This window comes from Cavia porcellus, unplaced genomic scaffold (genome assembly GCF_034190915.1).
Source record: "Cavia porcellus strain 051 isolate PalLab524CR breed Dunkin Hartley unplaced genomic scaffold, mCavPor4.1 scaffold_13, whole genome shotgun sequence".
Classification (NCBI taxonomy): Eukaryota; Metazoa; Chordata; class Mammalia; order Rodentia; family Caviidae; genus Cavia; species Cavia porcellus.
The window spans coordinates 62,996,278-63,068,366 of NW_026947496.1; the positions used below are offsets into that span (position 1 = coordinate 62,996,278).

At 43.6% G+C, this 72,089-nt stretch overlaps 1 protein-coding gene across 2 annotated transcripts; it reads left to right on the plus strand.

Moving 5' to 3' along the window:
- Positions 1-21,355: 21,355 nt before the first annotated feature.
- Positions 21,356-27,124, plus strand: Bhlhe40 (basic helix-loop-helix family member e40). Of its 2 annotated transcripts, none has more exons than XM_063260289.1 (5): positions 21,356-21,760; positions 21,921-21,990; positions 22,230-22,367; positions 23,280-23,403; positions 24,856-27,124. In XM_063260289.1, exons 1-5 carry the CDS (start codon positions 21,681-21,683, stop codon positions 25,707-25,709), a joined length of 1,266 nt encoding a protein of 421 aa, XP_063116359.1. In that variant the 5' UTR covers positions 21,356-21,680; the 3' UTR covers positions 25,710-27,124. The 2 variants fall into 2 exon arrangements, with proteins under 2 accessions (XP_063116359.1, XP_063116360.1); XM_063260290.1 differs by having other exon boundaries at positions 21,362-21,760; positions 22,260-22,367.
- The last annotated feature ends 44,965 nt before the right edge of the window (positions 27,125-72,089 follow it).

Consider the following 72,089-nt stretch of genomic DNA (forward strand, 5'->3'; position numbering starts at 1 on the left):
AAACAATACTCAGTGTCACAGGAACTTGCAAAAAATCAAGAGCAGCTAATCTATTTGCAGACAAAGTGAATTTCAAGCCAAGAATGATCAAGAGAGACAGCAGATCACTTTGTAATCACTAAGGGGACAATCCAAAAGGAATAGATAATACATACATACATATATATTATGTAATAGCATACCACTATATAAAAATATTAACAGGCATAAAATGCCAGATAAGCACAAATACAATTGTAATGATACAATATCCCACCTTTTCAAATAGAAAGACCATCTAGAGGGGAAAAAAAAGAGAAATATCAGAACAGAACCAAAACTTTGAAGAAATAGACTTGGTAGATACCGGCAAAATATTCCATTCCACAATATCAGAATATACATTCTTCTCAGCTGCACATGAGACTTTATCCAAAATAGACCAGATGGTCATAGAACATGCTTAAGTAAATGCAGAAGAATTGAAATTATCCCATGCATATTATCAGGTGATAGTGCAATGGAGTTGTAAATCAGTGGCAAAAAAAAACTCCCATGAAAACTGCATAAACATGTAGAAATTAAATAACACCCTCCTGAACAACCAGTGGGTCACAGAAAAAATTTAAGAACAAATTAGATGATTTCTATAGTTAAACAATAATGCCAAAGCAATATACAAGAACTAACAGGATGCAATGAAAGCAGTCCTACCAGGGAAATTTATATAGCTGAATTCCCACATCAGAAAAATAGAGCAAACTCAAAACAACCAAATATTGAACCTCAAGCTAGTAGAAAAAAGAAATAAGTTATGTCCAAAGCATGTACAAGGGAAGAAATTTTAAACATCAGAGCACAAATTAATGCAATGGAACTAAGAAAACAATATAAAGAATCAATCTAAACATCACATAAAATGAACAAATCATTAGCCAACCTGATTACTAAAACAAAGAAAAGAATCAAATGTATGCAATTATGAGTGAAAAGGGAGAAATCACAACAGATCCTGCAGAAATCCAGAAGACCATCAATACCTACTTTGAGAACCTATACTCTTTTTTCCAAGTTTTTTTTTTTTTTTTTTTTTTTTTTGGTCTTTTTCGGTACCAGGGATCGAACTCACGACTGTCTGCTTGCAAGGCAGGCGCTTATGCCGCTGAGCTAAATCCCCAGCCCGAACCTATACTCTTAACAAGATGAAAAACAGAAGAAATAGATTCCTAGAAATATATGAATTACCAAGAAGATACAAGAAATTCAAGTAACCTAACATCAGTCTACAAAATTGAAGAGCTATTTAATAACCTATCAACAAAGAAAGCTTGGGTTTTGACAAATTCACTGGTGAATTCTGCAAAAAACAAGATCTAATGTCAAACTCCTCAAACTCTTTAATGAAATTGAAATTGGAACAATATTCCTAGACTCAATCCTGGAAGCAAGCATTACTCTAATACAAAACCAGAGAAGGATCCAACCAAAAAAGAGAACTACAGGTCAATCTTCCTAATGAAAACAGACACAAAAATCCTCAAGATACTGAAAAACAATGCAGCAAATAATTAAGAAGATTATATACCATGATTAAATAAGATTCCTCTCCCGGATGCAGGGAAGGTTCAACATGTGCAAATCAACAAATAATACATCACATTAACAGAGCCAAGGATGAAAATCACACGATCATTTCAATAGATGCAGAAAAAGCATTTAACAATGTCCAACAACCATTGATGATGAAAAAGTCCTATCGAAAGTTGGACCAGATGGTCTCAATCTGTTAAGGGACATCTGACAAACCAACAACCAACACATTAAATGTTCAAAAACTGAAAACTTTTCCTTTAAAATCAGGAACAAGACAAGGAAGTCCACTATCACCATTCCTACATCAATATAGTTCTGGAAACATCAGTCACAGCAATTAGACAAGAGAAAGAAATAAAAGGAAGAAGGATAGGAATGGAAGAAGTTAAATTATCATTACTTGCAAATGACATAATACTCTACAAAGATCACAAACATACCACCAAAAGATTCCTAAATTTAATAAACAAACTCAGTAGTGTAGCAGGATACAAAGTCAATATTCAAAAATCAATAGCATCCTGCACACAAATAACAAACTCACTGAGAGAAATTAGAGAAACCACACCTTACACAATTGCATCAGAAAAAGAAAATATTTAGGAATCAATCAAACAAAGAAAGCAAAAGACCTTTATGTTGAAAACTACAGTACTCTGAAAAGGGAGATCAAAGAGGGTATCAAAAAAATGAAAAGATATCCCTTATTCTTAGGTAGAGAGAACCAATATAGTGAAAATGGTCATATCTCCTAAATTATTATACAAATTTAATGCAATCCTGATCAAAGTACCAATAGCATACTTCTGAGAATTACAAAAAACTATCCTAAAACCCATTGGAATCAGAAGAGACCTAGAATAGCAAAAGTAATTCTAGGCAACAAACAAAAAGCAAGGGGCTTCACAATCCCTGGCTTGAAATTATACTTCAAATCTACTGTGATAAAAACAGCATGGTACTGGCAAAAAAAAATCCATGAATCAATGGGATAGATTAAAAGATACAAAATACTCAGCCACCTTTGACAAAGGTGCCAAACACATCGCCTGGAAGAAAGGTAGCCTCTTTATTAAATGGTTCTGGGAAAACTGGCTTTCCACATTCCAAAGATTAAATGTAGAATCCTATCTCTCACAAGCACTAAACTAAAATTGAAATGAATCAATAATCTAAATATCAAAACAGAAACACTAAATTTAATGAAAAATTGGATAGAACTTGAAGACGTAGGTCAAGGCTAAGATTTTATGAACAAAACCCTGATCACATAGGAAACAGTGCAAAGAATTAACATGTGGAATCTCATCATAGTGAAAAAGTTTTTGCATAGCAAAAGAAACCACCAAAAGAGTGAAGAGACAATCTGAATAGTGGGAAAAAAATTTGCCAGTTATTTGTTGGAAACAAGACTAATGTATAGAATATATAAAGAAGTGAAAAAAATCAGACACCCCAAATTTAAAGACAATACTAAATGGGCATCTCAAATGAACAGGTATTTCTCAGATGAAGAAGTACAACCAGAGCCGGGCGTGGTGGCTGACGCCTGTAATCCCAGCACCTGGGTTCACCCCTCAGTACAAAAACACACAAGCATGTACACACACACACACACACACACACACACACACAGGTGCCCTGAAAGAACAGCATGCAATAATCCATTAGGCTACTTCAAGTTATGTATTTGCTTCAAAGTAATCAAACTGTCAGGTCCATGAGAATAAAACCAAGAAAATTCTGTTCACACAGTATGTGTTTGTTAGATAAGTAATGCTCAGTAAATGTTTTGATTACATAAATGAGAGCAATTTCCTAAGTGTCACCAGAGCTTTAGACTATCTTGCTCTACATGTCTTTGGTCAAGATTTCCATATTTTCTTCCTAACAAGGTAGGCTGTCTCCTACTTATTCCCATCTGAGATGAATAGTCAAAGACAACAAAGGAAAATTTATTCCCTCTTCCATGGATTCATTAATAGCCTATAAATAATGTGGGACCAATAGTTCATATCAGAGCTATACAGTGTCAAATGATAAATCTTTTCTGGTGAGATAAATTTTTAAAAATGTGCCTACTAGAAGGATAAGGCACAACATGGCACAAGACTTACCACAATTGATGAAAGATATGAATTCAAGAAACTCAATGAATTGCAAGCAGAATATACACAGAGAAAAACAGCACCTCAAAAAATTATAACCACTTTGCACAAAAGCAGTGATAAATTGTGAATCTATAAGGATTCAGAACAGGTGTGATGACACATACACATAATCCCTATACTCAGGATGCTGTGGCAGGAAGCTTGCTATGAGTTTGAGGCCATCCTGGACAGCACAGTGAGACAGTATCTCAAAAACCAAAATAAATAAATAAATAAATGTATTCAGAAGGAGTAAAGACATAAACACAAGGGAATAATGATACAATTAACATATGACCTATCACTTGAATCAGTGAAAGCCAAGAGACAATGGAACATCTTCAATGTGCTAGAAGAAAAACTGTCAGAGTTTTAGTGGCACACGCTTGTAAACCTAGCACTTGGAAGGCTGGGGCAGGAGAATTACCACCAGTTTGAGGCTAGCCTGGACTACACTGTGAGACTCTGTCTTAAACTCCACCTCCTTCTAAAAACAAAGAAAACAGCATCAATTTGAATTCTATACCCAATTTAAAATTTCTTTAAAATGAAGGTGAGGACTAGGGACGGACCTCAGTGATAGAGCACTTACCTAACAAATGTTAAGGCCCTGAGTTCAACCCCTAGTATTACCAAAAAAAAATTGTAAAAATGAAGGAGGAGTAAAGACATTTTCAGGCAGACAAATGTTAGAATTCATCCCCAGAAGATTCAGAATACAGGAAAATCTAACACGATTTTTTCAGAATGAACAAAAAACATGCCAGAATGAAACCCAGATCTAAAGGAGAAAGTCAAGAATCACAGAAGGGTGCCAGAGATTTAGCTCAGTGGCTAAAGTGCTTGCCTGGTAAGCATGAGGTTGTGAGTTAGAGTATAATTTCTACAACAGTATTTGACAAAATGAGGTTTTAAGACATATATCACCAACATCATCTGAGATTAGTAAAAATGCAAAAATTTTAACTATATCACAGATTACTAAATAAAAAGCAATAGAAATATGGCCCATAAATCTATATATTAATAGGAGCATGCATATAATTAGAACTACTGAACAGTTACTTTAAAAATGTATCACAAAAATATGTATCTAAAAATAGAAAAAATTTAAAAAGGAGTGATTTTTCAAATGTAATGTAAGCAAAATAAGGAAATAAGTAGAAACAGAAACAAAAACTAAATGAAATAATTTAAAAAGTATCACTATGGGGGAATCAAACCCATATTAATAAAGGCAAGCAAAACAAAGCAAGATGCAATAATATACTGCTTACAAATATAAAATTCAATTATAAAATCAGAGATTAAAAGTACAAAATAGGAGGACTGAATACATATACTATAAAAACACAAAGTATAAAAAAGTACACATGGTTATATTAAAATCAAAGTAAACATGAGAATATATTGCTGGAGATAAAAAGTATTAAATATAAAAGAAAAGTTACCAAAAATACCTATAATTCCTAAATGTTATATGCAACTAAGAATATAGTCCAAAAAGTGACAGAAATCTACAAATCTATTATCAAGTAGATTATGCTGTGACAAGTGAACTTCAAAAGTTTATGTTATATATTTCTATTTGTATGATACACTCCAAATGATAAATTATATAGATGGACAGATTAGTGGTTTCCAGGGATGAGTATAACTATAAAGGGACAGGATATGGAAATTTTATTGAGAAAGGACACTTTTGATCTTGATTATGGCAGTGGGTGCACTAATCTATCCATTGTAGATAAAACCATACAGAACTATACACGTGCAAATAAACTCATATAAAGTGAGTGAAGTATAAATAATACCTGAATTGTAACAGTGCGCCTTCCTTTGTGTTGATATTATGCTTGATATTGTATTACAATGTTACCACTGGGGGAACCAGGTGAGTGGTACATAGATACTCTCTGTAGTATTTTTATACTTCTTTTCCTTATTGTTAGTGGTGGGCTTTTGTTGTTTTGGTTTGGTTTGGTTTGGTTTTGAGATAAGTTCTAGTTATGTAGTTCAGAGCTGCCTTGAATTTACTATATAACCCAGACTGGCCTTGAGCCTGTGGCAATTCTCCTCGCTCAGTCTTCTAAGTGCCTGGCTTATTTTTGTCACTTCTTGCAACTTTGTTACAACTTCAAGAAAAAGAGAGAGACAGAGAGAGGGAGAGACAGACAGAGAGAGAGAGAGAGAGAGAGAGAGAGAGAGAGAGAGAGAGAGAGAGAGAGACAGAGACAGAGAGAGAGAGACAGAGAGGAAAATCTACCTGTAAAATTCAAGAATATTTGGAAATTAAACAACACTTTTTATATAACCTATAAATCAAAGAAAAAAATCAATTTGACCTGAATAGCATGGGGAGGAGTATGAAATATTGTGGAATGCTGTAAAAGAAGTGTTTAAACAAAAAAATTTTGGCTTCACATATTACATCACCAAAAGAAAGTTTTAAAAATAAAGATATTACCCTTTAATGATAAGAAACTTAGTAGAGCAAATTAAATCCCAACTAATTAAAAGTGAGTAAGAAAAAGCAATAGAGAAAATCAATAAAATAGAAAAAAAAAGGAAGAAATCAGCAAAACTATCATTTGGATATCAGTAAACATTAATAAAACTGATAAGCTATTTAGCAAGATGATCAAGAACAAAAGAAAACACAAATTAGCAAAAAAAAATCTTCAAGGGGTAAAAATGAGTTCATAATCACAAACTATGTAGATGTTTAGAAAGATAAAACTTTATACCTATATATTTACATATTTAACTAAAATAGACAAATTTTGCCAGAAAATGACAGTGCATGCCTATAATTCCAGCAGTCTAGAAAGCTGAGACAGGAAGGATAGCAAATTTGAGTGTAGACTGGGTAACTCAGAAAGACCAGGCCTAAAACTTTTAAGAGGCTGTGCCACCAGGATCCCGGTGAAAATCGGTGTGGGAAGGCGCAGAGCCCAGCCCCACCCATCACTGCTACCAGGACTCAGGTGCAGAGCACCGTGGTGAGGCCCAGAGACCGCCTGGAATGTCAGCCACACAGCCTGGCCCCAAGCAGTGGGCACAGGAAGGACAGGGGAACCAGCAGTGTGAAATTATCAGAAGCAACGCAACTTCGGAGCCCACAGGTGGCAAGTCAGGTGAACCCACACTGCTCGGAACGAGGACATACAGGAGAGAAGGGGGCAGGTGGGATTTCCCCTTTTCTCTCTTTTCTTGTTCTCTTTTTAAAAATCTTCTTTTCCCTTCCTTCCTTCCTTCCTTCCTTCCTTCCTTCCTTCCTTCCTTCCCTCCTTGTACCAAGGGTTGAACTCACAACTTCACACTTGCCAGGCAAGTGCTTGAGCCACTGAACTAAATCCCTTGCCCCTTTTTTTCTCTTTTCTAAACACTGAGGGAAAACTCCAGCCACAGAAAACTAACGCCATCCCCCAAACCCAGAGACCACATTCAGATAATCCCTTCCTCCCTCATTCTCTCTCTTCAGCTGTCTTCTCTAGTTTCTTTCCCGAAGTTTGCATGGTTACACTTTGTCCTCCAGCCTCTCCTACTTTCTTTTCTGTTTTATCCAACAGCTTTCTTACCACAGGGTAAATCCACTCTACCAAGGGGAAAAACATTACACACAAACTCCCAATTTATGATCAGTGCGGTAATATAATTGTAGATTTTGCTCTTGTGGTTAAAGGAGCAAAATTAATAGTTACTGCAGTTTGTCACTTTCTAAACTGTGCTTGATGCTACTGTTATTACTAAATTACTACTCATTTATTATTGGTACTAGTGATCAAACTTATAACCTCACACTTGTCAGGCAGGCACTTATGACACTGCGCTAAATCCCCAGTCACTCCGCTAGCGAGGATGTCATATCTGTTTTAATCAGTTTTTTTCACTTTTGTAACAATAATGGGAAGTTCTGAAGTAATAACCTCACCACATCCCAGCACCAAAGGACTGAGCACTAAGCCAAACAGATACCAAAATCTCACTCTTAATTAATTGGAAAGGTAGGATCTTGGAACAGACACAAACCAAGAACCTCCTACACACAGAAGACACCCCCAAAGAACAAAGCTTACCTTCAGAGGCCTTGATAGGGATAAAGCTACCTTGACAGCGATAAAGCTACTACTGCAAAAACTCTCAAGGATCAACAAAGAAAGCAAAATAAAAATTTTTGAAACAAAATGACAAGACTCAGAAGCAAAATGCAGCCTCAGACCTCAGGCTCACTAAGGACAAGTCCAGCAGACATCAAGATAAGAGCAAAATGGAAGACACAACCTGACATTTCTGAAATGACAGCAACCAAAGTAGAAACAAGTCCATGAGGCCCTAGAGGAAATCACATCAGAAATAATGTCTCAGGTAAAAAAAAGAAATGTCAACATTTATAAAGGAGTTACTCAGAAAATCTAGAGTAGAAATAGATAAAAAGAATTTTAAAGATGATTGATAGGGAGGCAATGGAAATCATGAATGATTAATATAGGAAAGAAATAGACTGCATGAAATGGATTCAAATGGATATCCAGAAATTAAAAATTCCATTAAAAGCTGCCAAAACTGCCTGAACAAAACTAAAAACAGACTTTCAGAGTTTGTTTTTTATATTTTTTTATTTTAAAGAGTAAAACAAAAACAATAAAACAGACCCAAACAAAACAGTGAGAACAATATAGGATTTCAAAAAAAAGACAAAAGAAAATCCCCCATAGGAGCTATACTGCATACTGTTATACTCTAAATAGATGCTCAGAATACTAGCTTTCGGCCTGCACAGTCGACTAAATAATACAAGCATAAGTTGTTTTTATTTCAGGTGCTATCATCTCAGCCTGTGTTCCTCTGCATCAGCTGGTTGATTACGGGGGCAGTGCTTTTCTTGTCTCCCAGCCTGTGCATCAGCTGGCTCATGGCAGGGAGCTGGCTTCTTGGGTCTCCTCCTAGTCCATGAGAGCCGCTATCTCACAGGAAGGGGTTGAGACTTTCAAATTTTGAAGAGAAGATGTTGACTAGCCATTATGAAAGAAAGATCTCTTAAAACAACAAAAGATCAGGAAATAACAATATAACAACTGCAAGACACAAAGAAAAATGATATAAGAATAACTGGTGTCAACAGAAACGCAAGAGTCAACATAAATGACATTTAAAAACTACTTACAGAATAGCAGAAATTTTTCACAAGCATATGAAAAGAATCTGACATACAGATAAGTGAGGCATGTAGATACCTGAGGCATACAGAACTCCAGTTATCCATAACCAAACTAAAACTACATAGAGACATATAATAATCAAGTTCCCATAAATGCAATACAGGAACAGCATATTAAAAAAATCTTTGAAAAAAGAAACAGATCACCTATAAAAGAAAGCCCACCAAAATCACAGCAGACTTCTTAAGACAAACACTCAAGTCAAGAAGAGCTTGGAGGGGCTGGGGATTTAGCACAGCGGCATAAGCGCCTGCCTTGCAAGCAGGCAGTCGTGAGTTCGATCCCCGGTACTGATAAAAAGGAAAAAGACAAAAAAAAAAAAAAAAAAAGAAGAGCTTGGAGTGAAGTATTTCAAGTCCTGAAAGAAAACAATTTCCAACCCAGATTGTCATATCCTGAAAAGCTATCTTTCAAAATTAATGGAGAGGTCTGGTGATGTAGCTCAGTGGCAAGCACCTACCTGGCAAGTGTGAGGTCATCAGTTCAATCCCTGGTACCAATCAATCAATCAATCAATAAAATTAATGGAGGAATAAGATACTTCATGACAAGGAATAACTGAATTTATGATCACCAAACCAACACTACAGAGTACTTAAAGATATTCTAGACAGAGATAAAAATCACCACAATTTCAAAAACAACAGAATCCATCAAGCAGAGCAAGCAATTAAACAGAGGGGAAAGGCAGGGAACCAACAACAAGAAAATAACATGACAAAGACAAGCCAATACATATCAGTTATAACCATCAAAGTGCATGGCCTCAGTTCACCAATCAAAAGAAACAGACTAGCAGAATGGGTCAAGATACAAGTTCCAACCAGGGTTTTAGCTCAGGAGCATAAGTGCCTGACTGGCAGGCACACAGTCATGAGTTGATCCCTGATTCCCCCCTCCAGCCCTGGCAAAAAGAAAGAAAGAAAGAAAGAAGATCCAACAATACACTGTATACAAGAAACACATTTAACTAAAAAAAAAAAAATCACCCTGAAAGTCAAAGGATGAAAAACAACACTCTATGCAACAGGAACCCAGAAAAAAGTAAGAGTGGCTATTCTGTTTGCAGACAATGTGAACTTCAAACCAATAATGATCAAAAGAGATAAAGAAAGTCACTACATTCTTGTTAGGGGAAAACTTCAAGAGGAGGAGATAATAATCATAAATATGTATGCACCAAATATGAGAGCACCCAACTACATAAGACAAATACTAATGGACATGAAATATCAAATGAACAGTAACACAATTGTAACAGTAGACCTTAATACCCCATTGTCACAAAGAGATCGATGAATCAGACAAAAAAAATCAACAAAGAAATATCAGAATTGAACAAAACCTGTGAACAAATGGACTTGGTGGCTGTTTACAGGGTGCTCCACCCAACAACATCAGAAGACACATTCTTCTCAGCTTGCACACAGCCCATTCTCTAAAACAGACAATAGGGGATGGGGATTGTTTATTTTTTGTTTTTGTTTTTTGGTACCAGGGATTGAACTCACAACTTTACACTTGCTAAGCAGGCACTTGTGCCGCTGAGCTAAACTCCCAGACATGGAGCTCGGGATTTAGCTCATCAGTGTGTCTGCCTGGCAAGTATGAGGTGGAGAGTTCAATCCCTGGTCCAGATAGACAGACAGGTAGATAAATAAATATGTAAATAAACCAGATACTAGCCCACAGAACATGCTTAAGTAAATGCAAAGGAGTTGAAATTATCCTATGTATAATTATCTGATTATGGTGCACTGAAATTGGAAATTAACGGCAAAAGAAGCTTTAAAAGCTACATAAACACATGAAAATTAAATAACAACTTCCCAAATAACCAATGAGTCAAAGATGATATCAAAGAACAAATTAAGCAATATCTACAATTAAACGAAAATGCAGATGCAACACATCGTAACCTATGGGATGCAATGAAAGCAGTCCTAAGAGGGAAATTTATAGCAGTGAATTCTCACATTAGGAAAACAGAATGAGCACAAATAACCTAATGTTGTACTTCAACCTTCTAGGAAAAGAAGAGTAAGTCAAGCAAAAAGCCCATACAAGGGAGGAAATCATAAAGACAAGAGTAGAAATGAACTCAATTGAGACTAGTAGGTAGAGAGTTTATGAACAAAACCCAGACTGCATGAGAAATATTTCAAAGAATCAACAACTGAGATCTTTTTTTTTTTTTAATAGGAAATGAACTCATGACCCTGCACTTGCCAATCAGGCACTGTATCAGCGAGCCATATCTGCAGCTGTGGGACCTCATCTTATTAAAAAGCTTTTGCACAGCAAAAGAAATCACCAACAACGTGAAAAGACAACCAGCAGAGTGGGAAAAAAGTTTAGCCAATTGTCCTTCAGACAAAGGACTTCTATATAGAACATATGGAGAACTGAAAAAAATGAGACCCCTCAAATTCAAAGACCCAATCAAAAATGGGCATCTGAGAAGAATACACACTTCTCAGAGAAAGAAATACAAATGGCAAATAAATACATCAAAAATGTTCAACATCATCAGTCATTCAAGAAATGCAAATTAAAACAACATTGAGATTCCATCTCAACCCAGAAAGAATGGCTGCCATCAAGAAATCAACCAAGAAGAACAAGTAAGCATCTCCTGAGAATCAGCCATGCTGGAACTTGGGGGACCGACCAAGGAAGCAAAAAGCCATCCTTCCTGGTGAGTGGTGCTCACCAGGGAGAGAATAAGTGAGCCTACTAGTGCATGGGCTAAGAATCAAACATCCCCTGCCCCTCCTCCCTTAACAACTGGATGGTTTCAAGGTCAGCCACAGTTGATAGCAACTAAGGCACATAAAGCAACTAAATGCTTGTATTGTTGGGCTGACTATGCTGACCTGGGATCAGAGGTCTGAGCGTTTCTTGGGAGGATGACAGTATGCAATGTAGCAAATATGGGGGTTTCCTTCTATCTTGTCTTTGAAGGCCAATATTATTCTTAATGTTTTGCTTTGTTTGGATTAATTGTTTTGCTGTATTCAGTATTCTGTTTTGATTGGTTTTTTAGTGTTCTGTTTTTGTTTTGATTTTGCTATACCTGCTCGAATGGACAACTATTGTAAAGATAACAAGATATAAAACAGTACCTATTATTGTTATCTTGGTATCCTGCTCTGAAGTTCTGCACCAATTTCACTGCATTGTCTTGATTGGCTTTGTTCTGTATTGTTTTATTGTATTTTACTATCTTTAAAAAAAAATTTTTTTTTTTTTTTTGGTACTAGGGATTGAACTCACAACTACTCGCTTGCAAGGCAGGTGCTTATGCCACTGAGCTAAATCTCGAGCACTCCCAAAGCAAATTTTTTTAAAAAAATAAATCAACCAATAACAAATGATGATGGAGCTGTGGGGAAAAAGGAATCTTTCACCATTGTTGGCGGGAATGTAGACTGGTGCGACCACTTTGGAAATCAGTGTGGAGATTCTTCAAAAAAACTAGGACTAAGGCCAGGGATTTAGCTCAGTTGCATAAGTGCCTGCCTGGCAAGCATGAGGTTAGCCTGACAAGCATGAGATTACGAGTTTGATCCCTGGTACAAAAAAAAACCAAAAACCTCCCCCCAAAAGAACTAGGATTAGAGGTCCCATTCTATCCATCTATTCTCCTTCTGGGTATCTACCCAGAAGAATTAAAAACATCACACCACAGTAATATATGTGCATCCTGATTTACAGCAGCACAATTTGCAATAGCTAAATCTATTACAAATAACCCAAATGCCCATCAACTTAGGAATGGATTTTTAAAAAGTGATTTTTATACAGTGGAGTACTACTCAGCCATAAAGAAGAATAAACCTGAGACATTTCTAGGGAAATAGATACAGCTTGGGATCTCACTCATAAGTGAGACAAGTCAGACTCACGTGTGTAAACGTCATATTGTCTCCCTTGTATGAGAAAGTTAAACAGTTAATAAGGTCTGTAATTGATGTACAATATTGACTGTACAACAGATATTGTGAAATGGGAAGAAACTGTTCAAAAGGAAAAAGAAACTAGCACTAATGGAAAAGGAAAGAACGGTAGGGAAAAAGAAAAAATGCACATCAGTTATACTATTACTGTCTCTTAGTTCATTAACAAGGAAGGTTTGTGCTAATATCAATTGGAGAAATTTTTATGCCATATCTTATACTCTGAGCAAATACTTTAAAATTAACAACTTGCAATGTATTAACTATTGTTGTTTTCCTATTATTTTGATATGAAATTATTTTACCTTTTTTCCATAAAACCAAAATAAAATAAAATAAAATGCCTGTTGATGTGGCTCAGTGTGAAGGCCCTACAAGCAAGAACTAATACCTCAAAAAAGAGAGATACATTTCCAGAAAACATAAATTAATTAAACTGACAAGAGAAAAAAATAGAATATATAAGTAGCCAATATCTAGTAAAGAGAATACGTTCGTAAGAAAAATTTTAAACCCTTCCCCTAAAGAAAACTTCAGGCCCAGTGACTTTTCCACTTAAAGAAATAGTGCCAGTCATAAAATTAGCATACAAATTTCTTTGGAAAGGGAAGCAATATTTCCCCATGTGTTTAATGATGTTATCATTGCCTGATACTCAGACCTGACAGCAATTTATAAGAAAAAATTAACTGGGGCTGGGGATTTAGCTCAGCGGCATAAGCGCCTGCCTTGCAAGCAGGCAGTTGTGAGTTCGATCCCTAGTACTGGTAAAAACGAAAAAGACAAAAAAGAAAAAGAAAAAATTAACTACATACGTATGTCCACATAATCAGATGTGAAAACTCTTAATGAATACAGTGGTATTTTGGTCACCAACATTTTTGTTTACAGACAATCTGGTTCACAAATAGAAATGTTTGGGAAAACTTTGTTTTCATTTGCAAATTCTTACTTGGGTGATGAACATGACTACAGCCATCTTTCCTACACTGATAAAACATGGCCATCTTTTCCAGAATTGTGGAATGAATTAAGTTTGTGCATTGAGGTACCACTGTACTAGCAAGTAAAATATAGCAATGAAAATATGGGTGATATATTACAATCCAGATGGGCTTAACCCCAGGAATTCAAAGTTGCTTTGATACTTTAAAAAGATGTAAGTCATATTAACAAAAAAAATGATTGTCTCAGTAAATAAACAAAAACATTTGATAAATTCAACATCTCTTCATAATAAAGTCAACAAACTAGCACAGGAAGAAAACTACAGGGGAAAGAAATGTACATAACATATTTGACACAACTCTGAATATATATTCATGAAACTGAATATGTTAGACCTATGATTAAAATAAAGAAGGATATCCAATGTCAATATTGCTATTTACCAATATACCAGAAGATCTAACCAAAGTATTAAGACATAAAAAAAAGTTGAAGATCAAAAGCACTGACTATTAGGCCTCCTCATGATATCCTACCCTCAGTCTCTAGAGGGTATTTCTTTTCCTACATTTACTTGGTCCAAACTCACTCTGCAAAGCCTGTTTCTTCTTCTACATTTAATAAAACTTTTCTGCTGTAGAAGAAGAAGAAGCTGTTGCCAGGTACAGTGGTACATGTCTTTAATAGAGCTATTTAAGAGGCTGATATAGGAGGATCACAAGTCTGAGGGCAACCTAGGCAACCCAGTAAGACTTTGTCTCAAATTCCTTGAAGGGGGTGCAGGGACTGAAAGTCAGTGGCAGAGCAGACACAAAGCCCTTGATTCAAGACCCAGCACAGTACTAAAGATGAAGAAAGAGATGGAAAAGGACCTGTGAAATGCACGAGCAATGTTGGTGTACATAAAAATACACTGTCAAAATACTGCTTTGACTAATAAATTAATTTAGCCAGTTTGTAGATAAAAAGGTTACACACAAAAATGACATCCATGGATAGTCTCTATATATCCAATAAATGATTGGAAAACTATTGCCGGGCATAGTGGCTCATTGTCTATAATCCCAGCATTGAAGAAGGTGAGGCAGGAGGATCACCAAGAGTTCAAGGTCAGCCTGATCAAGATAGCATGACTTTGCCTCAAAAAAAAATTTACTTTGTAGCAATATAAAAAATTAAGGACTGGGGATTTAGCTCAGTGGCCTAAGTACTTGTCTGACAATCGTTAGGTCATGAATTTGATCCCAGTACAAAAAAAAAGAAACAAAGAAACTATGGTACTGGTGAAACCCTGCAAACAGACCAATAGAACCAAATATAATGTACATCAACAGAATTACACATACAAGGTTGATTTACAACTAAGTGGTAAAGTCAGTTCAACTGGGAAGGGAAAGTCTCTAGAATTACTGAAACAAAATGCTGAATCTTATCTCTTCTTCCACTCCATAAAATTACTCGGAGCTAGGTCACAAACTAAATAGAATAATATCTATTATTCTAAGTATGGTGGTGCACATCTGTAATGCCAGCACCCTGGACTGCTGAGGTAGAAAGACTGCAAATTGGAGTCCAGCCTAGGCAACTTAGTATGATCCCGACAAAAAATTAAAAAGGGCTGAGGATGTAGATCAGTGCAAAGGCCCTGGGTTCAATCCCTAGTACGATAAAAAACAAACAACAGAAAAAGAATACCTATATTGTTCTAGTAAAAAGCTTATAGTAAAAAAAAAAAAAAAAAACCACACTATTTTTATGACCTCAGTCATGACATTTTTCCCTTTATATATACAAACTGTAACTGAGAAACTAAAAATTCTATTCAAAATTACCACACACACACACACACACACACACAGTCTTGGTATATTACCCAGGCTGGCCTTAAGCAGGTCTCTTGCCTCAGCCTCCCTGGTAGCTGGCACATGTTATACTGCCTGGTAAATAAAATCCTGTTTCTCATAAACAATTTGCAGTTAGGATACGTATGTAATGACAAACTGGGTGTGGTAGTACATGCCTGAAATCCCATCACTCAGGAGGTAGAGGCAAGAGGATAGTTGGTTCAAGGCCAGCCTGAGCTACAACAGAAAGTTCAACAAACATCTGGAGTACATCATGAAACTGTCTCCAATTAGAAAAGAAAAGAAAAGGAATGCCAACAAATCAACAATAAAATGTCAAGTTGCAGGACATAAGGTTAATATGCAAAATTGAATTATATTTCTATATACAACATTTTTTAAAGGAGATAATCCAATTTAACACTGAACAAAAGATTTTGAGTACTCCAGAGAGAGATATCCTAATGGCCAATAAAGGCATGAAAAAGTATCCAACTCCATTAATTTCAGGAGAAATGTGAATTAAAACCATAATAAGGTATCATTTAATTACAACCCATTTAGAATGGCTACAATAAAGTGTCAAAACCTGTTTAGACCTAAATGTTGAAAAGCATATGGAACAACTGGAAAGTTTACGTATTGTTGGCAGTGCTGTAAAATGGTAACACTTCTTCTGTTAGGAAAATTATAATAAAGTTAAACGTGCATTTAACCTATGACTTAAGAATTCCACTCCTGATGCTTATTTAAAAGAAATGAGAACACACATTTACAAAAACACCTCATAGAGGAATGTTAGTGACAGCCTCATTCATAATCATCCCCAAGTGAAAACAAACCCCAAATATCTATTCACAAAAAACTAGGTAACCAAATTGCATGAAATGTGTACTATAAAATACACTAAATAATAAAACAGTGGATACCTTACATCTGTAACAATGTGCAGAATCTCAAAAACACGTTAGCAACGAAAACTTTTCTGGGCATGGTGGTACATGCCTGTAATGCCAGCATTTAGGAGCTGAGATGAGAGAATCACCATGACTTTGAGGCCAGCCAGGGTTACACAGTGAGTTCATGGCCAGCCTGAACTACATAGTGAGACTTTGTCTCAAAAAAAAAGTACATTCATTTATATGAACCCCAATAACAAGTAAAATTAATCTATAATGATAAAAATCAGAAAATAATTGTGGGGGTGGGAAAACTGACTGACAAGGAATACGAGAAACTTTCTGGAGGGATAAAGAACATGCTGTACCTTGCTCTGAATAGTGTGGTAGTTAGCTTTCCATCACTGTGATAAAATAGCTCAGATAAACAGCTGGAAAAGAAGCCTTATTTTGGATCACAGTGTCAGAGATTCCAAGCCATATTTGGCTCCTCTATTTGGGGGGTCTATGTGAAGCAAACACTAGAGCAAAGAGGGCATGGTGGACCAGTCACTCCCTCCTGGATGCCAGGAATGAGAAACAGAGATGAGGGGACTAACACATGCATCCAAAGACCTAACAGCTTCTTTTTTTTCTTTTGGAGACTGGATTTCACAGTATATTTCAGCTTACTGTGGAGCTCAAGTTGGCCTCAAATTCATGGTGATCTTCCTGCCTCAGCCTCCAGAGTGCTAAGATTAAAGGCAATTGGCATCTCTCTACGCTACCATCCCTGGCTGATGCAGCTTCACAAAGGTCACACAGCCTCCAAACAGTAAATGCCTGGAGCTGGTGACCAAGCATTTAGCATAAGCTTTTGGGAAACACTTAAGACCTAAGCCATAACAATAGTGACTAGCAGATGGACACATTTTCCAAAATTCATGAACCAAACATTTAAGATCTATTAATTTTATCGTGTTTATCTTGCAATAAAACAATTAAATACACTTGTTTTTGTACATGCAGAGAAGGAGCAAGGTGACCGTATACAAAGAACAAAGGATAGAAATTAACAGAGATATGTGTGCCATTGAACCTAACAAGGAGAAGCAATCCTACCTAACATTTTTATATTTGGTTTGGAAGATCTTCAAGTGTACAGATGTCTTTCTGGTAGAGTCAAGGCCAAATGACAACACTATCATAAATCACATTTTCAAATTGTAAATTTATCCATTAGTGATTTGTAAAATCAATTTAGTAATTCAATACCAGAATATTTTTTTAACAGAGACTAGTGTAGACAAGAAAATATTAGAATATTACAAACTAGGGGGAAGTGCTGTTTTGTGAGGTTTTTGTCTGAAATGTATTGGACTGACCTCTTCCTGAATGGTTTAATTTCTTTTTGAGTGAGCAATGGTTATTCAAGATCACAGCTGAGAAGGTGGCGATGGCTTACAGCTAACCCAACCAAGCTTTCATTGCCCTAGCTCAAATGTACTTAAGATATGCATGTGCACGCTCTCACATGCATACACACACCTCATAGATCATGATAAAATTCATTTCTTGCTGTGAGCTATGATAAAAAATGTTTGAGGCTCCATAGCCAGGCACAAAATGATCTCCAGCAAGGAAGGTGTTCATATGGCACAGAGAACTTCCTGCACAGAAAGAGTGGGACTCACTAGACATAGCAGTACTATAGGCTCTTTCCAACACATAATGTTAGGCTGAGCCCCACTGGAAAAGGAAAAACAAAACCAAAAACAAACAAAAACATTTCCCTCTCCCGTTGTATAAAATTGTTTTCTCCATACGTAGAAGGAACACTCTATAAGGGGCGAGCTATACGATGACAGAACGAGCCAGTGCAGCTGCTCTGTACTGCACTGTTACAAGGCTAAGGGTCTCTAGCACAGACTGCAATGTGAAGGGCTCCCCCTTGAGTTGATCACTACACAACTAATAGAGTCCTACCAGGCAGCTTCAAGTACTGTATGACGTTTAAGAGCACAAGATTTGGAGTTCCATACACCTAGGGTCTTTTCTCAGATCTAATCCCAGGCTATATGAACTCAGGCAGGCTAATTATCCTCCTTGAGCATCAGTTTTCCAAAGGGGATAAATTATATATCCCTAAAGTCCCAACTTAGCACATGCACATTGTGATTCTCAAGAAATGTATCTGCTAAATGGACTGAGCTAATACTAGTACCAACCTTATAAAGTGGTACGGAGGGGTAAATAAACATAGGTGAAATTTTTCACATATGGCCTAAACACTAGTGCACAGTAAATACTAAACAAGTGTCTACAAAAGATGATGGACTAAAAATAGTAAGGCTGTTCAGAATGTAAGGAGCTGATTTCCTAATGGTACTGTGGCTTTGATGCTGTCATGACAACACTTCCACTATTAAAGTGGCACAATGGAGCAGGTCACCTAGATTGAGAGCACATGGGGGAGGGGTGATCCATCCCCTCCACCTCTGATTCTGATCCGGCTGCCCATGTTCCTGAACTTGCCATGGAGAGTTCGATGGATGGGTTTATTTCCCTCCTGAGAGATGGCCGATAATAAAACCAACAAAAGTACATTCTGGGAGGAGGGATCTCTAAGCTAGAAGTGAGGTCACCCCAGTCAGCAATTGAGGAGGCATTTCTCACACTTGCTAATAGGTTTGACGCTTGTGAAACATAAACAGGAAGTGGAAGCTTTCCAAAGCAACCTGAAGGAAATACACTCCCAGTTTGGTCAACCTGTGAATCCCAACTCCTGAGGTCGTCAAGGACTCTGCATGTTAATACTGACTCCCAAACTGCACCAGACATGAATTCTCACCCGGTCCCGTGGTGACCCTGAGTCCATTTGTTTTCAGTCCTTCTCACAGCCAGGTCACTCAGCAGCGGGGTGACTGACCCAGCCCGGTGGGAAAGGTTTACAGTCATCTCTCAACTCCCCGAACTGCCAGGGCAGGGGAGCGCGGAGGTCAGTGAAATCCCCAGCCAGGCCTTATTTTAGTCATGAATTTCCACTGGCTCGCTCCTCTGACTGTAACAGCGCTGCTCACAGCTCAGGATTGGAGTTTCAGCTGTTTTCCCTGCTCCATGGAATCCGAGTTAGAAGGTCACAGAAACCGGACTTTTCCGAGGAGGAGGGTTTCTGGCGGCCTAAGGGAGATTGCAGCAAGAATCTGGGTCCACTGGAGGAGGCCTTTCTGCCCCAGGCCTGGGGCTGCAGGTTCACTGCTGGGGTCCCCTGGCCTTCTATCTAAGCGTGCAGGTTAGTATTACATTCAAAACGACACTAAAAACTCGTTTTTTCCTCTACCAGCCAGCCAATGGCCCCGATATATTTTTCCAGGGCTGCCTTCCTCGAGGCCCAATCTGTCCTTCCCAGAGGTTCCTCGAAGTTCAAGAGAAGGGGTCGTTGTTTGAGCCACCGTGTCGCCTAGCGAAGAGCACCTCCCTTGCCTGAGGGGCTCAACAAACAAATGTGTCGTGTCGGCTGAATGAAAATTAAGATTTCAGTGTTAGGCGGAGAGAGTGTTTTATTTTTCCCCCTTTCTGTCCCTCCTGCTGAGCGCACACCGCTCGCAGCCCGGCCGAGGGGCAGGTGCCAGGAGACCGGGCCGCACAATTCCTGGGGTCCCGGTGCCCGCCCCCCCGCCCGCGCGGAAGAGCTCCACGGCCGCGGCGCGGCGGCCCAAGCCTGGGCCACGTGAAGCGTCACGCCCCGCGCTGCTGCAGGGCAGGCGCCGCCACCGCCGCGGTTGTGTAACACCGCAGCCAGCCGGAGGGGAGGCGACCCGGACGCCTCTGCTCCGGAGGGGGCAGAGTAGGGAGGGAACTTGGGCAACGAGCCCGATATCTTTCTGTGCTTGACTAGCCGGGGTGGGTGGAGGCAGTGGAACACCCGGTGTGGGGGGGCAGTGAGTGCCCGCCGGAGGCTGCGCTCCGGGGAAGGAAGGGGCCCGCGACTCACACCCTCCCGGTCAGGTGCGCGCAGCGTGCTCGGCCCTGCTCCGCCGCGGCCTCGGCTGCCCCGGCGCTTGGCCGCCCGCCGGCTTCCCATGGGGTGACATCCGCCCCGCCCTCGGTCCCTCCCCAAGGCGGGCAATTCCTGGACGCGGGGCTGAACGGTGGGGGCAGGGACGCCGGGACAGAAAGAAACCCCAGCCTCTGGGGAAGGCAGGGGGCCGGCGATTCTCTCCGCTGCGCGCCGGCTCCACGGAGCGGGCTGGGCGGGGGAGGAGGAAGAGGGCTGGGCTGGAGCGAGCGAGGGGATATTCCTCTCCCGGCTTGAGTCAGACGCGGGCGGATCCGTCCTCCCCCGTTCCCTCCCAGGAGACGGGAACTTACTTCATTTCCCTGGGGCAGGTTCGCCCACGTTACCACCTCTCCCCATCCGCCCCCCCCCCCGCCATTCTCTGGTTCCTTCCAGCTTCCGCGCCCCCCACCCAGCTGGGCAGGACCCAGGCCACACTGCCACCCCCTCTTTCGGGGAAAGGAGGCCGCAGCCGCAGACACCTGGGGGCCGGGGTTGGGGGGGTGGGGGCTCCCTCGCAGCTGCCAGAGCGTTGTCCAACACGTGAGACTCATGTGATGCAGCAGGGGGAGGGCGGGCAGGTCGCTCCTTCCCTCCCCGGCAGCGGCCAGACGTGCCTGGAGTCACAGGGTAGAACACGTAGCTCCAACCCACCCACACGCTCCCATTTAACCCAGCCCGCAGCCTCTCCATTACTCCTCGGCTCTACCCACCCTCCGCACACCCCGCCTTAACCACCCCCCCTTCTCTCCCTCCTCCCCGCCCGCCCCACTTCTCATTCACTTGGCTCGCACAGCGCAGACAGCGCTGGGAGCACACACCGCCAGTCTGTGCGCAGAGCCAGAGGCCGCGGGGACACCGGGCCATGCACGCCCCCAACTGAAGCAACACCTCAAAGCTACAGTTCCCAGCAGCACAGCGCATTTCAGGGAGCTCAGACTCAGAGGAACCTTTGCAGAGAGACCCTCTAAACCCCAGCTAGGACAGTCCCTCACCTCGACGCTCTCCTAGTGCAGATAGGAGCGCGCAGTGGCCCCGTCTCGCCGTGCCATGGAGAGGATCCCCAGCGCGCAGCCACCCCCTGCCTGCCTGCCCAAAGCGCCAGTGCTGGAGCACGGAGACCTAGCAGGGTAAGTTGGCACTCGGGCTCCTTCAACACTCCAGCCCTGTATTCTGTGCTGCTTTCAACTTGGAGCAGCGCTGGGCGCATCCGGGGGTTCTTGCCTTAGTGGGGCGCCTGCAGCCAGTGCGCACACAATTGACGACCCTGCCTGGCCCCTCTCCCTGCAGGATGGATTTTGCCCACATGTACCAAGTGTACAAGTCGAGGCGGGGAATAAAGCGGAGCGAGGACAGCAAGGTAAGCGCACCTTTGGGGACCCCCTGCACCACAGCCCCTCGCGCGCACTGAGTTTCGAAGAAAAGTTTTCTCGCTTTTGAGGTTGGCAAGGGGGATGCAAGATGTGGGTTTAGTGCTACCATTGAGAGGTTTTTAGGAAAAAGGGCAGAAGGTGGCTTTGGGTGCGACTCTGCTTCCTTGTCCGACTTTTCTCATGCCATGGGGCGGGAAGGAGAGACGCTTCGCATCCCCTTCCCCAGGCACCCATCGCTTCCCCGTGCGCCTTGCAGGAGACCTACAAATTGCCGCACCGGCTCATCGAGAAAAAGAGACGTGACCGGATTAACGAGTGCATCGCCCAGCTGAAGGATCTCCTACCCGAACATCTCAAACTTACAGTAAGTGAGAAGCTGGCCCCTCTCCAACCCCGCTGCTCCGTCCAAAGGGCGGGCGGGCGGCGGCTGGGGGGGGGGGCGGGTAAGTGGGGGGAGGGTAAGGGTGTCATTCGCCGCCTGCAGGCGGCTCGGGGAACTGCAGACTAAATGACCGGATCGGAACTGGCGGGTTGGCTAGGTATTGGGGTACTCCTTTACTAGTTCTGGGATTTTCTGGTAGCATCAATTACATGAAGTGAGAGCGTCTTAGATCTCTCCAGACTGACTCCAACACTGACAGACCTTTTTCAGGAATTTTCTTTCCCTTCTGGTGATTTTCGGGGTTTTCTAGTTTTCCTGATTTAAATGAGCAAGCCAAACAATCCCGCTGAGTTTATTTACCTACTTCTTTTTTTTATTTTTTTAAAGTAAGGAGATCTGTTTTGGTGTGCTATTCCCCCCCCCCCCCCGCCATCCTGTCTTTTTTGACTAGTCAAGGAAAAAAATAGTGTTTGGAGAAGAGGAAAAAAAGCTTGAACGAGCTGAAAGTTTTGAAAGGGTGTCAGGAAAAAAAATCTAGGGAAAGCCTCTTGGCTACTAGACACAGTAGAAGACACTCCCTGGATTGACAGCACTGCTGAGAAATGTTATCTCCGGATTCCCCTGAGTTAAGGTCAGCAGCCGCTGCTGGAGGAATTTATCTGTCAACGCTTTCTCCTGAAGTAGTTGCGCTTCCAAAATAAGACAGATGCCATTTTTTTATTCCTTAATTGTATATATGTATATACAAATTTTTTACATTTTACCAGCCAGGGAAGACTATTTCCGTAGTGTGTGTGTGTCTTTAGAGACATTTCTCAGTGCTAATAAGTGTCACAGGGGTGGGAACATTCTGACCTCTGACCTCACCACTGACTAAGACTCTTGTTATTCCAGACTTTAGGTCACTTGGAAAAAGCAGTGGTTCTTGAACTTACCTTGAAGCATGTGAAAGCACTAACAAACCTAATTGATCAGCAGCAACAGAAAATAATTGCCCTGCAGAGCGGTTTACAAGCTGGTGAGTATGAAGTCTAATTAACATCTTTTAAGAGTTCAGTGCAAAGAGAGAGCCCCTGGGCTCAGCATTGGATGTGAGAAACAGTCCTGCAGCCAATTGCTTGTGTATCACATTCTTGGGTATGGGGGGGGGGTCTTTTATCTTTCCAAAAGGTCAGACTTTCCATTTGGAATGCTGCTATTCCATCCACATGAATAGGTATTAGTCAAATGATAGAATGTTTCGGTGACATTTTGGCTTTAGAGTCTCTGTGTTCCAGGAGATTTCCCCCACTCCACTTTAAAATGCCAAGGCACCTATAATTTGCATCGTGGGTGTTTTACAGTTGGTCTCTTGGCCTTTCTCATTGTAGACTATATCATGGGTATGCCCCCAGTATTTTTCTGTTTCTTTGCTTCTTTATCTATTGCAGTGGGGTGTGATCCTGGCAGGATGACAGTGGGAGTTTTTCCTGCATTTCTTGTGGCTCCCTGAATACCCATTAGGTATCTTGGTGAATTGCACAATCTAATGAAACCACTGAAGTTTCGACATTTTGTTTCTACTGACTTCCAGAGAATCAGACTCACCTTCCAACCTTCCTGTCTGACCCCTTCCAAATATAATACTGTACAGTCTGAGGGGAATTCTTCCCACTCCCTCATCTATTCTCTGGTTCCTTTCCCAGGCTAGTGTAACAGGAATCACAAAAACCACACAAGTGCTTCTGCCACTTTGCTCACTAAAAAAGAGATGATCAAACCTAATTTCTTGAGGGTCATGGATAGAATACATGCAAAAGATTTAGAGAACCTAATTAAAGGTTTTTTTTTTTTTTTTTTTTGTCTTTTTCCTTTTTATCGGTACTGGGGATCGAACTCACGACTGCCTGCTTGCAAGGCAGGTGCTTATGCCGTTGAGCTAAACCTCCAGCCCTAAGAACCTAATTAAAGTTTATAGGGGGCTGCAACTTGTATAAGTCACTGAAAATAAGGGTTACAATTGTTCTTCCTTTATTTCATTGTATGACTACCTGACCTTGTTGATCTTGCCACAGTGAAATTGATGTTCTTTAAATTGCTTCTTGGGCTTATAAACATACCAGAATGCTCATTGCTGTGTTGCAGGAACAATCTAAAAATTTAACTAGAACAGAAGTTGTATATCTCTACTAGTTACGGAATACCATGTGGCCATTTATGAAAAATCTTATTTAGGGGCTGCAGGCTTAGCTTCAGTGGTGGAACATGTGCTTAGGTGCCAGACCCTGTGTTCAATCCTTAGCACCATAAAAAAATATCTCTGGTAGGATTATAGATTATGTTTTATGTTTTACCATTTTCAGTGTCATTTTTCTCTGGGTTATTACCTTTAGTGTTAGAAATGCAAGTTGGCGAATGTCTTTTAACAAAAAAGAGACTCCAGTCTTAGGAGCCATCTGAAATGTCTTCGTTTGGGTCTGTGTGTCTCCAGGTGAACTGTCTGGGAGAAATATTGAAGCAAATCAAGAGATGTTTTGCTCAGGGTTCCAGACATGTGCCAGGGAGGTGCTTCAGTACCTAGCAAAGCACGAAAACACTCGGGACCTGAAGTCTTCACAGCTTGTCTCGCACCTCCACCATGTGGTCTCTGAGCTGCTTCAGGGTGGTACTTCCAGGAAACCTTCTGACCCAGCTCCCAAAGTGATGGACTTTAAGGAGAAACCCAGTTCCCTGACCAAAGGCTCGGAAGGCCCTGGGAAAAACTGTGTGCCAGTCATCCAGAGGACTTTTGCTCCCTCCAGTGGGGAGCAGAGCGGCAGTGACACGGACACAGACAGTGGCTATGGTGGAGAATCAGAGAAGGGTGACTTGCGCAGTGAACAGCCATACTTCAAAAGTGATCATGGACATAGGTTCGTGGGAGAACGGGTCAGCACAATTAAGCAGGAGTCAGAAGAACCCCCCACCAAAAAGAGCCGAATGCAGCTCTCAGATGACGAAGGCCATTTTACTGGCAGTGACCTGATCAGCTCCCCATTCCTGGGCCCACATCCACACCAGCCTCCTTTTTGCCTGCCCTTCTATCTGATCCCACCTTCAGCGACTGCCTACCTGCCCATGCTGGAGAAGTGCTGGTATCCCACCTCTTTGCCGGTGTTATACCCAGGCCTCAATGCCTCTGCTGCAGCCCTTAGCAGCTTCATGAACCCAGACAAGATCTCAGCGCCCCTGCTCATGCCTCAGAGACTCCCTTCTCCCTTGTCGGCCCATCCGTCCCTTGACTCTTCTGCTTTGCTCCAGGCTCTGAAGCAAATCCCTCCTTTAAGCTTAGAAACCAAAGACTAAACTCTGTAGGGGACCCTGCTGCTTTGCTTTCCTTCTCCCCTACTTCGAAAAACACAGATGTTTTCGTGAGTGCAGCAAGATTGTTCCTTGTGTATACCAAGATAACCTGAGGCACAGAGAAAATGCAGAGTGTGTGTGTGCAAAAATGTGTGTGTGTGCATGTGTGCCTGTGTGTTTGTGAAGGACATTAAAGCTCCTTTTGGTGTATGGAAGACACGAAGGACTGCTTGAAATCAGGAGATATCTGGGAGGCTTGTAGCCCTACTCGGAGAATAGCCCCCTTTGATACAAGTCAGCTGGATTTTCAAAAGCTTCAAAGTCTTAGTCTATGAGTCACTCTTCAGTTTGGAGCTGAATCTGTGGCTTTGAGAAAAAGGTACTTTGAAAAAGATGGTTTTCCAGAGCACAGCTCCCAGCCAGCTGTTAGACCCCACCCTGCTCCCTTTATGGTGGACATGACTCACCAGACAACGAGGAGAGGGCATTCAGACAGCTTTCTGCTAAAGTGGTGAGGTAGCAGACACTGGCATAGCACGGTAGTGGTTTGGGGAGATTTCCGCAGGTCTACTCCCCCACTAGATGAATAAAGAGAATGTAGTTCCCTACTCAGGCTTTCATAGTGATTAGCTTACTAAGGAACCGAAAATGCCCCCATTGTATGAGTTGAGCTGCCAGGGAAGGAGGGTGGAGTTCCCCAGGCTTCTGGCACCTGTTTCTAGTCTCACCAAAAGGACGCACTGTCCAGGGAACCAAAGGAGGCCAGAGAGCCCATGCCTCCCGCACTTCAAAGCGCACAGAGCAGAGTAACTAACTGCTGCCTTTAAGGCAAAGCTAGGCTCCGTTTGTAAGTCCTACCCCGGAGCTTTTAACCAAGCTTGGCTTTTCAAAGGCCTAACCAAGCCTTGGCACCACAGGATCACTTCTGTAGGCTAATTCCTCTTGCCTGACAGCATATGGAGTGTCCTTACTGCTAAAAAGGGTTCTGTCTCCTTCAGAGAAGTTTTATTTTTGATCCAGAGTTGTTTCCCCCGACTCGTCCAGCCAGCCCTGTACCAACTTTCAAAATGCACTATGCTTGATCGCCGATTATGTTTTAACCTCTTTTCCTGTTTTTATTTTGGTATAAAGTCATTGCCTTTATTTGTAAAGCTGTTATATATTATATAAATATATTAAAAAGGAAAATGTTTCAGATGTTTATTTGTATAATTACTTGATCTACAAAGTGAGAAAAAATGAATGTATTCCTGTTTTTGAAGAGAAGAATAAATTTTTTTCTCTAGGGAGAGGTACAGTGTTTATATTTTGGAACCTTTCTGAAGGTGTGAAATTGTAAATATTTTTATCTATGAGTAAATGTTAAATAGTTGTTTTAAATTACTTAATAAAATAATCTTTTTCCTGTGGAAGAGAAAGACAGTCTCCTGAATTTTTATTTATTTTTTATTTTTATGCCCTTCGGTCCATTCCAAGTCTCCTGAATTTTTAAAGTAACTTGCCTGGGTGCTGTGATTATGTCCCTTCCTTTTGACTGAAGACAACAACTAAGTTAATCTTGGTCCAGTTTCATTCAGTTTTTCATGTGCCTTCTATTCAGTCCAAATAAGCTTACTTAACCTAGTAAATATTGGTTTAATTTATTTAACTAACTCTTGCCAGAGATTTACATTGAGTCTTATGCTTCTTTCCAGAGTTAAGCAAAAAGTACTTTTCCCCCTAATATGATTTAGACATAATCTTTAGAAATTGACAGAAAACCAAGATACAAAATTGTGGGCTGAAAGTCTGTAGAACTTACTGCAGGGATATATGCATACTGAGAAAAAAATTGAATAGATTATTAGCCATTAATAATTGTTGCTGGGGATAGCAGTCCTTTGCCAAAGCAGGCTAGAGTTCTAATGGATTTGCCACATCCTGTCTTACTAGTGCTGGAGGCAACATTCCGTAATTATTTTCTACATCCTTCCTGGACTTCCTCTCCTTGGGTGTGTTTGTGCGTGAATGAATATTGGTGTTCCTTAGTCAAGTCCTCCTATTTAAAAAAAAAAAAAAAAAAATTCCATGAGAAAAGAAGTGGGAAATGACCCGGTCAAGTATTTTTGCTTCTCCTGGCACCTTGATTTGTAGCATGTCTCAGATGCTCCTTTTCCTGATGACCACAAACAAAAAGCATCCAGAATCTTCCAGAACCTTCTGGTGGTTTGGAGTCCCTGCGGGGAAGCCACCCCCAGGGAACTCTCAACCAGATAGGCACCACCTGCCTATAAGGATTGTTTGCTTCAAATGTCACCTTCCCTGTCTCCTGATGGCCCAGCAGGCAGAGAGTGCACTTTCTCACTGCTGCCAGAGGAAAAGGCAAGTTGTCCCCAGGCCACGGGTACAGTGGAAGAAGCCGGAGCTAGGGGACCAGGAGTGGGCCTGGTGGTCTCTCACTGCCCTCTCCATATGTTTCAAGATAAAATAAGGGTTCCAAGCCCTTCTCACACGTCCTACAGCAAGCGAGTGGCAAATTGTGCAGGTCGGGCTTGGTGCCCTGCCCTAAGGCTTGTTCCCGCCCGCCCGTCAGCAGCTGAGCCCTTTCCAGCTGGACTTTGCTGGTGAAGCCCAAATAAACCAGGTTTACCCCGGTGGCTGAACGCTGGGAGCGGCAGCGCAGGGATTACACTCCGTCCCTTTCTCTTCTCGGAGCCATGACTCAAGGAACAGCAGCGGGGACAGCAGGAAGTGGTTGGAGCGACCTGCACTAAAAAAAGATCTGAGGGCTCCGCGCACGCCGCCCGTCCCCGCGGAGTCGCCCGTGCCAGCCCCGCGAGCCGCAGCTGTCTGCGTGGTCCCGGCCTCGGCGCGCCCTTGACCTTGCGGCTCCCGCCGACCCGTTTCTGCAGGATCCGAGCGCGCGCACGGGGCGGGGCGGGGCGGGGCGGGGCGCGGGGGGCTTAGCGGGGTGCGCGCGCGGGCCGGGGCGCAGCCGGGCCGGGGACGGCGAGGCTGCAGGGGCGGGGCGGCCGCGAGCGGCGGCCCCAGACGGGCGTGCTAGGCCGGGCCGGGCCGGGCCGGGCCGGGCCGCCGGGATGGTCTCACCCGGCGCTGACCCGCCTCGCCTGTTGACACAACGTCACGTTTCCGACTGCAGCCCTTTCATGTGCGGCCCGCGGCTAAATGCGGCTGCCGGTTCCTGGAAGCAGACGTGCCTGGCACCGCGTCAGCAGAAACCCGATCCCCGGGCAAGCTTGGCAGGGCCTCGGGATCTCTCGGCCCCCAGAAATAGGGCCTGGCAGCGGGTGCGGCCACCCCTGCCCCCGCCCCCGCCGCCGTCGGCTGGAGGGAATCCGAGCACGAGTGGGAGGCAAGGCCGGGTGGGGCAGCGAGTGACAGCCGGGGCTGGAAGAGTCTCGGAGGTCATTCCTATCAGTGGGGCCGAGTACCTTGCAGCATTATTAATGAGACGCCTTGTGTGGAGAAATAAAAAGCTCAGAGAGGGGAGGCAAGCTGCCTAAGGTCACACAGCTTTTGGGGTGTCTGTACTGGCACATTTACAGGGTTGTGGCTTTGTTCTGCTGATGAAGATGAAGGCTTTCTCGGAGCCCGATTGATTGTCAATAAACGTAGCAATACAATACTGATGTTACTATTAGAATACCAGCAAGCATGTCCATAGCACTGTTTGCTTGGCACCCTTCAAAGCACACCATGTACAGTAATTTAATTATCACAGAAACTGCACAAGAGAGGTGCAGTTTCTATTCTCGTTACAGTACATGATATATAGGCACAGAGAGGTTAAGTGTCTGCTTAGAACCACACATCTCCAGTGGCAAATAAAACTTCAATACTGTCCTTACACTGGGCCCTTTATGATGCACTTTTGGTGAATTATCTCTATTTCTTATAGTAGCTGTAAGGGTAGATTCTAACATGTCCCTTTTTTCTAGTTTAAAAAGTTTTCTTTCAGTATTGGAGATTGAACCGAGGGCCTTTGTTCTGAACTGTATCTTCAGCCCTTTTATATGGATTTTGAGGCAGGATCTAAATAGCTACACTGAGCTCAAGCTTGTAGCCCACTTCCCTGAGCCACCCAGAGTCCCAGGGTTATAAATGTACACCACCTTGCTGGGCTTAAAAATTCTTTTTTTTAAATTCTTATTTTATAGATCAGAAAATCCAAGCTCAGAGAGGGGAAATGCCTCATCTGGGATGAAATATGTAGCAGAGAGTCAGACCTTTTCTATGGTAGGAATCTGCTTCTAAACTGAGTTCCTGTGAAGTTGGGTGGGCTTTGATATACATTATCTCATTTAATATTCAAAGTAGCCCCATGGAGGAGGAACTCTAATACCCCATGTGAAGATGAGATACGCAAGCTCAGACCATTTACTTGCCCAACTCTTTATTAGCTTCCTTACAAATGCCCACATAACTCACAACACCATCCCACATCCAAGAATCTAAGAATAAGCCCGCAGTCTACAGGAAGTGATCCCACAGGTTGAGTATGTTGAGGATTGAATCTGCGTTTGAGGCAACTACTTAAAGTATTCTAGGGTGGGAGTGGGAGTCATTTCCTCGGTCTCACTTTCTCTGTTTTTGTTTTTTGTTTTTTGAGACAGAGTCTCCTGTAGTTTAGGCTGGCCTTGAACTCACTATGTATTCTAGGCTGGCCTTGAACTCAGGGTGCTCCTCCTGCGTCTGCCTCTGGAGTGCCACAATTTTTTTTTTTAGACAATCTCATTAAATTGCTAAATTGTGCAGACTGGACTCAAATTTATAATCTTCCAACTCCTCCAGCCTCCTGGAGTGCTGGGATTATAGGCCTGTCACAGGATGTCTGGTTTTTTGCATCTCCCTTAAAGTCAGGAGAGGTGCAGATAGATGGGCCTAGGGCATAGATATACATGGACCACTTCGGGTATAAGGTTTTCGGAAGGGAAGGAGGGAGACACAGATCGAATTCCAGACTCTCTTGCTAGAAGGAAACCTCTCAGGCTCAGAGAATGGGCCACTAAAACTCCTGTCTCAGGCGATCAACTATTTGGCCCATCACTCTCCCTTGGCCACTGCCCCAGGACTTGGCTGGTGAGGACCAAGCAAAGAGGCATTTGCTTCACGAGAAGAGGCCAGAATCTCAGGTTCAAGTTTGGTGGGCCCCCAGGTTCTCGCCAGGCCTCTGGAGCCTCTCAAGAGGCTCAAAGAAGAAAGAGTTCATGGAGTTCCCATGTGGTGTCCCATGTGGTGTCCACAAAGGTGATATGTGGTTAGTGGGACCAGTCTGTTCTCCCAAGCCCAGAATTCCCTGAGTGCTGTCACATGGCAGGGAGGGAGGGAGGCTCTGGGCTTCTCACCCCTCTTCAGGGGGAGGCAGCTGCGCTTTTCTCTGTCTTGTATATATATTGTAATTGTTGATTTGAATGTGAGTTTACCCCTGAAAAAGCACCACAAACAGGTCTGGGAAGCACCTCACTATGGTGCCTTCCTGGGCCAGTCTTCCGCTTACTTGATTCCTTCCCCAGGACTCACAGCAAGGCTGAGGCCACTCAAAGTCACCTCACACCCTACCACTCTGTTTATCCCAAGCCATCTGGTTGGCCAAGAGCTGCAGCAGAACATGAGCCGGCTGCGCCTCCTCTGTTGGCCAAGGAAGCCAGTGACATGCTGGGCTCCGGCTGGGCCATCCAATCTTGTGATGTGACTGGACGGGGGCCCAGGAAGTTTCTTCTGTTAGTTGGGGCCCTCCCTTCCTGGGAAGACCTCAGGAGGGTCATGGAGGGGGGACATGAGGGCATCAGAAGGTAGCTCAATAGGGCATCAGCCTCAAGTTGCAACCTAGGGGATCAGAGCAGCCAGCCTCTGCTATCCTTGGGATTTGGCCCTGCGCTCCTGCCCTCCTGTCCTCCCAGCCCACTTTTAAGTTGGAAAAAGAAAGAAATTGCTATATTAACTTATTTTAAAAGCAATTTTTACAAAACTGAATTGTGCATGGGTTGCAAAGGTGGAGATCATGTAAGGGTCATGAAAAAAATTCACACAAAAAGTACAAATGATTTTTTCAGAAAAAATATGTTTCTTAAATGTTTTATATTTTGTATCGTTTCTGCTATGGAGAATTTAAAATATATACAAAAGTAGACGGAGACTGCAAAAGAAAAACAACCTATTTTAGAAATGGACAAAGGACATGAAAAGCAGAAGGCATAAATGGCCACCAAGCACATGAAAAGATGCCTGACATCATTAGTCATCAGGGAAATGCAAATCAAAACCACAGTGATGTATCACTTTACACCCACTAGGATGGCTATGATTGTAACAATAATTTTTTTAACAAACAGAAAATAACAAGTGTTGTCGAGGATGTGGGGAAGCTGGAACTTTGTATGTGGCTAGGAGGAATATTAAATGGTGCAGCTGCTGTGGAAAACAGTTTGGCAGTTCTTCAAAAAGTTAAATATAGAATTATCATATTACGCTGCAATTCCACCCTTAGGTATGCCCAAAACAATCAAAAACTGACACACAAATAAATAAAAAGACACATGTATTTGTGGCAGCACATTCACAAGCATCAAAAGACAGAAATAACCCAAAAGTTCACCAAGATGAATGAATGAACAAACTGTGATATATACAAGTAATGAGTATTCAGTCCTAAAAAGAAGTGAAGTGCTTATACAAGCTACTACATGGGTGAAACTTAAAAACATTTTGCTAAATGAAACAAAAGTTCACATGCTGTATGATTTCATTTACATGAAATATACAGAATAAATTTATAGAGACAGAATGAAGATTAGTAGTTACCAAAGCTATACACAAGGAGAAAAATGGAAGAATATATATAAGATAGATAGATAGATAGACAGACAGACAGACAAGGTTACTTGGGATTGAACCCAAAGACTATACACTGAGGTACATCTCCAGCCCTTATTTTTTGAGACAGCTCTAAGTTGCTGAGTTGCCCAAGCTGGGTTTGAACTTAGAAGCCCCTTGTCTCAGGCTCCTACTATGCTGGGATAATGCATGTATACCACAACACCCAGTTGAGAAACTGTTTAGTAAATATGGGGTTTTACTTGAGTGATAAAAATGTTTTGGAACTGGATAGAGGTGGTGGTGGTACATATTGCTAATGTATTAAATTACACTGTATTTTCCACTTTAAAATGGTGAATTTCACCAGGTGTGATGGCACAGGCCAGCCAGTATTCTCTGCACTGTGGGAGCCTAATATAGGACCACTGCTTTGAGGCCAGCCTAGGCTACATAGTGATTTCGTAAGCAGCCTGAACTACAGAGTGAGACCCTGTTTCAAAAAACCAATATAGGAAGAAAGAGAATTTCACTTGTATAAATTATTTTTTAAAAATAAGAGCAGTCATAACTCAGTAGTAGAGCACTTGCCTATAATGCATGAGTATGAGTTCAGTTCCAAACACTGGAGAGGAAGAAGTTGGATAGTATAATAAACCCTGTGTTTATCAATCTGCAGCTTCAAAATCTATTGTAGCTCACCTATTTCTCCTGTTTCTTCTGCTCATACATTAATTAATTTAAAGCAAATCTGGATGTCATATAATTTCATTTGTAACTATTTCAGTATATATCTCTAAAAAATAAATACAATATTTTTTCAAAAAGTTACTACCATAACATTATCATATCTTTAAAATTTAACACTGAAAGGCAGTGTTTTTTTCTCTTACTAATTTGCTGAAAAGAAGTGTAGAATGATTTCAAAATTTAAAACATAAAAAGTGAAAAAATTTACTCCTCCTTCTTCTCTATCTCCATCATGCTCACCCAGAGTTAGGTAAGCAGAAACTCTTCAAAGTTTATATAAATAAACTTTGAGAGTTTATTTATATCTATGCATATAAGTAAAAATGTAAACAATCAGTTATCTCTTTCACACAAAAGAGCATGCCATTTGCTCTATGTGTTCTGCACATCTTATTTAGCTTAATGTCCAGTGCAGAGCTGTCCACTTTAATAGGTAAGGAGACCATCAAAACTGTTTTACAAGTTCACGTTATTTTACTGGATAGATGTTTTGTCATATATTTGAGCAGTTTCTTTTTATAGGCATTTGGGTTATTTCTGATCACTTGCTATCACTAGCAGGACTGCAGTTAGTAATTTTATACATATGTCATATTGTAGGCATATGACAATATTTATGGAGTAAACTCCCAGATAGGATTACTGGATCCATGACATGCACACCTGTCATTCTGATGAGTGTCACTGACTATTCTCCATGGGACACTGTTTCTACTCCTTCAGTAGTCAGAGTCATCTACGTTGGAAGCAGTTTGTAACAGACGTCAGAAGCTTTAGACATCTTCAGACAAAATCATCACATTTTCAGTTATCCTAAATACATTATCAATGAGTTTCAAAGATCTATCTATAACTGGCGTGTACCTGTAACCCAAGCACTTGGGAGACTGAGGCAGGGGGATCACTGCAAGTCTGAGGCCATCCTGGGCTACATAGCGAGAACCTGTTTCAAAAAAGGGGGAGATTAATCTATAAAGTTGAACATCTATATATCATTCATACTTTTTTATTTGTTTGTTTGTTTTGTTCTTGTTTTTGTACTGGCAATTGAACTGAGGACCTTGTGCTTGCCAGGCAGGCATTTGTACCACTGTGCTGTATCTCCTGTCCATTCGTAGATATTTAAAAAGAGAGAAAGAAAGGGAGAAAGAGGTGGTAGATACCTGTAGTCCCAACACTGATTGTTAGGAGGCTGATGCAGGAGCATCACTGGGCTACATAGTGAGTTAAAGAACAACCCAAAGCTACATACATAGTGAGACACTGTCTCAAAAAATAGGAAATAAAATAGAAATACATTTAAAAGAAAAGATTCAATGGTGGAATTCTTGCCCACCATGCACAAGGATCTGGCTTACATCCCCATCAGAAAGGAGGGAAGGAAGGAAGAAAGGAAAAAAGCAGGAAGCGAGACTGGTGGGTAACCGTAAGTGCAAATGCTGGAGCAGTTATTCATTTATTTATTTATTTATTTAGGTGCTGGAGCTGAACCCAGGGCCTTTTCATGCAAGGCAAGAAGTCTACCACTGAGCTACATCCCAGTTTAAATGTTGGAATACTGAAGAGTGGTGAAAACAATATTAGAAAATCACTGGCATTTGTTTGCTATAAAGAACAAAAAAGTTGGTCAAAGAGGTCACAAATGGTATATTCGCATGGATCTCTATTACTGTGGCTTGGGTGTGTCCCCAAAGACCACGTGTTGGAAAGTTCGCACCCACCGCAGTGGTGTTGGAAGGTGAGGCGGAGGAGAGGAGGTGAGGCCTTGTGGGTCCTGCCTTCATGAAAGGGTTATGTTAGCATCATGGAGTCTGTCCACTGTGGAGAGAATGGGTCTGTCAACAAAAGCAGGTCTGGCCTCAGTGCTGGCCTTCTCTCACACAGGCTTCTCCTTCTGCTCTCTGCCATGGGAGGTCACAGAATGAAGGGCCGCGCAGATGCAGGCATTGGCCCCTGAGATGTCCCAGCCTCCAGAACCACAAGCCGAATCCACGTGTGTTCATAGTAAATCAGCCATTCTTGGGCATTCTGTCACAGAAGCAGAGAAGGAGCAGAGACATGACTGTTAAACAAAGATTAACATGTACACCCTTCAACGTTCTTCTTGCCACAATTTCTACCCTCGTGACGTGACATGAGGACAGTAAAAATTAGCTATTGGGTTATTTCAAGGGTTATACAAGTTAAAGACTCTAAGCTACAGCAGGGCATGATGTCACATACCAGACACAAGTTTGAGCCCAGCCTGGGCAATTTAATGACTCTGTCTAAAGAAAAGAAAAAAAAGGGGGCTGGGGATTTAGCTCAGCGGCACAAGCACTTGCCTGGCAAGCACAAGGTCGAGAGTTTAGTCCCCGACACCTCCTCCCACAAAAAAAGGAAAGAGAAAAAGAAAAGGTAAGAATGTATATCACTGAAAAGGTCTTGGGTTCAATCCCTAACACTACCAAAAAAAGAAAAAAGAAAAGAAAAGAAAAGAGATCTAAGATGTTTAGGACAGTGTCTGACTTAGAGGAAGCTCCTTGTCCAAGTCAGCCAGCCTTAGGATTGTCACTATTATTGTCATTGTTATTATTGACTGTATTACAGGTGCATGGGGGAAATGTGGCAAATACTACAACCAAATTTTAATCATCTTATCAGAACTTGGGGTCATTCTTTCTGTTTGTCTTTCATTTTCTTTCTTCCTTTTTTACAATGAACATGTATTGTTTCGTTGTTTCTGTTTCTTCATGTAGATCATGAATTGTAAGGGTAAGCACAAGAATGGAGTTCTAAAGTAATCTCCAAAATCTGCTCTCAGAACAGTCCCAGGAGGTGATGTGGAAAGAACAGGCAACCCACAGCTGATTCCTACTGTTCTCCTGTCACAAGCAGGAGGCTTTCCGGTTCCACTAGCTCAGCTTTTGTGGGGGAATTGACCTATGCACTGGGAAGAAGGCAGCTCCCTGCAGGGGTGCCCGGAAGGCTCTCTCCTTGCTCCTTTAATGGGACTTTAAGAGCTCGAGAGGTTACAACAAGTACAGACACGCTCAGTAGTCCACGAGGGACTTAGGAAGGTGGTCCTGACTCATTCATTGCTGTATCCCCAGTATCTACTTTGAAACAGAGCAGAAATTCAGTCAGTATTTCATGAAGGAACAAGTAAATCTATTCTCTGCTGCGTGACCTGGGAAAGTTTATCTCCCTGAGTGTGTCTCCTCAACTACCAAATGGGGATATTTGTGAAACTGTGGAGATTGTTGTGAGGATAAAAAGAAATGTGTATGCTTGCTGACTAAATGCAGAAATGAGTGAAGTCAAAGAGCTTATTTGTCCTAAAATGTGAATGACTGACATAACATTTTTCCTCAAAATACTCTAGGAGAGGAAAGGGAGAAGCTCAAGAGGTCTTTGTACACATACTAGATGGTGCTAAATACTTCAGCAGGCACAACGCATGTAGTGCCGTCTCCATTTTGCACTTAAAGAATTGCAGCTCAGTGAGATTGACTCACCCAAGGTCACACAACCAAATGACACAGACATGATTTAAACCAACGTATGACTCAAAAGTCCTGGCTGAAGGAGCCCTGGGTGTCAAATGGACAAAGCAGAAAGAGGGAAGAGAGCCAAAGACAAAGCCCCCACTCTGCACAACTCCAACTGCTATCACATTAGTGAGAACGTGCTTAAAACACAAAGAAGCAAACTCCAGTTCCTTCTGTTTCCCAAACTGGGCAAACAAATTCTTTTTGAATGGGGAGAGGGATCAAGAGATGGAGGAAGGAGAGGGGGGAAGGGAAGAAGAAGTAAAGTATTAAGATGTGTTATTATATACATACCAACATCCCACAATGAATCTAATCATCATTAAAATTAGACCTTTAGCATTTTAAAATTTTTACGAGCAAGCATACTAACATAAATTTTAAAGATTTTAATTGTTTTAGATTTTTTTTTTAAAAAAAGAAAAAGCATTGAGATTATCTTCTGAGGAAAATCAAAGCCTTATTGGAGTTTCTCTCCATTTATTGTGTTTCAAGTTGCATATTCTATAGGAATTAGACATAATACTAATGCCTCCAGACATCAGGGCTTCATTCTTCAAGGACCTAGAGTCCTCAAGACCTTACTGAGCCAAAGTTATTCTAGATCACCAAGGACTTCGGGGAGAAGGGATGAGGATCCACCTGGTCCCACTTCCCTGGGGCTCCTCTGGCTATGTACAAGGTGTTTACCAGGTCAGTGGCCTTAGGTCCCCTGACAGGGCTTCTCACAGACCAGCCTCTCAGACAAGGCATTCACTGTCCAGGCATGTTCCAAGCCACCAGCTCGAGTCCCAGCCAGCCCAGGCCTATTACAATGAGTCAGCCTTTCACTGGGGAAAAAAGGAGTGACTGTCCTCCAAGTCACTTTTTCCAGCTTGGCCCTTGTCCTGGGCTAGGTTTTGGAAGGTTTTTATTTTTCCCTTTAGGATTCTGCTTCTATGAGAATGGCAATTGGGCTGGGCATTTAGCTCAGCGGCATAAGCACCTGCCTTGCAAGTGTGCAGCCCTGAGTTCAATCCCTGGTACCGATTAATTAAAAATAAAAGAGAGAATGGCAAGTGTGGGAGATCAGAGTCCCTTTCGGGGACAAGTTTCAACCACAAGGTTACAGCCGTCAGGCTTAACAGATACACCAGAAACTTGGAGAGTTAAAAAGTGGACGAGTCTTCAGAACTCTGACATTAAGAGAACACACCTGGACACAGGATAGTAAAAAGTCTGCTCAGCCTTCAGTGTCTGTGTGGTCATCAGATACAAGAAGCCAGGATCTCAAAAAATTAAGACCATTCGAATCAAAACCACCGAAGCAGAGGAGGACTTGCTCTACTCCAAAACTCAATTAGGAACTTTTCCAGATGACAAATTCCAGGTGGCAATGGATACATGTATACATAGTACAGTTCATCTCATTAACATAGTAAAAGCTATACCCAAGCTGAAGGCTTCAGATGACAATGAGACATACATCACAGGAAGACACGTGGGAAAGAAAAGCTTAGGTGCAACTAAAACTCTCCCTCTGACACGAGGCGATCTAGTCCCTGCCTACCCCACTGATGCCATGACATCTGTACATCTCTTTCCTTCGTTTAGGTCAGCCTGGGGTTTCTGTTCCCGCATGGTTGCCCCACTGTTGCTGAAGCATAACAAACAACAAAAGCCTTGCCAAGGTGCTTCTGTTGGAGTCAGTAACAGGTCAAGTTGCTTCATTTCGGCCAAAGGAAGATCCCTCAGATTGTCCACTGGTCTCTATTTCTTTCTTGTCCCTCCCATAGACAGGAAGGCAAAGATCACCAAGGATAGTATTTTATCTTCTGTCCTCCGGGGCTGGGTGGGTGAGTGACACCCAGTTACCTGTCACAGACCGTGGCAGGCACAGCCACCCTGGGTACCTAGGGCTCTGGCACCACTGGCCTCTTACCACCTAGCTGTGCCTTTCTGAAATTTGATGCTCCCTCTGGCCTTTTGAATTTTCAAGCAAGTACCTTTACCTTCGGTGAACCTTCCCACCCCCAGCTCTAGGGCAGAGGTTGGGTTTCAGAGCCTTTGCCTTATTGTTCTGCTGACTCAGCCAGAGGCCTTTCCCAAATGGCCAGGCAGGCCGAGATGGAGTCTCCCAGCTGGACTGGTACAAGGGAGCCGGAGGGAGCAACACAACCAGCCAGGATGTGTCAAGGTGGACGTCTGGACTTGGTGGGTGGTAAAGAAAGTATTTTCTTACCCACTGAAGGCAACACTAAGCTGCCTGCTTCTGAGGCTCCTCCTTGAAAGCTCCTCTCTACCTTTGTGATTAGCAAAGGTTAGTCTCTCAATGGTTCACTCGTTCAGACCACAGTTACTCCCACTGCTCTGCACTGCTTCAAGGGTACATGCAGAAATTGTGTTCCTGTCCTCATGAAGTTGACAGAATTCAGAGGGGACACTGGTGCTAACATGCCAGTGACACAAATAAACACCAGTATTTCACAATAAGGTTGAAGGCAGAGCCCGGGAGGGCAGATAAAAGGGCCATTGTGGTGGAGGGTATTCAGCATGAGTTTGCCAGAGATGAGATGGGTAAATAGGAGTTATCTGGTTGACATGGGGTCTGGTTGAAGAATGGGGTGAGAACATTGTTATCGGTTCAACTGTGTTTCCCTCCCACAAAAAGCTGTCAAAGTCCTCATCCCCAGTACTTCAGAATGTGAACTTATTTGGAAGTTGTGTTGTCACAGAAGTAATCAAGTTAATATGAGATCACTAGAGAGGACCTTAGTCCTGAGCAGTGTTCTTACTAAAAGGGGAATTTGGACAGAAACAGACACCCGCATCGGATGGATGTCATGTGAAGATGAAGGCAAAGATGGAGTGATGCCTCTATCAGCAAAGGAATGCCAGACATTGCCCCCAAACACCAGAGTCTAGGGGTGAGGGACAGGTGAAAGGGATCCCCCTCCCGGCCTCAAGGGGAGCACCCCTCCCCCACCCGCCCACACACACCTTGCTTTTTGACTTCCAACCTCTAGATCCTGAGACTAGATGTTGCTCATGATACGAGCAGACAAATACAAGGATACAGGTAGAGGAAACTGCACCAAAAAAGCCTCGAAGGTGAGGGAAGTGAGGCAGAGTTAAGAATGAAAGCTACCATGGTTGGAATGCAGGATCAAAAATGTCTTTATCTTAAGTGAGGGGAAAGTAGGTCAGTGTGGGTGCCTCCCACAACTATTAAGATGAAAAATCACCATCCTGGAGAGGTACAGGGTGGGGGTGGGGCTCTGCAGGGGCTTCCCTGTGAGGACAGAGGATGGGAGTCCTGATGTCTGGGGAGAGGGAATCTTGGCAGAGTACTCAGGGCAGGCAGGCTGGAGCCTGTCACCCCGGGGCTATGTGACCTCAGGTAAATTGCTTCTGTCTCTGGGCCTCAGTGCTTCCTTCTTTCTTTATCTGGGACATTCTGTGACCAGGTGACAAGCAGTATACCTGATACAGCATTGCCAGCCTGTGTGCAGCAGCAAGGTGAAAGGGTAGAAAGAAGTATGAGGTTAGAATCAGTCACACTTCTGTTCTTACAGAGCCTGTAGTCATTTATATGGGCCAGTGCACATGCATAAGAGCTGCGTATGTGCAGTGGGGGGCCAGGGTCAGGCTTTCTCGTGCTGAAGTCACAGCTTCCCTTCCAGGGACCTTGACATGCAGTTGGGCCCCTTTACCCACCTGTCTGTGCTTCTCATCTCTGCCGATGAGAATCTCCCCCTCCCACACACACTCCTTTTGGAAGGTGGGCTGGATTTAGGGAAGAAAATCAGCTCTGGCCTCTGTGCATACAAAAACTCACCCTGCATTTTTCTGTTTTGCCCAGGCCAGGTGGAGGGAACTTTCTGTCATCTGTGAGCATGTGTTTTGAGTCAGAGGGGTTCACCCTGTTAACCACAGCCACTGTTTATTTAACAAGGTGACTGTGACCCTGCACTTCATTTGGTAGTGTGCTGCTCTGGCTGGCCCCTGGAGGCTGTCCTTACCTCCTCAGGAAACTCCCTGGAGTGAGGGAGGTTTCCTCTCTCTTCTACTACTCAAGCAGTTAAGTCTCGTGGCACCTGGTCACTTGTTTTGCTCTGAAAACCCTCTAAGGAAGCAATCAACACTCCTCTCACCCATCTTTCCGCTAAGGAAACTGGGCTTATAGGAGGAGAACTGCCTTTGTGTGAATGTGGTAGAACATTTTCCAGGCCCTCTGGCCCTTAAAATGGAACACATAAAACAGAAGGGAGGCCAGGTGTGGTGGTGCGCGCCGTAATCCCAGCACTCAGGAGGCTGAGGCAGGAGGGTTGTAGTGAGTTCGAGGCCAGCCTGGGCTACAAAGTGAGTTCAAGGCCAGCCTGGGCTACACAGTGAAACTCTTTCTCAAAAAAGGTGGAACAAAACGAAACATCCCCACCAAAACAGAAGAACCCCACACAGTTCAAGGCCTGAAGGAAAAAGGAATGATCATTCTGCTTTCATTAGTTTATCAGTAAATATTTCCTGTCAGATAAAGAGGGAAAATTACCAAAAGTTGGCATGAAACCTAAAGTGTGCCATCTTTGACCTCCACGAGCCCAATGAGCCTCACACACAATGCTAGGCATTAACAAGTTGCCCTAGAATGTTTGCTGAAAGAGAGTAACACCATTTTATTTACTTTTGAGTGGCTACTGCACCATTCTGCATGCTTTCTGGGGTGTTCACTTAGCAGATTTTCATAGTCTTGTGAGGTTGACACTGTTATGCCAATTTAGGCAATGAGTGGGCTGAGGTAGAAAGGGGAAGGAACTTCCCTGAGCTCACCCAGTAAAAGTCAGAGCACCCAACCTCTAGCTGTCCGGCTCATGTGTGCACACCTAACCGCTGAACCATGCTGCCTATCTTCCAGTGAATGGATAAGTGAATACATAGAAGCACTATGGCTGATTATGGGAAAACCATACACATCTATTCAGGGAGCTTCCGTTGGGGGGGTCACAACTTAGTGAGGCCTGGAGAAATGTAAGCTCTGGAAAATGTGAAAAAAGACATGGACATCTGGGTCTAGCATCTCCTTTTCTCCACTCAGCACCCAAACCTGGAACCCATCCATGAATCAGGGGAGGTGAACCACGCCTGTCAGGACAGTCTCTTTATCTGTGGGCTGCTTTGCTGGAGGACTAGGTTTCATTCAGTCTGCCCAGAAGATCTGGAGAGCACCCACTTCAGCCTGGTGCAGGCACAGACTGCTTGTTAGTTTTGAGGCCAGGCCAACCACAGGACAACAAAACACTTCCCAACTTCAAGGGGCAGCTGACCACCAGGTCTTGGTGCCACATGGGGCATCCAGCTACACCAGGACCGTGCAGGGGCAAGTCTGGCTGGGGAGCTGCCTGAAAGCTCAAAGAGTATCTAAGCTGCCTAAGGGAGATTTGATAGGAACTTATTTTCTATACATCCTTATCTTTCAGGAAAACAACCCTGTGGGTTCTTTTGGGATAAAAGTCCTTTGGGAGAAAAATGTTCCCTCCTTGCTAGACACATTAGAATTTCAAGAATGCTTTTGAGCTAAGCATTTATACACACAGCTACATTGTATCAGGATACTGACATACAGATGACTCCCTTACAGGCTCTGGGAAACTTGGAGGCTCAGAAAGTTTCCAAGTCACAGCTAAAAAGTACAGCACCATACCAGGTGTCCTGGTGTAAGACAGTAATCCCAGAATTCTGGCGAGAGAATTGCAGTAGGAAAGCTGGAGGATTACAAGTTTGAGCCCAGGCTGGCAACACATCAACTTGACAAGACCCTTGTCCAAAATAAAAAAATATTTTTTAAATGACTAGGGATATAACTCAGTGCTACAGCACTCCTGTTCACAAGACTTTGGGTTCAACTCCAGAATCACAGACCAAAAAAAAAGTTGGCAAAGCCAGAGGTCAAACCAAGGCCTGACTTCAAACTCTTCTCCTTTAAACCATATGGGCCTGTTTAGGGACACAAAATGAATCCGAGGTGTTTTACTCTCACTTGTTCAACCACCCACTATTTATCAAGTGCCTACTCTGACAAGCATTGGTCAAGATACTGGGGATACAGCAGGGGGCATATATAAAATAGACCCAAACCTCTGCCTTCATGGACCTTTGATTATGTCAGTGAACTCTGAGCAACATGCAAAGGCAGTGATGACTGTCTCCTTTCTAAATAGATGAAGCACCTGAGGTAGATATTTCTTGTAATCTGTTGAGCCCCCAAATCCACTAATTTGTGTGGTGGTGAACCCAGTGGAGACCAAATCAGAAGCCGTTCCTGCCTTTGTGAAATTTATATTTTCATTCGTTGCCCTAGTAGGTGCTTCGAACCTTCGGGTTCTGCTCCAGGAACAGACACAAACTGTACTGACTGGCGCCCATCAGAAGCCAAAGTTGTCCTGAGACAAGCCCCACGCAGTGGGGAAAGGCCACTGGGGTATGCGACAACAGTTAGCACAGTGCTGGTGATCACAGATCTCCTTTGTCTTCCCTGGAAGGTGACCCCTGACCAACCTGTGTTCGAGGGAGCTCTAAGGTAGAAGTCGATGGCTTGGAATTCCAACCAGTCTTGTGGCATTTTTCCCCTTGGAGCCAGGGATCAAAGCCAGGGCTTTGAACATATTTGCCAAAATTTTTGCTTTCTTGAGACAGGGTCTCACTATATAGTTGCCACTGGCCTTGAATTCACTATGTAGCCCAGGCTGGCCTCAAACTTGCTCTCATCCTGCTTTAGGGTCCGAGTACTGTGATTACAGGCATGTGTTACTGTGCTTAGTACCATCTGTGTTACTTTTGCTAGCCATTTATGCCCTGCCAGTTGCATTATTCCCATCTGTAAAATGGAAACAGAAGCACATGCCTTGCTGGGGATTTCCAAGAACATGGTGAATTCAGGTTCAATAATGGCTATGTAAACAGTTTTTTGGATTTATTCTAAATCTTGCATTCTTTTTTTTTTTTTTTTTGTCTTTTTGAGACAAGGTCTTACTGTGCAGTTCAGGCTTGCCTTGTAGCTTAGGCTGGTCTCGAACTTGCAAGGATCCTCCTGCCTCAGCTGTCTGAGTGCTGGGAATACAGGCGTGAGCCACCATGCCCGATGCCTAAATCTTGCATTCTACTTTAATATCTTCTAATTCTTCATTTCCTATGACTACAATGTCTCAGAAAGGGTCTTATAAATTCATTCACAAAAGGTATAAATAGCTGGACATCATGGTGCAGGTCTGTAATCCCAGCGCTCGAGAGGCTGAAACAGGAGTATCCCACAGTCAAGGCCAAAATGGACTACAGGACCACATAGTGAGTTCAGGACTAGCCTAGACTATGTAGCAAGACACTGTCTCAAAAAACCAAAAACAACAACAAAAACCAAAGGTATAAATAACAGATGATATTTCAAATCTTGTTCTCCAGATCTATAGGTGTTCTCATAAGCAAAAAAAGAAGAGTTCCTTTTTTGATGCTGGCTAAATGATATTCTTTTTTTTGTCTTTTTCATTTTTATCAGTAGCAGGGATTGAACTCATGACCACACTCTTGCAAGGCAGGTGCTTATGCCGCTGAGCTAAATCCCCAGCCTCAATGCCAGCTAAAAGAAATAACAAAGACCAGATTTACCTTCTCACTGGAAGCAGTTAAAGAGTACTCTGTGTCCTAGACAGAGTCCAATAATACTGTGCGTGTGTGCGTGTGTGCATGTGCGTGTGTGTGTGTATGTGTGTGTGTGTGTGTGTGTGTGTGTGTGTGTGTGTGTGTGAAGACAGGGTTTCACTAGGTAGTTCAGGCTGGCCTTGAACTCACTAGCCCCGTCTGGTGTCAAACTCAGTGATCCTCAACCTAGTTGAGTACTGAGATTACAAATGTGTGTCACTCAATAATACTTATGAATACAAAATATCTAGCACCTGATAAGGTAATACCTTCAATGTCTTCTACTCAGTCAAAATAATTCTGGTGAGTGTATATTGAACTAGAACACAAGTTCCATGAGGGGAGGGAGTTTTGCCCATTTTATATTTTGCTATATTCTCAATTCTTTAAGGAGTGTCTGACACATGATAGATATTCAATAAATCTTTGTTTAATCTTTTTTGTTGATGCTGGTGGGTTTTTTTGTCTGTTTTGATGCCAGGTCTCACTATGCAGTTCAGACTGGTCTTGAACTCACCACATAGCTGGCCTCAAACTCTCAGCAATCTTCCTGCCTCAGTCTCCCGGTGCTTGGATTATAGATGTGTGCTACTACTCCTTGGCTTCTTTGTTGAATCATGAAAGAATGATAGAAGATGCCACACATTTATGAGGACGATAGGAGGTGCTTATCTTGAGCAGGGGTCTCATCTAGAGCCCTCCAAATCACCCACTGCCTAAAGCCTGCCAGCGCAACAAATGCCAAAGATCAGCCCACCCACGGGAGATAAGACCCTTTCCACAGCAACAGCGTTATGGGGAGGGAGACCTCTTTGAGCCCTGTCATCAGCAGGAAGAGGGAAGTTTTACTCATTGATAACCATCACTGTGAACTCCTCCCCACGACACCCCCTTCCTTCAAGCCCCAACCTGCTTACTGGAAGGCACGACCCTGTTTTCTACATCTGAGAGCAGCAGTGAGATTTCATTACCAGCTCAGGGCAGCACAGAGAAGGCTGGGTGTCAAGGCCCTGGCGATAAGTCACGGCAGATTTGGGATAGTGACGGTTGGGGTCACGTAAAAGTTATCACATTTTTGGCTGCATCTATTCATTCATTTCTTCATCCGTTTATTGCATCTGTGTTGATTTGGGTCATGCCATGTACGTAGGGGCTCCAAGACACAAGGCACAGAGGACATGAATGGAAACCATGGTGATTGAAGCAAATTATAAAAGCCACGTCTTTCTGAATGCTTATTTCAAAAGGCCATGTGTTGGCATAGCTTGGAGCATGACTCAAGCCAGGACATTTGGATTTCAAGTCTGAGCTTTGCTTGTTAGTTTCTGTGACCTTGGGTAAGTTATCTAACCTCTTTGAGACTCCACTTCCTCATCTCTACAACAAGGTTGTTGTGACAAATGGGTTAATAGTGCATTTGAAAACTCAGAGAACAGCTTCTTTGCCTGGTGGCAGGTTAAACAATTTATAGCCTTACCTCGAGGGTGAGGGAGAGCATCCTAAAGGTCCTGAGTTGAAACTAGGAAAGTCACTCACTGTGTGACCTTGAGCAAGGAACTTAGCCTTCTCTGAACCTTAGTATCCTCATCTGGGAAGCATGCACAGTAAACTCCATGAAAGTGGGTAACTCTTTTTCTTTCACTTCTCTCTCCTTGAGCAGTGGTTTTGGGGGGAGTCAATAAATATTGTTTAATTGTTATTATTTATTTATTTTTGTCTTTTTGAGACAGGGTCTCACTATATGGTGCAGGCTGGCCTTGAGCTCACTTTGTAGCCCAGGCTGGTCTCAAACTTGCAACAACCTGCCTGCCTCAGCCTCCTGAGTGCTGGGATTACAGAAGTGTGCCACCACACTGGCAATAAGTTTTTTTTTTTAATATTTGAATGAATATGTAACAATCAGGACCAGTTACATAATTTGTGGGGTTTAGTGCAAAATGAAAATTCAGATCCCTTGTTCTTTTTGTTTTTCTTCACCAGCCCTGGAGACTGAATCCAGCACTGCACACATGCCATGTGAGTGCCTTCCCACCCTCCCCTTCCCTTCTTACTTTGTTTTGAGATGGGATGTCACTAAACTGTGTATACTGGGCTGTGGATTTAGCTCAGTGGCAAAAGCACCTGCTTGAAAAGCGTGAGGTCGTGACTTCGATTCCCAGTACCAAAATAGTAATAATAATAATAATAATAATAATAATAAACATAAACTGCCCATACTGACCTTGAATTTGTGATGCCCGTATCTCACCCTCCCAAGTAGCGGGGATTACAAGTGTGTGCCACTGTGCCTTGCCAGAGTCCTTGTTTTTAGAATTACTAAGATTTTCAAGGGCTGGGAATGTAGCTCTTAGCTAGAGCACATGCCTTTCATGCATAAGAGCCTGTGAGCCGTGGGGCTCTACACCACTGGATTACCGTCCAGCCTCGGCCTCTGACATTGCCTCCCAACGCAGATTACTGTTCCTGCCCCATTTTCTGCCTCCATTTCCTGCCTCCTTGCCTCAGTCCCTCTGGCCTCCTTGAACCTCTTGCAAGTCACCCATCCTCACCTCTCTACTTGCTATGGACCCTGCTGGAAACCACCTTTCTGAGGCTCCTGGCTTCACTGTCACCTTTTAAATAGCCTTCCCTGGTGTCCTCTGCAGAGCACTACCACGCTCACAGTCCGTGTTTCCTTTTCTGTGGCTTCCTACTCAGATCTATGATTTCCATTTTTGCTGGCTTGCTTATTTGTTTACTAGCTGACTCACTTCACTAGGCCACACCTGGGTAGATCTGGAGGACTGGGGCATGATGAGGACTCTATACCTCTCAGCTCAAAAACATGGTACCATACAGCAGGGACTCAATAAACAGTATGGTATCAGCGGACAAGTCAGTAGCATATGACACTGGGAAATAATATAAGCTCTTGGAGTCTCAGCTTCCCTTTCTTCAAAATGGAATTAACGTCTTCTGGAGGAGGATGAAAATCAGGCTACCATCTATCGAGGTCTTACTCTATGCCAGTTACAGTACTGGTTATACAAAGCCTGGAGTCAAAGCCAGTCACAGTGGCACACACCTGCAATCCCAGCACTCTGGGAAGCTGAGGTAGGAGATTTCAAGGTTCCTTCTTGGTGGATTTCTGTTCTCCCATCCCGTCCCTCCCCCAGCCAGCCCCGCCCTTCCCAACCACATACCAAGAATAACCCCCACAGCCTGCGTGCCTTGAGTGTCACAGTTTCCTGCCTCTATGGTCACAGGCTACTCGGGCTCTGAGGGATTTTCCAGCTCAGGGCAGTGCTGGTGGGACCTGAGGCCGTATTACAGAAGAGGAGCTGTGATGTAGACCCAGAGCCAGGAAAGCCCCATGCAGGCGCTGACAGAGAACTGGAAAGGGTTCCTTGAGGGTACTGGGGTAGAGGCTCTGGGAAGGGCAGCCAGGTCTTCTCATCCATTTTCCCAGGCACCCTAATTGCTGGCTATTGGGTGGCTTGCTGACCGCCAAGACTGTCCTGGCTATATTTATCACCTGACTGACCAGGCCCGCAACAAGATTTCCATTGAGTGAGCAAGCCATGGAGAGTTGGGTCCAAGCAGATTCCACATCAGAGACCCACCCATACCTTGGGCAGTTCCTGTTTTCTTTTTTGGGTGAGTGGGATGGGATGCGGTTGGTTGATTTTTTTTTTTTTTTTTTTTTGAGATAAGATCTTGCAATGTATTCCAGGCTGGCCTTGAACTTGCCATGAAGTCCAGGCTGGCCTCAGACTTGTGGCAATCCTCCTGCCACAGGCTGCCAAGTCCACACTTGGGATTCCAGGTCTCTTAACATCTCTTTCTTCAAGCAGGGACCTGGAACTTTCATGTCCTGCTCTAGCCCTCAAAGCCCCACTGATAACCATCACAGACAGATACTGTCCCTCAAGAGCTGTTTCGATGCCCTGCTTTCTCTTCTAATTTCCACTCCTGATACCTATCGACATCTTCTAAACCTATCAGGGGACCTGGTTTCTAGTTTTGCTCTGGCTCTGACTTGCTCAGTGATGGAGAAATTTCCAGCTCTCCTCCCGCCCTTGGCTGCTCCCTCTGTAATATGAGGCCCTAATGGTTCTTTTCATTTTGAATTCTTAGATTCAAAATTTAGAGATTCACCACACAGATCATTAGCAGAAAGGTGTAAGAGCTGGGACCATTTCCCCAGTTACACAGGTACACCTCCAACACTGCCTGCTTGGTCATGATTTAAAAGGCTCTTCTCTGCCTTCCTAGTTGTGGCCACAGCTACATTTCTGTTAGCCAACAGGGGACAACATGTTTAAAGAATTGAAAGATCACAGTGCTGCCTAAAACCCACCAGGTGGGTATTCAGTGGAAGCCATTGCTAGCATGGTGGGGTAAGCCTATAATTCCAGCTATTTAGGAGGCTGAGGCAGGACCACAGATTTTAGGCCAGCCTGAGAAATTTAGTGCAACTGTCTTGAAATATAAAATGGGCTGGGTGTAGTCATGCATGCCTACAATCCTAGTACTTGGGAGGCTGAGGCAGAAGGGTTGCCACAAATTTGAGGCCAATCTAGGCATGCTGGGCATGGTGGTTCCTGCCTTCAATCTCAGAACCCAGACTAAGGCAGGAGGATTGCTACAAGTTCAAGGCCAGCCTGGGCTGCTGATTTCAAGGTCTTCCTGGAACACAGAGTGAGTTCAAATTCAGCCTGAACCACAAAGCAAGGCCCTGTCTCAAAGGAAAAAAAAAAAAAAAAAGTTGAATAAGGCAGATTCTTCAGTAAGAGCTACCTCCCACTTCAGATTATTCCCCAGAATTTAAGACCATTGCATGGTTTTGATTGCAAAAGGTTACTGGCTAAGGGTTATCAGAGGTTACAATTCAGGCCAGAAACCATACACTCATCCGCCAAATGGACTAGCCCAGGCCCTGTAACACCCATGTTGCACTCATCCCCTGCCCACAGAAATCAGTGTCATTTTAAGTGCACAAAGATAACTTCATCTCTTTCTTACGCACACACACCCATGCATACTCTGTGACCTGTAACTTGGCCCTTGGGCTCCTTTGCAATGTTCTCTTCTGTTCCCTCTCTATGGTCTCCCCATCTCCTTCCCCCTTATGCTCCTCAGGCTGCCCAGTCCACACTGCAGCTTCACTCCCTTGAGTGAGCTCTGTTTCGTCTCATCTCCACACAAACTATTTCTGCTCTCTGGAATAATCCCCTTTCTGGTCAGCTAACACCTTTCAGATCCTAGTGTAGACATTACTGTCTCCAAAAAGCCTTCTTAGAATCGTCTGCACCATTTCTTTACCTGATCAGATCACATGCCTTCGTATAGGCCTTCTTAGTGCTAGTACTTCTCTAAAGCAATTCTCAAAATTATAATTAAGTGGCTAATAATATTAATGGTTCATATTTGCATTTTCCCCCAGAAAATTAGCTCATGGTACATAGAGAGTAGGCCTGTTACATGCAACGTATGCTAAATTATCTATCTGTCTGTCTAGTCATCCATCCATCTGCAGTATGCTGTAATGCAACTGCACATAATTGGTGACTAGTAAGTAATAATTGGATGAATGAATGATTATAGTTCAATACAGTAAATATGAGTGTAAAGATAATTCCACTTGTTTGAAGAAGATCAGGTGCAGACAGGGGAGGCTATAAGAAACAAGGAGTCTCTGGGGAGTCTGGAGAGACAAGTCTAATCCCCAGAGAACCCCACGGAAGGGCAAGAGCCCCATACACTGAGCCTAGGGGCCTTTGCAGAGGACCACTTCCTAACACTTGGTCGTCGCGTGGCAGTCAGAGATCTTGTCTTCTCCAAATTCCGGGGTGTCCCAGAATATGGGCAGCTGCTGCGCCTCTGCTGGGAACATTTCTAAGTGATTCCTGGAGTCTCCTGACTGCTTGAGTGTGAACCACAGATGATTCCAAATCCATCGTAGAACCGCGACGTGGCTTTAGGAGCCCTAATACACCATCTCCATTTCGCCAGCAATTTAGGAACAGATTGTTCTCTTGGAAGCAGAGAGTGGTTGTGGTACAGGGAGGCAGACCCAGGAGGCCATAATGAATACCTTCTTGAGGCTGCCTCAAGTGTTTTCAGCTGTGGGGTGGGGACAGGCACGTTGGCCCCATGACAAACCTTCCCTAACGCCAGTTCATTCATCTGAATTACAGTTAGCCATCCGCATCTGTAGGTTCTATATCTGCAGATTCAGTCAACTGTAGTGTGAAATATTTTTTGAAAAGATTCTATTTTTTAAAAAAGTACCTGTACTAAACACATATAGGTTTTTTTCTTGTCATTATTCTCTAGACAATACAGTATAACAACTCTTCATATAGACTTTACGTTGTATTAGGCATTGTATTGTAAAGCATCTAAAGATGGTTTAAAATACATGGGAGGACACAAGCAAATTCTGTGCCAACCCTGAGTCCTTGTGTATACAGGATTTCAATATCCATGGATATTGGTATTCCTGGGAGCCTGCAACTCATGTCTCATCGACGTGGAAGTCTGACTGTAATTACTTATTCTATTTTAAATTTAAACTACTTTTCTAAATTGTTATGGCCATTTTCAAACATGCTCTCAGTGAAAATTATAATGAAATCATATATAACAGCTAACTTCCAAGGTTACCAAATAATGGACAATCCTGCTTTATTTTCATCCCCTCCCCAAAGCTGGATTAGTTTAAATCAAATTTGAGACAACATACTCCATTATCTATGTTTTGATGGTTAATTCTCTTTTAAAACACAAGTAATCCAGTTTCATTACAAGAAGAATGTCTTTTTTCTTTTTCTCTTTCTCGTTTTTTTTTTTTTTTTTTTTTGGTCTTTTTGACTTTTTGAGACAGGTTCTTACTCTGCAGTTCAGGCTGGCCTTGAGCTCATTTTGTAGCCCGGCTGGTCTTAAACTCGCAATGATCCTCCTGCCTCAGCTTCCCAAGTGCTGTGATTACAGGCATGCACCACCATGCCCAGCACTAAAGTGTTCTTAATTCAGAAAGAAAATTACAAATAACTCATTCACCCAGCATTAACTGGAATGGAGTGGCTATGGAAAAGTCCCTTAGGTACGGTTTAAATCTATGCCTTGTCACCTACACTGCAGGTAACCCTGACCCTTAGCTTCAAGGTGTCACTCTGCACCGCAGCTTGCTTGGTTGTTAAATGGACATAAGCAGTATGTGTACCTTACCCATAGCTGTCATGAAGAGGGAAGGAGGTGGTCACTCTGGCTCCACCCCCCGCCCACAGCAAGTGCTCAACATAGGTAGGGACAGCGGAACTGCTGGAGTAGCCCAAAAGTCCAAGTCCCACATGCTGGACCCTGGAATTCTAAAGAAAACAGCCGCTTTCCCTCAGTATCTGAGACAAACTACTCAGGAAGGGAGGTGGCTGGGTGTGTAACACTTCTGCTTGCCCACGGAGGGTTAGAATCTCTGATCTGGGGTCATGTTAAAGTGCTTCCAGAGACCAGCCTCAGCAGTGGGTTATTTCTTGTTTATTTGCTCTTTTGGTACTGAAGGTGGAACCCAGGGCCATGTACATGCTAAGCTTACGCTCTGCCACTGAGCCACACGCCCAGACCCAGTGCTGGTCATTGGCTAATCCACACTATTGGGTCAGGGTGACTTTTGTTTTAGAGTCCACACCCTTCACTCTGGAAGGAAGGGAAGAGGAAGGTATAAGAGGTGGATGCAGCCTGAATCTCTCTATTTTACAGATGAGAAAGAAGAGGTCTCACCCTCCAAACCCTTGGATCTCCGAGCTGCTGATTACAGAGCTAGCAGCAGAGGTCAGGGCTCAGTCTCAGTTTTCTCATCTATAAAATGGATCAGCTAAAATCATGGCTCCAAGCACAGCAGGCAGAGGTCAGAAAGCAGCTGAGACACTGAGTCATGCAAGGAGGTAGCTTCTAAGAATCGGGGATATGTATTTTCTCCCCTGAGACTTTTGAAAGCAAAACTTGCAAAGACCCCTTCCTTGGAGATGGGCGGTCATAGCCGAGGTATCTGGTCAGAGGCAAACAACTTCCCCCTCTGTTCTTGTTAACGCTGATAACAGGGCTTCCTTCCGCTTTCTCAGTATAGCTCTTCACCCTTGCTGCTGGCCTGTGCAGCCACTGGTGCCACTCTTGTCACACTATCCTCCCACTCCCTCCACCCTCTCCTCGCCCTGGATTTGACCTTGCCCTAGACGTTGGTTCCTTCGACAGGATTCTGGGGCCACACGCCTCGCCTCACCTCAGCTAGTTCCTTCTCTTCTTTCCTGCCCTGACGAGTTCGTGTTTCACTTCTCCTCCTCCAAGCCGGGTGGAGGCAGCAAGGGCAATACCCACACCTTCTCCTGGCAGCAGTGGTAGCTTTGAGGACAGACAGTGTCTAGATCTGTTCTGTTGCCTGGCAGCCTTGTCCACCTGACAAGTGAGGCAAGCATCTTCTGCATGCCAGGGATGCTGTGAGATGCATCTCACTGAATCCTCATGACAGCCCTAGTTTACACTCAGGAGGACAAACTCTGAGAGATGAAGTCGGTAGAGGAAGACTTGAACTCAAGTATTCTGGCCCCAGAACTTGAGCTCTGAACCACATCCCCACATACCTTCCTAAAAAGGTAGCATCTGTACAGCCCCCGGGGGACTACCAGCAATACATGCTGCAGGCTTTTAGAAAGGGAAAGTGTCCCCTGCATGTCTGCCGTATTTAAAGTGACAACTACAGCCTGGCTGTCCCACCTGACTTTTTTTTTCTCCCCTTCAATACTGGGGGTTGAAATCAGAACCACATCCTCAACCTCTTTTAAAATTAATCAACTAATTAATTGTTTTTTGAGACAGATTTTTTTGCTAAATTACCTGGGATGGGCGCAAACTCACATTCCTCCTGTCTCCCACCCCCAGAATTAGAGGCAGGCTCTATAAAGGACTTTTGATTGCACGTTCCCATACTGATGCAGGAGGGAGCAACTCAGGGAGGATAAAGAACTTGAGCAGGGTCACACAGCAGGTCCAGGGCAGCAGGAAAACAGAAAACTGTGCTAGCGCATTTATTCATTTATTGGGTACTTGTTGTATTCCAGCCTAGCTGTCAAATGCTGGGTATGCAGTAAGGTTCAGTGACAGAGCGCCTGTCCTCTCCTCTCAGGGCTAACAACTAAAGGGCACAGATGTGACAGATCTTTACAGCCAGCTTGAACCCATGCCATTGGGCTGTCTCCCTTGGGCTGTTTACTTTGAATCCTCAACCCTCAGTGGCCACCTGAGCATTATCTCCCAGAATGGATGAAGCCACCTCAGCAGCAGTGCTGTGGGGGTTACGACCTGTAGCCACAGGTCAATCGGAGTGAATTTGAGTGACTTCCTATACCGCTGGTGTCTGGCTTTCCCCTAGTAACGCAAAGCAACTGCCAGATCCATGGATGAGGAGTGCCCTGACTCTTGGGGCTGGCTGGGGTACTGGGTGTGGCCCTGAGTCACCAGTGTCACCGAGAACCTTTGTCTGAACACTTCCCCTCCAGGGCACAGGAACACCCATCGAGAAACCGAGGTGAAAAGGAGGGTGGGGCCCAGACTGGGATTTGAGGCCTGGCTTCATGCGGTTCTCCCTCTCCACACAGCAGTGTGGCCTGCATTATTTCTGCCAGAGCCACCCAGACAGCTGCCTCAGACTGCTGAAGTCTCATCTCAATTTTTAAACAACCTCTGCCACTTTTCACCCCTCTCTCCCTTCCAACTCTTCTCCCACCTTCCCCCCACTCCAGCCACTGATCACTCCTTGCTGTTCTGCTCTCTTCTCCTCTATCCTTTCTCCTTCCCTCCACTCACGCTGAGGATCCTTAGGACAAGGAGCCCCCCCCCACACCCTTTATTACTTTGCTACCTATTTATAGAATAATAGCCAATTTTCCCTTGGCTTCAAAATAACATTCCAACAGTATTTTCCCCTTTAAAGACATTCATCGCATGTACTTTGAGTCTATGCATCAGAAGGATTACTTTAGTGAAGCATAAACTCTAGTGATCCTTCCCTTGCTGAACAGACACCATTAACCTCACTGACCTGCGAGTGCCCTGAGCAGAAAGGCTGCACACACCCCCGGGCTGATTCTCTTGCTTCAGGGTTGCCTGCCGAAGAGCAGCCTGGCCACTGTCCAGCTAATTGTTTCCAGGGAGGGCACAGGCTCAGGCGGGAAGGGCGGAGGGAGTAGCTCCTCCACTTGATTGTGAATTTCCCAGCTTGAGGTCTTTGTGCCTCTGTCCACATAGAAGTTCTCACCAAAAGTGCAGACAACATACAGGGTCCTGCTTGATGGGATTTCTGTAAGTAAAGGCCCACAAGGAGCTTCAGAATACATATTCTGGTACCACAAAAGTATTTAGTCATGGTTGGTAAGAATGCATGATGTGGTGGTGGAAAAGGAAGACAGGAGAGAAGAAGGGGAGGCACAAGGGGAAAAATAAACAGGAGGAACAGAGGCAGTGATAGATTCTCACAAGAGAGAAGCCTCAAGAAATACAGATAGGGCTGGGAGGCAGCTCAGAAGCACAAGCACCGGCCTGGCAGGCGCAAGGTCCTGAATTTGATTCCTAGTTAAAAAAAAGACATACAGAGATGGAAACAGAATGATCCCAAGAGCAAGCACACAGACATAGGAAGAGACCAATGGGAAACAGGGGGGAGAAACAGAGAGAGGGCAGGAGTAAGTGTGACAGAAGCAAGTAAAAAGATGCAGAGGTTGCTTCTTCAACATTTAGTGAAGGTCCAGTATGAAAATAAAAAGACAAGAGAGTAAAAGAGGGAAGGAAATACACAGAAGGAACAGAGAAAGGTATGTTATGTACCAGTCCCCTGGAACAAATGTAAATATCATGTATTGCAAATGTATTTCAATTAAAAAATAAATCTAAAAAGGAAAGAAAAAAATCAGAGGAAAGAGAAAATGAGAAAGTTTTAAAGAATTAGAGCACCATAGAATTTAGAGCAGGAAAAGAATTTCAAAGTGAGATTTTTTTTATTAAGTCACCCCTTGATCTCTACCTTTAAACTGCCTTCGTTTATCGAGACAAGTGGCCAACATATCTATGCCTCAGTTTCCTTATCTGTAACAAGCAAACAATAGTCTCTACCCTGTAGAACTCTAGAGATGACTGTGAAAGTTAGTGCTTTGCATTAAGCAAGTGTTCAGGAAACGCTAGTTGTTGTGATTTACCATTTATTGAGCACTTGTGTGACAGGAAGTGTGTAACATGGAGTTCAAAGATGACTAAGACCCCTACCCTGTAGCTGGGGAGGGGGTGTGTGTGTTCTAGTTTCCCTGGGCTGCCCAGCTTATCTGTGGTTACTAATAATAACCCCCCAAAAAACCCTTTCACTCTGCACAGTGTCATGCTATATAAGATAGGTTTATATCATCTTTTAATATTTAAGGCAGACTATGAGTCACAGGGCTGGGTGAGGTTTGCAGAAAACTAAGCACCTGTGTCCCCTAAAGACCACACACCTACAGGTGCAAATGGTGACAGTGGCTTTGTATTTGCAGTTTCTGATTTTCCAAGAAAAGCCAGAAATACATATTTTAGGTGAAACTGACTTCAATTTTTAAAAGCAATTCTACTTTTTAAGATTAAGAATAGGCTTTATTTTTGGAAGATATCTTACTTTCAAAGCTCAACATCCAACTTGAAAATGTTCTAACTCCTCACTAAACCAAGTAAAACACACCTGTCGTTTAGACCAGCAGGTGGTCTATTTCCAAGCTCTAGACTAGAGGAAGTGACACTCTACTGAGAGGAGCTAGACAAGTGAACAGGCAGTTACCACACAGGCATTAAGGAGGGTGACCAAGAGAGCCCCAGGTGAGTCAGGAGCCAGAGGAGGGGCAGCTGCCTCAGCAGATGTGGAAAGGAATCAGGAAAGGCTTCCTGGAAGAGGGTTACAACTGAGCTGATTCCCTGGGCATGAGTGGGAGCGAGTTCCACAGATGACCATGATAGCAGGGAATTTTCTCCTCTCTGCTTTCAAGGTGTCAGGCATGGCTGTAGACAGCATCTCATTTAATCTGTTGAGCAACCTTATAAATTAGTAGGCTCAGTTTATTCTCATCTTTCTAGGAGACAGATGCACAGGGAGGGTAACTGGCCCAAGGGCACACAATAACCTGCTGTGTGATCTATCACGTTTATTTTTAAGCATTACTCTGGAAAACTCCGGGAGAGCAGAACGGCATGTCCAAAGGGAGGGCAAGGAAGAGCAAGGCACATGAGCAGAACTGAAGGTGGACCGGTCGGGCGTCTGGGATATATTTTTACCCAGTGGTATAAGGAACTGGGGCAAGGAGCTGGGCCTCCCAGAGGGAGGCAAGAAGGCTGCAGGACGGCCGGGAGTGGGGGATCAATGCCTGCAACCCCAGCACTCGGGAGTCTGAGGTAGGAAGATCGCTACAAATTCAAGGCCAGCCCGGACTACATAGTGAACTCCACGGCAGCCTGAAATACAAGACCCTGTCTCAAAACACAAAACAAGCGTTTAAAAAAAAGAGAGAAGAGATGGCATGGGGGACACTGGGCCATGCTAAGGAGACTGGGTTTTATCTTTGAGATACAAGACCGGTCTAAGAGACCCCTGCTCCTTCCTCCCCTAGGTCACACAGCCCCGCTCTGGGGCCAAACCCTGGTCTCCTCACTCACACCGAAGCAGGGCCCTGCCCCGGGGAATTGAAAGAAGGGAAGGGAGAGGGCGCAGAACTGCGGCTTCCAAGACTTCAGGATGAAGATTAAAGAGTCTCTGAACAAGAGGAATTAATCTGCCCGATTCCGGCTCCTTGCACGCCCTGCCTGGGTGGATCGAGTTGTTCTTTTGGCTTCGCCCTCCCCACCCACTGGCCTCTTGCGAAGGGAGCAGGCTGGGAGGTGACTCTCAGAAAGGCCAGGCCTGCGCTCCACAAGGGCAGCCGCTCAGAAAAGGCGGAGGATCAGATGGCCCGCGTCAGCCCTCTGGAACCCCACTGGGAGGTGAATGCAGGGCTGGAGACCAAAGCGCCCAGCAGCGCAGAGCCTCGTGGGCGGCCTCGCCGGAGATGAAAGGGCTGGCAAGGCCCCGCGGGCCGTGCGCAGAAGCCCGACCAGCCGTTCGGAGACAATTCCTATCTCTGCTGCCTGGATTCATGCCCGCCCGCTGATAGATTGATTAATGTGCAGTTGCAAGGGCAATCAGTCAAAACCCGGGCGCTTAGCTCCTGCTTTGTCCTAGCTTGAGTTCAGGGCGGAGTGATCTCGCCGCATTCTGAGGGCTTTGGCTGGTGGGGCCTTGCTGATTTGCATGGATGAATGCAAGCCACTTGACTGGCTCCGGTGGCTACAAGGAAGGACACAGCCAGATTCTGCAAACCCGCAGGCCCTTTGCTAACAGCCGCCAGCAGACAGGGTCCCTGGAGTCTGGCAGGGTTTGGACGGTGGCTGAGTAATAAGGTAAATAATAAGTTCAGAATCAGCGGGGATGATCGAGATGAGAATTTCTCACCTTAGCAAGTCAGTGGTGACTTTTTTGGAAAGGGTAATTCTCAGCCCTCTGCGTTGCAGGATGTTTAACAGCATCCCTGGTTTGTTCCCACTAGATGTTAGTATCAACCCTAGGAATTATGACAAGCAACCTAAATATGCCTCCAAACATTGCCACACATTCCCTGGGGTCAAAAGCAATCCTGCCGGATTGAGAACCACTGCTCTAGACCACAACTATTCACTAAAAATACCACACAGGCTCCTCAGGTAATTTGTGTGGGCTTTAAAGTTTTAGAAGCACTGGACAAAGGAAATCCTGGGTTTTAGGCTTCTTGGGGTGACTCAAGTCAATGCAATAAAATAGTTCGGTGAACAGACATTGCATCTTCCCATTAAGTGACCATTTTTGAGCCTCAGTTTCCCCTTCCATAAAATTAGGACTTATAAATACTATTTATTGAGGTTGGGATTGCATTCAGTAAGTGTGAGCTTTTCACTATGCCCTCTTTTCTCATCGGCTACAATTTCTTCTATATTTCACAAAAGCCTTCTCAAATCTGACTTTCTTAATATTTATGAACCTTAGGAAAGGCGGTGAATAAGACATAGGCTCTGCTGCCTGGGATGCTGCTCCAAAGAGAGGAGACCCTGACTCCAACTGCTTGCTTACCTGGGTGGGGAGAAGCTCACAAAGCAGCCTGAGGGGCAGAGTGTAGCCCCTCCTTCAGCAAACAGGCCTCACGGCATGTGCAGAACGCTGGACACTCACACGCAATCAGCGAGTGGCCAGGGGACAGTGTGCGTGCTGTGGTGGCTCTGTCACCTATGTGGACTTCCTGTTTCCAAGGCCAGAACATTCTAGAAAAATAGTTATTAAGAAGCTGGAGGTTCCCTGTTTTCCAAATTCCTATCAGCAAGACTAGTTGTAGGTATTGGACCACGTCTGCCCTGGAAGGCCCTCCTCCACCCCCACCCCAGCCAGGCTCTCCCCTCAGAATCCTCCAGATTTCTAGTTACGACATGTTCAGAAGGGAAGGCGCTTATCTCCAAGCCCCACGGCTTAGCCTAGTTCTCACTTCCTTTGCCTTTCATCAGGCTTCTGGGTGGGGCTCCAGGCAGGCAGGAGGCAGGCGGGAAGGTGAAGCAGGGGTCAGGCTAAAACTGATGAGAGAGGACCCCCACCCCACCCCCACTGAGCGTGCCTGTCACCTTAGGGACTCGGTGACACAGCTGATAAAACTTGAGCAGAGATCTGGGACTACTCCGTGTGTAGTGCGAGTGGAAAGAATTTCAGGGGCCTTGGTTTCCCCTTCCCAGGGAGCTAGAACATGGCCTTGGCCAGCCTAAAGTGCTGGATCTTGGCTAAGGGTTCCCCTGAGAGTGACATCTGTAAGTGTGAGGTTTTCAAAATGAGTAAGGTCGCTGGGGATGTGGCTCAGTGGTAGCAACACTTGCCTAATGTGTGAGAGCCCCTGGGTGCCACCCACAGCACTGCAAATATGAACAATAATAATAAAATAATAGGCCCCAGTGTTTACCCTGCCCCAGATAGTGACTCAGAAACATTATCTTGGACCAATTAAATACCTTAAAAATAGGAGAGAGCAAAAAAGAAATAAAGAGAAAGAGAAATTAAAGAAGGTAGAATAAAACCAGCTGCAAAATACAGCCTTTCCAGGACCTGGGATTCAGATGTGGAAAACAACAACTTGGTGACTGGAAAACTATAAACTATAGAGAAATGGAAAAATGGAATAAAAATGCAAAAAAGAAAGAAGTCTGCAATGATAATCCTACCTCCCATTGGGGTACCTATCTCTGCTAACACAAGGTAAACTCTGAAAAGTCAGCAGCTCCAAGGAGAAACAGACCAGTTCTGCAGTGCTAGGCCCAGGGAAAGCTCATGGTCACTGTAAACTGCAAAACAGGATTGAGTTTTACTCTGAATCCTTTTCCATGGCAGGCTAGAGGTGGACAAGAAATCCGCTGCATTGCGGAGTGTGGTGGTCCATGGCTGTAATCCCAGCACTTGCAAGGCTGGTACAGGAGGATCACTGCAAGTTTGCAGCCAGCCTGAATGGCATGGAGAGACTTTGTCTCAAAATCCAAAACCAAAAGCAAAAAAACACACAAAAAACCAGGATCGGGGATACACTTTGGCTTAGACCGTTGCCACACTCAGGGATATATGGCCAGAGGGATTCTGGTGGGGGTGACACTTCACAAATGCACAGCCTCGGAGAGAGCACGAATTGGGGCTGACAGAGGGGACTGGGAAACTAGGAGCAACCGAGCAGAGCCGTAGGGTGGACACCACTGACAAACCACACCCAGCAGGAAAGGTGGGGCAGGACTCAGTGTTTCACACACAGTGTGAGTGTGGGAATGGAACAGGTTCTGTAGTGGCTGAGTATCTCTCCCCCATGTCTGGTGGGTTCTAATGCCAAAGACCCTGAAACATTCCACTCATTCCAAACAACAACAAACAGACAAAACCAAAATCTTTTGGACTCTCTTTTCTTTTGCTTTCTGTCATTTCATTTTGTTTTGACATGGGGTCTTGTTATATAGTTCAGGCTGGCCATGAACTCACTATGTAGACCAGGCTGGTGATCTTACTGCCTCAGCCCCCCTAGTGATGGGATTGCAGGCATGAGGCACCATGCCTGGCTGGGCTTCATTTTCTTTTTCTTCATTGATGTTTTGAGACTTAGGGTGTCCTGTCCCCCCCTTCTTTTCTTTATTTTGCTCTGTTTTTTCTTCTTTTTCTTATTGTTCTTTTATTTTTATCTAATTCTGTTACTCAGAATTTTACTTGTGCTCTTTAATAGAATGCTTTACCTCACTTTTGTCTCCTCCTTTTCACCTTTTTTCTTTATTCTTCCAAAGTTTACTTCTTTTACTTTCCCCTTCTTAACTTTCTCCATCTTTCCTAGTGTTACTATTCTGTTTCATTAGTAGTGGATACAGTGGTACTTCAGTTCACAAACTTGGTTCTTCCCTGATTCTGGTCCCAAACTGAGAAGGATGAGAATTGAGCCAAATTAAATGGTTAGGTTCAATGCTGACCTTATGAGGAAATTTGATTCAGGTCTTGTGTTCAGAATCATGGAGTGAATTGAGTTCCTGAGCCAAGGTACCAGCATGCTGAATCTAGTTAGCTGTAGTATTACTGTTGAATTATTTTCTATTGCTAATGTGGTACAGCTGTTGCATTTAGTAAAGGTTTGCCTTTATCAGTATTTGGTTATGTTTGTGTCCATTTTATAATTATAGATTTCATTTTTATTGTTAAAGGCAGTATTGTGGTAATTGTTACTGGTTCCTATGATATGTCAATATCCAGTTCTTTGACTCCATTATTTGCTGATTTTGTTGTTATTCTCAGAGTGACATAGTTTTTACTACTAATTTTTTTATAGTATGCCAGAATCTGGTTTATCTTTTGTTTCATTGGCAATAATGTGGTCCATTTCTGGAGAACTGCACGCACACACACTCACTAGACACATGAGACGTCAAGGCAACTAGATGTCTCTGAAAACTCCTATCTCTTCCAAAGCTGATCCACAAGCCATTGAAAGGCAGATAGATCATCAAAAGTCAAATGGCTGAATTATACAAAGTGATAAAAGATGAGCCAGAAACAAGATCAGTGAGTTGTTCAACAATCTCAAAGATGATATAACTTAACAGATAATATACTTAATAAAAAATGATCAATAAGCTTACAGAAGACTGTCAAAAAGCTAGCCAAGGGCCAGGATAGATAGCTCAGTGGCGCTGCACCTGCCAACAAGCGCAAGGCCCTAAATTCAATTCCTGGTACACACATGCACACACACACGTGCGCGTGTGCACACACACACAAGCAGCTAGCTGAACTATACAAAATTATACAAAACACAAGCAATTTGGCAAAGAATTAGAGCCTTTTCATGAAAGGGCACCAAACAGAAATTCAGGAAGTAAAGTTTCTATTGAAATTTAGAGCAACAGAAATGACCATTGTGGGGTCAGAGTGTCAGAGCCAGAAGATGAGGCTTATGTAGGTGATCACGTACTCAGGGACATCTTAAAAATGAGAGTACATAAAAAATGAGTCCAAAAGTTGCTAGATGATGCAAATAAGACTAATCTAAGATTCATTGGAATTAGTGAAAAATCAGAAGACAGCATGAAGGTCATTTTAAAAAATCTGTTTACAGAAATAACAGTTTCTGTAAACCTGCTTACAGAAAACTTCTCAGGTATGTTCATAATTTAACATATAAGTAAACAAGGCACATAGAACCCCAAATTTCTATTGATCAGAAATTAACCTCTCCAAACACATCATAGTCAAAATCCCAGGAGTCTACCAAGAGGACAGAATCTTCAAAAGTGTAATAGAAAGCAACTAGCCTTTTATAAAGGCAAACCCATGAGAATTACAGCAGACTTATCAACACAAACCTTAAAGGTCAAGAGAGCTTAGGGTGAAGTATTTTAAACCCTAAAAGAAAACAACACACAACCCAGACTAATATATCCTGCAAAACTATTTTTTAAAATTGATGGAGAAGTAAGGTGTGGTGAATTAACTGTCCAACAGTTTGTATACCCAACTGAACTGATTCAGAGTAATGCAAATTAAAACAGCACTGAGATTCTGTCTTACTCCAGAGAGAATGGCTACTGTGAAGAAATCAAATAAGAAAGGTTGGAGATGCTGTGGAAGAAAAAGGAACCCTTCTAACACTGTTGCTGGGAATGTAAACTAGTACAAGCACTAAGGAAATCAGCATGAAGAGTTCTCAAAACACTACAAACACAAATTCCATTTGAGCCAGCTACTGCTTTTCTAGGTATCCTCCCAAGAAAAGTAAAGGCATCATGTTACAGTGATATGGGCATAACAATATTTATAGCAGCACAACTCACAATAGTTAAATCTTGTAAGAAGCCAATATATATATCAACAGATAGTGGATAAAGAAAACATGGTATTTATTCACAGTGGAGTATTATTGTGCCATAAAAGATAAATCTGAGTCGTTTGTAGGAAAATGGATGCACCCTGATATATCAAGTGACATAAATCAGGCGCACAAGCTCAAATATTGCATGGCTTCTCTGACACATGAAGTGTAAAGAATAAACTAAAGAGCAAACCAAAAAGTAGATAATAGGAAATAGGGAGATAGAAATTATTTTTTTTGTCTTTTTTGAGACGGGGTCTCACTCTGCAGTTCAGGCTGGCCTTGAGCTCACTTTGCAGCCCAGGCTGCAGGAGATAGAAATTTTGCAAATGGGAGGGGATAAGAGAAGGAGGGCAACGGGAGTGGGAGAGGGAAAAGGAGGGAACAAGAACTGTGATGTAGGATGTACACGTACTAGCTCCTGATGGTGACTGCGATTCTCACGTATACAAACACATACCAATAAAAATAAAAATTAAGAAAAAGAAAGGGATAGAATGAAGGAAGGAGAGAAGGAGCGAAAGGGATAGGGAAGGAAAAACCTTAATCCTTATGAAATATTCACGAAGAGAAAAGAAAAAAGGAAGTAAGCAGAAGAGCGGAAGGACAAATGTGACCCTGATCGCTTGCACACCTCACATGCCGTGGCCGTGGGTACTTTGCTGTTCGTTTTTTCCCAGTGGTGGTGGGGGTTGAGCCCAGCCCCTCTAGCACACTAGGCAAGTTCTCTAGCACTGAGTTACACCCCTTGCTGTGTATTTGATCACTGTTTCCTCTTTTCCTTCTCCTCTTCCTCCACCTCCCTCTTCTCCCATTCTTATAACCCATTTTGCAGTTGATAAGACCTAGAGAGGAAACTCTGAGTCAGAGTGCCCTAGGTTGGAGTCCCTTACTAGTTTAGTGACCTTGGAAGGATCATTTGTTCTGTCCAGATTTGAGCTTTCTACGTGTAAGATGAGACAATGACAGCTACTTTTTGCAGGGCCAGGGTAGAACTGCGCTAAGGATCTGTGAAAGAGAACAAAAGCAAAACCAAAACTACTTTGCAGAGCGATGGAGTAAAAGGAACAATATACAACACCTAGCATGCGCCTTGCACTCATACCTTGGTAGTTATTAGCGGTGCTGCTTTCAAGTGAGCTGCCTGGGGCCATACAGCTAGTGAGCAGCCAGGGTTTCGACTCAGCAGCCTGGAGCGCACATGTCTGGCCACACCAGGCTGACTCACCAGATGGCTGCAGAGCAGGAAGGTGGCACATGAACTACAAATCCTCTCTCCCACAGGCATGCATTTACACACTGGGAGTGACACTGGTTGTTTTTGTCTACTTAGCAACCATTCCCTTTTATTCTGAGGACAGTATTTATCTTTCTTAGTCTGCGAGGTTTAGATAGACTTGACACCATGGCAGGCCTAGGGGTGAACGTTTGACTCAAGTCAGGCCAGATTTAATCCTGATATTTTTGTTGAGAAAGATTCACTTCTAATGAGGTTGTTAAAAGGGTAGAATATAAGCCTAGAGCTACTGGAAAGATTCCTTGCCATTTTGTGGTCCAGGAAAGGAGAGCTGAGAGATGAACAACAGATCCCTAACATTACTACTTGATTACCTGGATACAGCTATGCCTAAAGCCAGAAATCAGCTGGAGATTTTTCTCTTAGCTGATTTGAATCCAGTTTTTGTCTCGCAACCAAAAGCCTTCACTGACAAATCATAGACTTGTCTAACAATAATGCTCATGTATCATAAACAATACCAGAGTGACTCAACAACACAAAGACTAAAAAGAAGAAAAACAAATAAAACAAATACTTTCTCTTTTTCACTTTCTTTCATCTTACATATATGAGACAACATAAGGCTGCTAACGATTGCTGGATGAGTGTGGAAATATGAACAGTCCCTTCTTACCACCCATTGGTCTCGTTACTTCCACAGACTTCATGGTACTCTGTGTCAGTGTCACAGTGCTCACATAAAATCTGTGTCAGTTCCACAGAAATACATTCAGCTGCAATTCTGATACTTCATTAAGAACACTAGAGTTGGGCAGGGAGTGATGACACTGGTCTGTAATCTCAGTACTCAGGAGGCTGAGGCAGGAGGATCACTGAGAGTTTGAGGTCAGCCTGGCTACATAGTGAGTTAAAGGCCAGTCTGAACTACTGGAGAGACCCTGTCCCCCTGCCCCTCTACACACACACACACACACACACACACACACACACAAACATGAGACAGAGAAAAAACCAGAGGTAGTGAAACATAAGAGAGTATATGTGTGCATTGTATGCACACTCACACATGTGTGTTTTCAGTACCAGGAAGTAAATGCAGTGTACTCTACCACTGAACTACGTCACCACATCACTTTTTATTTTTTATCTTCTTTGAGACAGGATTTTCTAATTTGCCCAGGCTGGTAATGAACTTGTGATCCTCCTACCTCACCCTCCTGAGTAGCTGAGATCACAGGCATGAATCTGCCTGGGAAAGTCTATATTTTAATTCATAGTTTTGGGTTGTTCTTATTGTTGAACTTCTCTAAGGTCATAATTATTCAATAAACTTTTACTATCCCCTTGCATGCATGCATGTCTTCCAAGTCTCTGTAGGATAATCAAGATAAAAATCATCCCATCACTTCTTACATACTTGGAATTCTCACAAAGAGAAACCGAGTCCTCTGTGCTCCCTTCCTAAGGGCGTATGTCGTATGTCTCCTTAAAGACCTTGACTTGCATCCTAAGTCGGCTTTGGTTGCCTGAGAACCCATCTGGTGGGGGTGTTGACCGCTGAGTCATGAAGAGGAATGAAGTCTCCCACAGAACCTCACGCCGCAGAGCCAGACTTCCAGCTAAGCCGGCTGACCTGGCCACCCCTGTGAGAAGCCGGGAGGGCTGTTCCACAAAGACGGTCACCCCATGATGACCTCACCTGCCAAAACAGTGACTCACCTCGAAGTTCTCTCCCCACCAGCCAAATCTTGCTCATGTGGAACACTGGAGGGGAATACCAACCTCCTGTGTTTCATGAAAACATACAATTGTGAGCTATTTTTAAAAGCATGATGACTTTCTTTCAAGTGGAGGCAGCACCCAGGCAACATCAAGAAATAGGTGTTGGGTGAAGGGTGTAAGAAATCTCCTTTTACCAGAGAACTGAATGAAAATGGGATGGTAAGATGATTCACTTTTTCTTGCCTTAAGTTTTCTTTATCAAGGGGAAACATATGCAATACAGAATTTACCATTTTTGCTACTGATTTATGCACAAGTCTGGGGCAGTAAGTACATTTTCAGTGTTGTACAACCATCACTATACATTGCAAACCGGGGAGAAAAACCCTTTTTTTGGTGGGGGGAGGCATGGTCTAGCTATGTGCCCAGGCTGGCCTTGAATTTGCAGCCATCCTCCTGTCTCAGGCTCCCAAGTGCTGGGATTACAGACCTGTGCCACCACATCTGGCTGCGGATAAAAATTTTATACAGGTCAAACACAATTTCCCATGCCCTTCTTTCCAGCCTCTGGTAGCCTTTACACCATTTATCTACTTATATATGTATCTGTTTTTGACATTTCACATAAATGGAATCATACCTTCATTCTCTTTTGGAACTGACTTTTTTCACTTAGCATCAGGTCTTGAAGATTTATCTAGGCTGCAGGCTGTCCTCTTGCCTTTTAAAATTTTAGGCAGGGTCTCACTATGTAGTTCAGACTGTCTTTGAACTTGCAGCAATCCTCCTGCTTGCTTCTTTCCTTTTTAAGGACTAATATCTTATCATAGGTACCCATTCTGTTTTATTTATTTATTTATTTTTTGGTCTTTTTCCTTTTTATCGGTACCAGGGATCGAACTCACGACTGCCTGCTTGCAAGACAGGCGCTTATGCCGCTGAGCTAAAACCCCAGCCCCCCCATTCTGTTTTATTTGCCCATTTATCTATGTGTCGTTTCCACTTGCTGGCTGTTGTGGATGGTTTAATTTTGAGTCCTTAAAGACCCTTTGTTTTCTGTAGTAAATGGGTATTCTCTACAAAGACTCTGGGAGTTCCCTGTAAACTGGGTCTAGATGGCCACTTTTGACTACTTCTCTTGAACACTAGGAAGACAAAGTTAGATCCTGGGTAAAAAGGTGCTTTCTTCTAAACTTACAAAAAATGTTCTCAACTGTTTTGTACTATTTTCTCCCCACAGAAAATAAAAGGAACCCGGGACTAGCCTCTTTTAAAATTATAGTCCATTTTGACGGAAATGACCCAAATGAATGAGGCTTTCCGGGGTTGTTTTCATGTGCCACACTCTGCCTACCCTCTCCAAAGCAGAGTGCATATCTATCACATGCTTACCATGGACCAGAAAACTGTTTTGTTAATTACTAAGAATCATCCTCACGTTCTTCATTTGCAGAGTGAAGACCAAAGTAACAGATCAACTTTCTTGAGTACTTGACAGTCATTGTGGAGGATTTTTATTCCAGAGCCTACATATAGGGCTATTCAGTTGATGCCAGCTGCCTTTCGATTTCCTCTCTCCCTCTCTCCCTTCCTCTCTCCTTCTCTCCCTCCCTCCTTCCTTCCTTCCTTCCTTCCTTCCTCACATCCTCCCTCCCTCTCTCCCTTTCTTTCACTGCCAAGGATCAAATGCTAGGTCTCACGCATGCTAGGCAAGTGCTGTCCCACTGAGCTCCACCTCCACCAACCCCCTAGTATTATATATTTCTTATTTTCTTCCAATCTTCTTAAATCACTAAGTAAAGATTAAATGCATGGTATTAGTTAAAAAAAAACACCAATTCTACAGAAAAAGAGCTAACTTTTGCATGCTAATTGACACTTTAAGAGGTGCCTGGGGCTGGTTAAAGGCTCAGATCTGATTTTCCTTCCTTGGAGGTCTCACATCAACTATTAACTGCACAGTCACTGTCCTGTTCTCCATACCATGGGGCTAGCAGCTACTTCAATAAAGTCAGGGTGCAGAACAGGTATCTGTGCCTGTGCAACTTTGCAAGTGTTCCCTAGAAGCTTGCTGCCACCATTGTTATGGCCCCCACCCCACCACTTTGCTTGGCACATTGTAAGCGCTCAATAAGTGTTTGCCAAAGTGAATTAAAACAAACATAGCTTCACCAAGAATGTATGAAACCAGTGAATCCTGAAAGATTCACAAGAAACGCTCCACGGTGGGGGGGAAAGAGGTAAGAAAAACACGAAATCGGAGGATTTAGAGGAGGATTAGAAACCCACTTCTGCCTCAGGACACGGAGAAAATGATATGCTCAAAGTTAATTCTAAGACTGGAGTAAGACAGCTTTAAAATCTTGAGGAAATGTGGAAAGTGGCCCACCAGGCCAGAATCCAGAGCCCGGGCCCAATACCCAAGGCAGCCAGTGGTTTCCTGAGGGGACAAGGCCGCAGTTATTTCCCAGGGACCCAGGGACAGGCAGCCTCGCCGAGGCTGCCAGGATGCTGTGGTCTCCATGACAACAGACTGTGAGCGCGCGGAGCCCAGGCAAAGAAGTGGTGTCATCCTGCGAAACCAAAACCCCCCGCCCACACACAGTCGGCCGGCCGCAGGAAGTGGAATTCTTCTGGGAAAGCGGCTGACGTCGCCGGTGGCGGGCCCCAGGCCGGCCGCGCGCTCCAGGAGGCGGCGGTCCCGGGACTGCGCAGCGCCCCGTCCCGCTCCCTTCCGGCCGCCCCCCAGCTTCCCACGAGGAGCCGGCCGCTCCCGGGCGGCTCCCCGGAGGCTCTGGGCGTGTGCGTGTTTGTGCGCGCGCGCGCGTCGCGTCCTTTGCCCAAACCGAGTTCTCTCGCCTGTGCTGCCCGGCCCAGCCCAGCCTGGAGTCGACTCCGCGCCTCCCAGCTTGGCCACGGTTGAGCTGACGACGTGCAGGGCTCCCCGCCGCTCCCCGCCGCTCCCCGGGACGGCCCAGGTGGCCGGGATACCTAGTGTCAGCCGGTGCCAGGGAAACCGCCCGGATCACGAGGGAAACTTGTGTCTGCACCGGGAGGTGGCGGAGCACCTCCGGGGTGGAAGGGGTCGGCTCTGGGCTGGTCTCGATCGCCCTCTTCTGGGAAAATAAGAAAATTGTTCTAACTTCCCTCTGGGCGCTCCCAGCGATTTGAGGGAAAGGTGGGGAAATAGGGTGAGGACCGCGCAGAAGTGTTAGGAATCACTGTCCTCGTGAAACAGGGAAACTGAGGCTCAGAGAGGACAGAATTTGTCTGTAGTCCCACGGCTACTCCCGGACCAAGTGAGGATCGCAATTGGCATTGACGGCCTTCACCAGGCAGCGAGTTTGGAAGTGGACTGCCTACCCTGCGGGCGTGCTGTCTCCTCTGTGAGGCCTCTGTCGCTACAGCTCACGTTGGGACCCTGATTCAGCGGCTCTGCGAAGCCAAAACTATTTTCAAACAATACTAAGAGGCTATTTGCTTTTTCCATTCTTCCTCCTCCGAGCATATACTTTGGCATTTTGAAAAGACCACATGACATGTGTTGCTGCAAAAGATTGAATGGAGGCGGGTATGAGACTCCAGCCTTCTATAAAAGGAAGAGATTTACAAACATGTAAAATAATGTCATGCTTCTCATTCATGATTTTTGTTTTAGAAAACAGAACTATTTTCATAATGTATATGTTAATATGTAATGATTTTATTATTTTTGAACATATTACATATATTTTTAAGTTGGTAGTTTTAATTAATTAATAACTTTTTTTGAGACTGGATTTCTCTATGCAGATCAAGCTGGTCTTGAACTCACTATGTAGCCCAGGCTGGCTTCCAACTCTTGGCAATTCTCCTGCTTCATCCTCCAAATGTTAGGTTTACAGGAGTGTACCACCATGCACAGCTAATTTTAATCTCTGATATGGTAAATACAGATAGCTCTAATGCACCTCCACAAAGCTTATTATGTTCACAATATGTTTTAAAAATGTGAAAGGATCCTGTACAAAGAATTAGGGGGGAAACTATAAAATGAGTTTAGAACAGCTGCTTTATGAAAATAACCTCACAGTTGCTGTCGTGTCACCCTCTTTTACTTACTTGACATACTTTTAACTGAAGAAATTATTTTTATTTTGAATGTGCTTATGAATCAACTTGGGATCTTGTTAAAATGCAGGCTTGGATGTATTAGTAGGCCTGTAGTGGGGCTGAACTCTTGGTTCGAGAGAGGGGTACTAGGAATTGAACCTAATCCCCAGTGCTTTTAATTCATTTACTTATTTTTATTTTGAGACACAGTCTCATGAAGTTTCCCAAGTTATCTTAGGACTTGTGACCCTAGAACCTCAGCCTTATGTTTGGTTGTGATTAAAGGTATACACCATCGCATCTAGCCAAAACTCTGTATTTGTAACTAGTTATTAAGCAATGCTGATACTGATGGTACTGGTTTGCAATCCACAGTTTGGGGCCCATAGCTGTAGACCTTGACCTGTCCTGGATGTGGACTTGCTCAGGATTTTTCAGGTGAAATCGTATCAGGTAGCTATTTGGTGTCAGCTGTTGTGTGCACAATTAGGACCAGCTTCTCTTTGGTGGGGCTAAGCAGAAATTGAGGGTCAGCCAATTTGCATACTGGGAGAGGTAGGAAAATGACAGTGGGGCTTAAGAGGAACTTGGAGCTACATTGCTGAAAGCTATCCGTAAGATGGATATTAAGCTTATTCAGTTACAATTCTAGAATCAACTAGAATCATTTTCAAATATCAAAGCACATTGTAGATAGTTACATGTGGGAATTTCAGTTGCGATGAGAAAACCTTTATAGGGGGTGGGGTAGGGGATTTCTAAACATGCCATGTAACATTTCTGCAGTAGGGTGGAAAATATATTTAAAACCAAACTATTTGTAACTGCTTCTGCTATCTAAATTGGGGTGCTAGTATTTACATCAATGGAAAAATGAATCTCTACACTGGGTCTTTCCACTTACAGAAGGGAAGAAAGAAGACTGACATTGCGAAACCTCTGCCAGTTGAGTTCTGTTGCCCAAGGAGGGATTACCCACTCAAATGCCTCCAGAAGTCACACAGGTCACACAAACCAGAGAGCCTGGTGATGCTGGCAAAGGGACACCCTCTTGCTTAATGGAAAGGGACAGCCATTAATCAACTTTAACTTGTTATTGCTGTATTTGGTTGAGAGGGACCATGTATTCCAATTTTCTGTGTTCTTTCTTTTCTTCTTCTTCCCCACCCTCTTCTTGCAGCACTAGGAATTGAACCCAAAGCCTTTATGCTGAGCCACATCTCCAGCCCTTTTTATTGCTTTATTTTGAGATGAGTCTTACTAAGTCACTGAGTTACCCAGACTGAGTTCAAACTTGTAGTTCTCCTGCTTCAGCCTCCCAGTGTGCTGGGGATACAGGCATGTACCACTACCCTTGCCAGTCATCCAACTTTTTGAGAGAACTCTGAAATGTATTTTTTTTTTTTTTTTGGTCTTTTTCGTTTTTTTATCGGTACCGGTGATCGAACTCACGACTGGCTGCTTGCAAGGCAGGCGCTTATGCCGCTGAGCTAAATCCCCAGCCCCTGAAATGTATTTTTTTTAATGTCCAAAAAAAAAAAAAAAAAAAAAAAAGGAAATCAAATTGAACACACACACACACACACTTTGTGCTAAGCCTAGCAAAGCAAATATTCCTGGCTCTGAGATAAAGGGGTAGAAACAGGATAAGGTACCTCCCACCTTGTTTTTCAATAATGGGAACTGAACCTAGATACTTCTCATTGAGCTACATCTTTCACCTTTTTATTTTATTTTCAATTTTGAGAAGGATCTTGCTCAGTCACCAACTTGCCCAGGTTGAGAGTCAGCTTGTGATTTTCCAGCCTCAGCTCCCAAGTGCTGGGATTACAAAGTATGTGCCACTCTACCTGGCTGGATGGCCTTTTCACTCTGAGAATCAAATTGTCTGTGTTGCTACCCTTCTGGAACCTGGTGCAGCCATTGCCACTTTGCAACCTCGTATGGTCTCCCTTGCCATTCTGAAACATGGTGTTCTGCGGCTTTCTCCTCAGAGCAAAGGCTTTCACTTTTGCAGTTTTGAGGCTGCAAAGCATGGAGCCTTGCTGCTGCTTGTGATGCCTGAAGGCCATCTTCTTCTTCTTCTTTTTTT

Excerpts from the sequence above, each read along its gene's own strand:
- Bhlhe40 (XM_063260289.1), top strand. The coding sequence starts at position 21,681 with ATGGAGAGGATCCCCAGCGCGCAGCCACCCCCTGCCTGCCTGCCCAAA. Across the intron at positions 21,991-22,229 it reads AGCGGAGCGAGGACAGCAAG|GCACCCATCGCTTCCCCGTG; the intron begins GTAAGCGCACCT and ends CCCCTTCCCCAG. Across the intron at positions 23,404-24,855 it reads GCAGAGCGGTTTACAAGCTG|GTGAACTGTCTGGGAGAAAT; the intron begins GTGAGTATGAAG and ends GTGTGTCTCCAG.